Source organism: Dipteris shenzhenensis, chromosome 12 (assembly GCF_047967505.1).
Source record: "Dipteris shenzhenensis isolate YYH24624 ecotype China chromosome 12, Dip_SZ_1.0, whole genome shotgun sequence".
NCBI classification, from domain to species: Eukaryota; Viridiplantae; Streptophyta; class Polypodiopsida; order Gleicheniales; family Dipteridaceae; genus Dipteris; species Dipteris shenzhenensis.
The window spans coordinates 45,217,908-45,289,996 of record NC_141607.1 but is presented as its reverse complement, the minus strand read 5'-3'; the positions used below and the strand labels follow the sequence as shown (position 1 = coordinate 45,289,996).

The following is a 72,089-nucleotide window of genomic DNA, read 5'->3' as shown; positions in this document are numbered from 1 at the left end:
GTAGGCTGAACTAAAAGGAGCTTGTCCATCTGAGATTTTGTGCTACAGACGTCATTGAGGAGGCTTGTGATGTTGATCTCATGATTGAACCCACCATTGCCCATCCCAACCTTGCAGGTTCCATCCGCGAGCCAAGACTTGGCTTCTACTAGAGATGCTTCGTCCCTACCATCCTCATAATTACCCCTTTCCTATTGAACAAGATTGATGTGGGCAACTCGGCCAGGAGACTCATGAAAGGGTAGAATGGAGATTTGCTCATGCTTATTTGCCAGAGGACTTGCAGAGTGGATATCAGTGTCGCAAGCGAGGTAGAGAGCTGCAACATCCACCTTGCAAGTGACAACTGCAGGAGCTTGTTGTAGGAGGCCTTTATTGTATTGGAGCTATATTGTAGTAGGGCCTTTGTTGCCTGAGTCGAGGTGTAGTTAGGGCTTCAACTACATGGAGCAGTAGGTGGCTTCCAGTCGATTGCAGTAGGAGTTGCTTCACAAAGCCCTTCAATGATACTCTCTTCCTCTCTCAAACAGCATGAATGAAAGCACTCTCTCTCACAATCTCTCAACCGAATACCTCTTTTATCTTACTCAAACAAGGAAGAATTCTCTCATCGGAAGAGATAGAATGAACGGAATTCGCTATCACTCAATGAACGGAAATATCTTTCAATAAAATGGATGGAAATGAACTCTCACGGATGTGTCAATTTTACGAGCAAAAAACTATGAGCAGGTTTATTCGAGCATGTTTTTCAAGAGATTTAAAAAATAGTATTTCTTTAGGAAACATGGTATTTTCACATTTATTTTATACAGACTAGTCACTCATTCATTTTTACATAACATAAATCTTCTTATTCATAGACATCCATTTGTACCCTTTTTATTACCTTAAAAAAGTATTGAAAAATAATGTTTTAAAGAAACATCCCTCATAATCACTCTCAATGTAATAATATTATACATAAATAATTACTTATTAAACATATTTATATCATATGGCAATATCTTTCTAGTGTTTTTATAGTATTAATAACAAGATATTTATGGACATGTTTTAAAAGAAGTTTAAATTACTATAAACAAGTATTAACTTGGGCTTAAATATCACTTTCATCAAATACAAGTAATATTTAATACTATATATGCAAGATTTTCCAAAATATAGCCTCATTGATGTGCTCAAATGGGGCTTTCCAATCAATTTGAGTGGCTGAATGACTATATTTGGACATTGGATGTGAAAGTTATGTCACTTTTAAAAGTACTGGCGAAACTACCTTGGAAGACTACTTCAAAGGGGTTTTGCTAGCGAAACTACCTTGATGGCTTACTTCAATGAGTTTTCTTCGGAGAAGCCCTTTCATGAAGATATGTTGAGAGAGGTTTTTCAATGTCACCCCCTATTAAGTAAAAGTTGTTAAGAAGGATCATAAGGGAATTTTCATGGAGAAGTCTACTCTACATGTGAGTTTCTTCAAAAGCCATCCCATTTTGTTCTCACCATTCCCAAAGATTCATGTAAAGATTCGTGTATAAAATAGGCATTGCTACAATACTTTGCATATTTCTAAGTGAAACTATGTTTACTTCTGATCCATTTTTGCCATATTTTTACATAGTTGGAATATTTTTTTTTCATTCGCTCGGACACTCGAAAGATTTTGCTCGGAAAATGCTCGTCCCCAACTCTCATGAAGAACACTCAAGAGAACTCTCAAACTCTCGATCACTCTCACTCTCTCAAGAATCGCAATGCCTCAGCAAAAGGCAAGGGAGATCTGATACCATGTCAAAGTGAGGGATCAGGGAGGATCAAAGCACCACAAGAAAGACATACGGTGGCAAACACTGTGGGATCCTCTAATCCACATCTCTCCTTGTGGATATCCTCAATCCACATCTCTACATCATGTAGTCCACATCCTAGGGTGGCTACTTTGATTCTTTCCTTAGCACATACCTTAGCCTCTAAGTATGTGCTCATGGCATCACAAGTCTCAACATATCTAGGATGTACACATTAAAGAATACAAAGTTAAAATAATAGAGCAAAATGTATAAACTAAGTAATGTTAATAATGTAAACACTTAGTTCACTTAGGTATCTTAACATCATGGAACAAAACGCACATACTTAACATATCAGCTCTTGGAATGCACACTAAACTTTAGAACGCTCGCATAGTATTCCATTCTAGAATAGAATGAACACACTAAGGTATTTATAGAATGTATACTATTCTCTTAGAATGTACATGTACTAAACTTTAGAACCCTTGATAGTATTCAATTCTAGAATATAATGAATACAGTAAGGTATTTCATGAATACCATGCAAAATGAAACAATAATGATCATATAGTTAGAATAGTATCAAATTGAATTTCCACATTATATATCATATCGATCAAATATTTAAATCAAAGATCATGTCATGAAAAATGAATCAATAATAGAATGTAAAATTTATAGAATATCTTTTGAAAATCCATAGTTTACACATAGACATAATTCTCTCCCCCCCCTTCCCTCCCCCCTCTTTTGCTCTTACTCTCCCTCCTATCATAAAGTTTAAGCAATTTCTCCATCCATACTTTTGTAAGAGTGCGTTAAGTAATGCATTCTAAATCCCAAGCAAAAAGTCCAATAATGGGGCTCTTTCTTTAGTGAGTTCAAAGAGACAAATAATATCTCCTCTTAGAAGCTAGTAATGAGAATCTTAGAATCTATGTATTACTCGAATATGGTGTAGAATGTGCACAGTAAATAGATCATCTTAGAATGTTAGTGTACACATTAAGCACATTAAGCCTTAGAATTCTCACACCATTCCACACGAAACCTTATAATGTTCACTATTCCATTCTAGAATAGAATATACACACTAAGGTATATTTAGAATAGAATATACACACTAAGTTATATCTAGAATATATACATTAAAGAATACGAAGTCAAGATGGATAAATAAAAAAATTCATACTAATTTGGAATGAAATATAATGTAGACACTCAATATACAAAATGTTAAAATGTACACATTATTTCATTACAAAACAAAATGTACACATTAATTACACTAACCCTTAGAATGTTCACACTAGTCCATTGCAGAATAGAATGTACACACTAAGGTATATCCAAGCATTATGTGTTCACACTATTCCATTGCGGATAAAAAGTATAAGCTAAGGTATCTTAATATCGTGGAATGAAACATACATACTATTCCATTCTAGAATATATATAAACTCTTAAAATGCACACTAAACCTTAGAATGTTCACACTATTCTATTCTAGAATAGAATATACATACCAAGGTATATCTAGAATGTACACATTTAAGAATACAAAGTTGAAATGATAGAGCAAAATGTATGAACTAAGTAATGTTAATAAAAATGTTCACAATATTTCATTATAAAATATACAAAATGTACAAACTGTGGTATCTTAATATAGCAGAATGAAACATACATACTATCCCATTCTAGAATATCAACTCTTAGAATGCACACTAAAACTTGGAATGCTCACACTACTCTATTCTAGAATAGAATGTACAAACTAAGGTATATCTAGAATAGAATGATCACACTAATGTATTTCTAGAATGTATAGTATTAACTCTTGGGTTGCTTTCCTTTTTTTCAAGTTTGGGATTAAATCTCTGTAGGTAGCACAACCGAAAATGCAAGAATGCACTGTCTTAGATTGGGATGCCCTTCGCGGTGTGGCAAAAGGCCAATATATGCTACAGGCAAGGGCCCATTTTGGTGGCGAAAGTTTTTCGTAGGCCCTCATGCAAGTGCCTTGTTTTTACTGTGCAACCACTATTCTGTAGGTCGATGAAAATTTATTGCAGAAATTACATCGTATGCTATGCACAAAGATATTGGGAGTGACAGAATCATTCTTATTGCATGTTGATGCATAATCATCACTAGGAAATGACTGTGTGGTCAAATACCACTTTCGTCAGTTTTATAGATTTACCCTTGTGAGGTAGAAGTTGTGTTTTTTTGTAGTGATAGAATATTTTGCAGTGTTCTATAATGGCATATGATGCTCCTTCACAGGTTGTCATTGAAAAGCTTGACAAGAACAACTTCCAAGCATGGAAGTTTAGAATGACGAATTAAGGGAAGGAAAGGATATGCTTATTCTTATGCATAAGCATAGGAGAAAGAAGAGAGAAGGAGAAGACGATTTTTTAACTGCTTTACACTTGGATGAAGATACATATAAACACTCAATTTCCACAACATTTAAACATCCAAGAGTGTCTTTAAAACGTAGTTTGGAAAATATACATACTAATCCTTTTGCACTAGTGCAACTTATAAACCTATGGAGATCAAACATGGACACTCAATATATTTTAGAGCCATATGCAATTGCATCATATTGTATATTATACCTCACAAAATGTGATAATAAAATAACAAAAACATTAAGAAATACTATAGAAAAATGTAAGCTCAAGCATAGTGATGCCATACACGCATTTAACAACTTAGGTCAGCATTACTAAACATGCAACAAATGTTTGCACAACAAAGCAATTTTCTTGATATTGTCATTACCATTGCATCATGCGTTTAGAGCATTCCAATTTATCAACATAGTGCCTCTATAAGATCGAGCTTTCTTACTAAAACAAAATTACAAGCTTCAAGCTTTAAGTGACGATTCCACACAGATATAATGTGCACATTCATCATAGAAAAATACAAAATATGTCCTTTTGCACTTGAAGATTTCAGCCTATCCGAGATTGCAGCATTTTATAACTACAGTGAAGACTTTAGAAAAAGGAGCAAAGATAGAATTATAAGATCAATAAAATACAATAAACACTGTGACCCTAAAAACTATCATAGAGAGATGCTCCTACTACACGTAACTTTTTGAGAAAATAACGAAAACTTAAAAGCTTCATGCAAAACATGGGAAGAGTCATACAATCTTCACATTGATGATATAATAAATACTACAAAAAAATACACATACGCTTATTGCAACAATGAGGAATCTAGCTGGGCTAACTTCGAAGAAACTACTCAGAGTAATTATCAAAAGACAATGAATATTTTATAAGCACAACAACAATGAGACTTCCTAAAGATAGCATCCAGGCAACCAACATTGCAAATGTTGAAGTATATATCTTGACTTATGAATAAAATAACAAGAATTGTTAACAAAACACTCATCATACCACTTACAAACACCAAAAGGAGTTGCCTTATCCTCAGATGAATACTATAGACAAATATAACAGCTAAATCTAGAACAAAGTCAAATTTTTTATGACATTGCATTCAAGTTAACGTATCAAGAAGAACAACAAATATGTGCATTCATGAGACAAGATGAGTTGGTACTACAAAACAACTATCTTAGGGTGCTCATTGAATTCTTAACAAGAAAACTTAATTCTAATGCCTGTCTATTGAAATTGAAAGTCATGAAACCAACACACACTGGTAGAGCTACATTTTATATAGGTGGGATGCAAATACACTTTGCTCTATGGGTCCCTATAAACCAAAAAGCAAAACCACAAATACCAGATGAATGACTAGATACAATCACAAAAGCATACTCCGAAGTACAAGCATAGTTGTAGATGAAATATCCTTAATAGGAGCACGAATGCTCAATATACTAGACAAATGTTTACACACAATCAAACATGTACAACATCTACCATTTGGAGGATTGCATGTTTTGTTCTTTGGTAACTTATATCAAGCATCCCCCATGTGTGATAAGTGGATATTTGCACAACAAGGTATACTACCTACAAACATTTGGACACAAAATTTTAAATACTATGAATTCTCACAAGTTATGCGCCAAACTAATATTGAGTTTATAAACATTCTAAACAACTTAAAAAAAAACAAGCAAACACAACAAGAGATTGATGCCATAAACCGAGCATGCTTTTGTAAACCCCCATAAGACTTGATAGTACCACAGTTATTGTATACCCAAAAAGCTACAAATCTACACAATAACATCGTTTTCCAAAAAAAACCTGGACAAGTCTACATTTTTAAAGCATAGACTTTCTCGAGATGAAGCCATCAATGCTAGTGGAACTACATGAAATTATGACACATCAGATGGACTAATAAATGGAGTAGATGGCTACTTTTGCATAGCAACAACAATGGACATTGATAATCCAATAATTTGGATACAATTTCTCCAACCAGATGTTGGGGTGGAAATACAAGCTCAAAATGCAAGCTTATACACAAATGGAATACAAAATAATTGGACATGCATATTTCTTATCTCAAAAGAAATACAAATAGGGCACAACATCACAAATAAAGTAATAAGAAAAAAATTCCCAATACAACATGATGTAGCTCAAACAATACATCGTTCACAAGGATTTTAACTCTAGAACAAGTAGTTCTCTGCCCCAAAAATGTTCATAGACATGGTCTAACATATACTGCACTCTCACATATAAGTTTAAAAGAAAACTTATATCTTCTATCATCACTGATAACTTCAAACTTCCATGTAGATAGCATCGTTGAACAAGAATTTACACAACTATTAACAGAATCCCCATGGCAATTTTTGATCTTACAAATACAAGATTTACATGTAGCCCACCATACTATAATGATATTAAATACGCGTTCCTTACTAGCACATGTAGATGACCTAAAAGTGCACTACTTTATAGAATATAGGCATGTTATTTGTTTGACAAAAGTCAACACACAGCAACTAACCACATATTTTTCAAGCAAAAAATATAAATCAATCACAATTCCTAGTAGATATGCAACAACACTTCCATATGATAAGAAATACAATTTGTCACAAACAAACACACAAACAACAATTGATTATGACATAATTGAAGCAAAATTGGACACTAATAGAGGCCCATCCCTTTATATCATAGCAATTTATCATTCACTATCTAGTAATACAAACTCTTTCTTAACAACACTTAGCAACAAAATAAAAACAATTCCTAGTGCTTTCCCAACATTTATCCTTGGTGACTTCAATATTAATATGTTTGCCAAGAAATATTAAGAACAAATAATGTTACACTCATTATTGTTTGTAAATAACCTAGTGCAAGTACCAACAACACCTCACAAATCACTTTTAGATCACATATGGACAAATGCACCGCTATCAGAATCAATTATCAATAATATACCAATCTATTGGTCAGATCATGATGCAATCATACTATGTTACAAAATGCCATCACACGTGCTTTGCTAAAAAACACACAAAAACTTGCTACTAGGAAACTTCGCGCTTAAAAACTAGAAGCTTGAACATGACATTTCTGAATTACAATATCTCTAGAGCATCTTTTGTGTACCCCACTTGCTGGAGATACGAACCTGTACATCACTGCTTTGATGCCAATAGGTAAGTTACACACAAAGTTATTTCTTTCATGAAAGAAATTCATGAATCATGATCCAAGCTTACTGATTCCACTAACCAATTTCCATTTAACTTCTTGATAGGTGATATTGAAGAGAAGTTTGCAATCCAATAGGCAGAATACAAACTACTGCACAGATAATCATTGAAAGTCAATTCATCCTCATAAGGTGCCTTGCATCAACAAAAGCCAATTCATCCTTGCATTAAGATCTACTATAGCTACTCCACCATTTCGAGTAGACCTCCTTTGTCCACACAAACTCTAATAGATTTCCTCCCAAGCTTCCATGACACATTATAGAACATAGTCAATGGGGTAGTGCTTTCAGGCACCCAAATTGTGCCCCCTTGTTTCCAAAGGCTCTTTTGATTTCTAAAATTCGAAACTTACAATCTAAACACTATTTTCACAAAGAACCACTTGTAGATTGAATGTAATTTTACATAGAAAACTCCCAGCTGCGTGTTTGGGGGAGAGGTTTGGATGAGATGTGGTTTGAAAGGAAGATGAGACGTTTACTTATTTGCATTGTTTAGATACAAAACTTAACTTATCATCAGTCGAGAGACGATATATGATGGTAGGAGAATGTAGAGATCGAGCTGTAGATTTGAGGAAGGAGGAGAAGCCTTGGAAGCAATAAGCCTATTGTTGCTATTCAAGCTCTACTGTGGCAATTGCTTTGAAAGGTGGCCAGCTACGATAGATGATGTGAGAGAGAGTGTGTGTGAGAAAGTAGTCTAGAGAAGGAAAGAGAAAGAGCGATGGCAGCATTCACATTCTTTAGGTTAACACATATCCATAGCTTCTTGTTGTGTTTATGCATGATGTGAGAGAGAGAGAGAGAGAGAGAGAGAGAGAGAGAGAGAGAGAGAGAGAGAGAGAGAGAGAGGAGAAGCCAGTCGGGAGGGGTGCAGAGAAAGGGAGAGAGGAGGGGGATATATAAGCATGTAGAGGCAATAGAGTCAAGAGACACCTAGAAGCTTCGATTAATCGGCCTTATTTTCTTTAGCTTAATCAGGCATCGCGCTCAATGTCTTAGCAACATTATGTTAATCCGGCATTATGTCCCTCCAACTAATACAAACACCCATTTTTCCAACGTTGTGGGCAAGGGCAAATATATATTTGCTAGAGACAAAAAGAAAATCCTTAATATGCAGTGGATTGAGACACGAGAACCTTCGCATTCGCCTTCATCTACTATTTATCTGAGCCTCCATACTCATTATGGATTGATCCAATGATCGAAATTCAATTCTTGCCTATATAGTGTATTCTTATTACTGGATTGAATAGATACTACCACTGACATTTGCAGGATGAATCTAGTCATAATCGACACTGTGTGGTTCCTTGTAATGATAACTGCTTTGATTTAAATTCATTATTCTTGCATTATCAAATGACATGAGAGATTTATTGCATGTTCTAAGTTTCAATTCTGTATCAATGATGAAAAGAAATATGTCATAAATTTATAGTGTGCTCGATTTTCAGACTTGGAGGCGAGTTAAGTGGCATAGAGACTAACGATTCGAAAATATGTATACTTGGAATGCTCCGCCATTACCAACAACACATACACCACCAACTACTACCTTACAAGCACAAACTTACAAGCACAAAACACATCGTTCACTGTGTCGATACCTTGCAAGACACCAGTGATACGCAAGATCAAACGTCTGATATAAGCAAAGATGGCGTGGTATATAAACTATAACGGTACAGCAACTTTTGATTGTGATGGGTGCTCTAATTTCATCACCATACGAAGTGAGGTGAAAAAGCGGGTATAGTGGAGAGGACTATGTAATGGCTCGCTTATTGATTTATTCACTCCACTGAAATTGGAGGGCGAGACCTAACTACAAGTGAGCTGCACTCCGTTGACGGTCACATTGAAACCTCCAGACAAGGTAGTGTTGCAGAGTATTGTTCCTCCAGGAGAGGTAGAGTTGAGCAGGGTTCCCGGCACATTACAAATGATCGGCACAGGACAAATGATCGGCAAAGTACAAGTACTATTGAGGGTGATATTGAGGATTGATCCGAGGATTGTTCCGAGAAGTTGTAGTATTGAACTGAGGGCAGTTGATCCCTCTGGAACTGTTACCGGAACTAGGCCTTCAACCAACAATGTAAACGGACAGAAATTCGAAATAGTTACGGTGCCATTTCCGGTGCTTTGCCCACTACTGGCTCCGATAAGGCTCAGGAAAAGTAAAACGACGCAAATTTTCTTCAGTTCCATCCTGGGCGGAGCTGAGGGATGAAGGATGCAACGTCGGCAGAGTGAGTACCCACTGAGTGCTCTTGCGTATATATACTGATGCGAGCAGATCCATTTTCGAAGGCCTTGTGGTCACTTCATCATAGCTTTATTCTTGAAACGGCATATGAACAGGAAAACAATTTGAACGTGTCATCTCGTTCAACTCCCTAATTTCGATAAAGCAGAAAGGAAGTCCCTTTGGGAACCTCGTGGGTGCTCAAAGTGCGGGAAATACACGCTACCTCCTATCGCACCCTAGAGAGGGGGAATACTCTCCATGCTTCTTGTCACAAAATTCTAATGAAAACAGACATGTTTGGTACAGATTTTGGTCGTGTCTGTTGGCACCCACCATTACTAATTTCTCACAAGGAGAACTTCTATAACTGTGCTCTTTTCTTGCACGCATTTTGGGGGTTACTAGGCCATGAGGTTCGTCTTAACATCCACTAGGCAAGATTGGTGATGGGATGTTGATAGCTTCTCTTTCATGGTACTTTATTCATTGTAGGTACACATTCAAGTCCTTAGGTACACCTTTAAGTTCATTTTGGAATGGCTTGAGTGCCGCACATTTAAAATCATGCATAGAGAAGGCAAGTCAGCATGATTCACTACCTATAACATCAACAATATTCAAGAATTAGTAGTTACAATAAAGACATCTTTGTAAACTTATGCCACCCCTTTTTAATAATTTCTTGAGCATTATACACTTTGATAATGTCTTTCATGCATGTATGTGCTATATAAGTACCTATTATTGAGTGGACTGAGAGAGAGAGAGAGAGAGAGAGAGAGAGAGAGAGAGAGAGAGAGAGAGAGAGAGAGAGAGAGAGAGAGAGAGACGTTTTCACATGCTTTATTTCATAATCATAGCTATCAAAAGTCCTGATGTTTTGGACTCTTAGGGGGGAAACTAAGGCCTTATGATGTTTTGAGCTTTTAGGGGGAAAAGCAAGGCCTCATGAATGCATACAAAGAAGATAAAAGAGGAGAAGAAAAGCACTTCAAAGGCTTGAGGATTGAAGAACAAGCTTGCTATCACAAGCTTTTCACCTATGAAGTAATAGCTAACTTCATTATCAAAGGTCTATATATATCACCATCTAGGTATGATTTTTACCTACAAGCTACAACCAAGTAAAAAAACTCACCAACTATTCTCAAATTTCCATGCACAGACACAAAGGTTAACATAAATTATCTTTAAGGGCGTGAAGGTCTAGTGTGTACTTGCCCACAACTCCCATTAGATCACATCTGTGGTAGATGGGGATAGCTTAAATTGCATTTTCTCAAGTCTTTAATGTACTTGGTTAGAATTTGCTTTCCATTTGCATATTTTTGTGGTAACTTTGGTGCTCTGATTCTATCAAGTGCAAAAGATGTATTGATGTGCATGTTTGGACACAACTTAAGTAATAAGATAGTCTAATAGCATTTAGTGTTGGAGTAAGTTAGGTTGCACTCTATCTAGTGCGAATGATGTATGGATGTCTAGTGAGTTAAGTTTTTGATGAAAATGATGTCTAGATGTGCATGTTTGGACAGAAGCTAAGTAATAAGCAATCTAGTAGCATGTGATGGTAGAGCAATCTAATCCATTATGCATCTAGAGTTATAGGTAGCATTGGTTTTTCAATGTGGGCTCAACGTGGGTTGCCAAGATCATCTCCAAGGAGGGAATGAGTGGGTGCTGAATGGTGCTAGGGTAGGTATGGCTGGCATAGAGTGGACTTTGCTTCGGGAGTAGACAATTAATAAACCCTAACAACGTGCGTTCAAAGGGGTATTTTAGAAACCCCTTATTTGTAAAATTTTCATGGATAAAAATACCCCTTTTCCTATACAAAATTATGGTCTTTGTCCAAAAATCAATAAATAATGCCCTTATGTATATACATTTCTATAAATTTACTTAAAATTTTGAATTAAAAAGCCCCTCCATTTTAACTCACGTGGTATACTTACATATTTTTAGGTGAAACCCTCAAGGTATTTTGGCAATTGTGTTAAGGGATAAGGACTAGATGGGAGGGTATGGCTTGATTACAAGTTTGTGTCATGGCAATGATGTTATAGAATCAAACACACACCATAAGGTATCAGCCGCTTTTCAACAAAAAATACACTTTTTTTTTGGGGTGCTAAGGTCAGAATTGTCAATATTTTTGTTTGGAATTTCCATTTGGAAAGTAATAGTGTTAGCGTGATATTTTCATCGACGCCCAACAAAAGTATCGATGCTATGGAATTTTGAAAAAAAAAAGGGAAAGAATGGGGTTTATTACAACCCCATTTAGCCCCACTATATATATTTTATTACAAGGTAGTACATAAATAAATACATGCCATCTCAGCTAAAAAATTGCCTGAAAGTCTCTCTCATCGTGTATTCCAACTGTTCCTAAAACTAGATTCATCATATATGTGCCATCTGGATCAACAGTAGAAGATCATAATGAAAGTAGAAACTATTTGCTTTAAAATTTTGGAATTTTTTGTATCTGTAAAAGAAATTGATCTCCAAAAAAGACACCATCATGTATACTAATGCTCTACATTACTACCACTCATATTGTTGCTCTCATCATCGCTGGTACTCTTCTTGGATGATGTAATCACTATCCATGAAGATATCCACACAAGCCATTATGTCCTTCATGTGAAACTCTTTAATGATGTTAGACATGTACTGGTTTCTCCAAAGCATCTTGAGGACCCTCAAGTTGGTTCTTTCCACTTTCAAGAAACACTCCTTCACGAGTTTTTTCTCCCGATCCCAACTATGCGCACACACTTCCACATTAAACTGATTCCACTGTTCATCGTGTTTAACTTTAGTCAAACATGGGACAAAAGGGTGTCCACATGTGTATGGTGGCAACATGAGGGAAAGGGTTTGAGTTCATTGAACCCTACCTAGGGTTTAGGTGGTCCATTAATCTAGTTGAAAATAATAAGCAAGTAGGGGGCATATAAGACACATTACAAACCATGGCACTTACATGAACCAAAATATATCACTCATTGCATATAATGAGACTCATATTCAAAAATATAAAGACTATCGAGAGCAACTGTAATCACAAGCATGAAATTGTACCTTTGCATTCGTATTGTATGAGCAGTCATGTTCTTGATCTGACAAAAGAGAGAGGGGAAAAGAGAGGGAGATGAACAAAAGGAGAGCAAAAAGAAAGGCAATGCGAAAGAGAGAGAGAGAGAGAGAGAGAGAGATGTAGAAAGAAGGGGGCACACAGTAGAAAAGATACATAAAGAGAGGGGAAAGATGCACAAAAGCAACGTAAGTGAAGGGGGGGCAATGCATAGAGGAGGCGATGCAAAGATGGAGAGAAACTATGAAAAGGGTTGATTTTTTAGAATGAGGCAGAAAAACGTTTTTTGAGTTATTTTTGGGTTTCCACACTGTCGGTATTTTTGTCATAATTTTCAAATATGAAGTGTCGATATATCAGTCAATATTTTTATCGATAAATACCAACAAAAATACCCATGGATATACTGACAAAAACATGAATTCTTAGAATAGTTAGTCTAAATTTTCCACCTTTTGGGTTTTTATTTTGACCTTTGGCTTAGTTTCAAGACTTAGAGTGGCTTGATCAAAGTTGTGTTGTCCTTGCACACCTTACAAGTAAAGAATTTGACATCAACATCAGAATGTCATGTGCCACGTGCAGGCATATGGGGAGTTTCGTTGAGAGGCTTCTCAAATTCCAAATGTTACTTATGCTAGATCATCGGTGAGTCTATGGTGTTTAAGTCATAGTTGCACATTGCATGTTACACATGTGTAACATTATTTATATAGGATGAGGAGGGTGAGAGGGGACCTGTACATCCCATGGTTGTACCTGACCTAGCCATGCAATTCATCAAATTTAGGAGAGCTTTAAGGAGTGCAATATGAAGTTGACTATGAGCTTACATAGGGGTCTTGCAATCATGGCATACCTCAGTATGAGCCTTCTATAGTATCTAGCATGGTCCATGAAGACTTGGACTCCCTTGGCATTTAGTAGGGGGGAAGCTCCATGATGATCTTTATTTTATTTGTATTAGTTGCAATCCCATGTCGAGAGACTATGTGTCCCAAGACTACTCCATGTGTGACCAAGAATTGGCATTTTAGAGGATTCAAAGAGATTCCATATTCCTTGCATTTTTTTAGTACTTCTTCAAGGCATTTCAAGTGATCCTTTTTTCCTGAGTCTATGCACAAGTCATCAAGGAAGACTTGTAGGAACTTGTTGAGAAATTCCTTGACGATGTACATGACCCTTTGAAAAGTAGATGGGGCATTCGATAAGATGAATGGCATGACTCTGTCTACAAAAATGCCCCATTTTGTGGCAAACACTGTCTTTGCCTAATCTTGAGGTGCAATTTGTACTTGGTTGTACCCATTGAACCCATCCAAGAAGCTATACACTACAGACCCTGCTATCCTTTCTAAAATTGTTTCAATCAATGGTAGGGGATAATGATCTCTGCTTATTGCTGCATTGATGTTCTTGAGATTCGCACATATTCTGAGATTCTTGTTTTTCTTAGGAACAATCACAATTGGTGACACCCAATTGGTATGCTTGATCTCATAAATGAAACCAACATCTAGTAAAATTTCTAGTTCTTCATAGACATGGGTGCCATACTTGGGATTTGTCCTGTAGGGTCCGCATACCCTTGGTCTGGATCCTTCCCTTATTGGTATGGTATGTACTGCAACTTTAGGGGAAATCCCTTTCATTTCTTTGTAGGACCAAGCCATGTAATCTCTATATTCCATAGGCAATGCTTTTAATTCTTTTTCTTCTTCTAGAGTGAGCTATTCACCGATGTATACAACCTTCTCTTCTTCTCCATGCAAGGCAAGATTCATTTTACTTGTCTTGGCTAGTCCTTCATAAAATGGGGTATCCTCAATATTCTCTATTTTTGTGAGCTCTGATTTCTGGCTTAGGAATTGCTATTTTTGCTTCTCCCATGGTGTAGTTTTTGAAGTAATTGGGACCTTCCCTTAGGCCTTCAGGAGGCCTTCATGGCACTTTGAGGTGCTTTATTGGTTGCTAGCTCCATTGGAAGATATTTGGTCCAATTCAAGTGTGTTCCCTTGTTCTTCTTTTTAATTACTATTCACCATTTCACTCTTCATTCTCACATTGGGTTTGAACTTTCGAAGTTTTTTGCTTTGTGAGACTAGTGATGGATTTTCAATAGGAGTCACACTCCCAAGGAGTGGTTCTTCGACCATACAGGCACCTTAAAGCCCTTTAGGATCACATTCAAAATTTGACGACTTAGGTGCTTTTGTGGGCTTAGTCAAATACAATTCCACCACTTTGTTTTGCATTCTTTTGAATTCATTGAAGTGATCTATCTTGGCCTTTTGGCATTGCACACCCTCTTTCTTTGGATTGATTGCTATTGGCTACTACTGGAGGGTCTACCTTGGAGTATTCTATGGCCATGAGTGCCTACAAGGTTGCGAAGTCATTGTTGAATACTTGGCCTTCCAATGTCTACACCATGACCTTCTATTATGGCCTCTTCAGGGTCACTGTCCCACTTGACGCTTGCCATGAAGACTCACATTTCCACCACTTTTGATTCATCATCCCAGATTGGTGCTTCTAGTTGGATCATTTGAGCATCCACATTGGGCAACATTGGATGTGTTGTTTTATAGTTATCTATTGTATCCAACACCTGTATTTAATTATTGATGTCACTTTGTATATCCCCTTCTATGGGTTTTAGTACATTGGTAGGTACAGGGGATTCATGACTGGTGGCTGTAATGGAGGAAGTGTCTAACCAACCTATTGAACCTGTTCAACCATGGTCAGATATAAAAGATCTGCTCAACCAGATCTACATCATTTTTGTTCCAATTTTTGTTCATTTCTATTGTTGATCTAGGTACCACAGCCTACTCCATGCCCTTTTGTAGGCTCATTCCAAGCCTGTGACACCTGTCCTTGCTCCAGATTCCTATGTTTCAAAACTTGGTCATGCCTAAGCAATTATTCAACAGCAGCCTCTAGAGCCTATCATGTGTCATTGCAGCACATCGTGGTATATTTTCATGAATTGTTGCTATTCCAAATCTATCATGAATCACTCTATACATCTCTTGTTGGTCATGCCTTAAGTTTGTACATATTAATGTACACTCCAAGAAGCTAAGTATACCTATGGGTGCTGCCTACATGACAACCTATGTGTTGTGCCCATGTGGCAGCCCTATTTTTTGTTTATTCTTTGCTTACTTGTTGCCGTGGCCATGTGTTGTTCAAGTGGAAGTATAGCTTTATCTCTTAGTCTTGCCCATTTTTGGAATAGATCTCATTTGTTGATGCAAAGTAAGAATGAGATAGTATTACATTACAAGATCTCATTGAGTATTATGGTTGGAATTACAGGCATGAGGTGACACACACACAAATTTGGTTTGGAGCCGCTTTGAATTGTAGTGTTCTTTCTGGTGGTATAGATCTTTGGTTGATACATTGTACTTGGTTTCATGCAGGAAACATGCCTATGGTTGAAAAAGGTCAAGATTTCTTACAGAAATATGTATTTTGTTTCTTGAAGAGATAGGTTAAACATAAGCTACAGATACACAGAAAGACATATGGTTTGATGCAGCCCTACTGCTATTTAGAAAAGGTTCATGGGATCAATGTTTGAGATTATCTCCAAGGATTATTGCTTTTTGGAAGGGTTTTTATAACATGTTATCAAAGGTGATTGTATGTGGTTCTCTCCTAGTTTTTTGAGAATATATTGGAAACATGCTTTTTGCTACAGGAAAGTTAATGCATTAGCCTCGTCTTTTCTCAAGCAAAAACTTTACCTTACAAAATCTCTAATCATGCTCGGATTTTGCACGTTATACATGTAGTTGGATGATAATTGAATGGTTTGCAGAAACATTATGGTTGCATTGTTTGCATCATTAACCTTGGATATTCAGTTTTTGTAAGTAATGTTTGATGCAGTTTTAGAATTCCCTTTGACCAAGCAATTCCATCTTATGTGCATGTCACACACTTTGTCACATGGCTTATTGTGTCTGATGAGGGATTTTTGGATGGTCTTTCCAAGCATGTGGAAAGCAAGTTATTGCTTGATGGGTCTTGATCAATGGGTCACATACATTTTCTAATGGTCAACCACAAGTTACTTATATATAATATCATTGAACTCATGAATATCATTATAGGGATGTTTTTATCGAAGGTATAGAAATATACTATTATAATATATTGGTGAAATTTTTCATAAATTATTTTTAAAAGTTCTAAAGAATTGGCGAATTATATCTTTTGTTATAATTTTTGTTTCAAAACTTGGCTAAATATTATAGGGCATTTAAAAAACTTTCAATTTTCACAAATATACTAAAAACTAGTTATATTGAAAACTCTGTCTTTTTCGTTTTACATAATTTCAAAATACATGAAATAGCTAGCATTTAGGATACTGTAGAGTATGCAAAACATAAAAATGTTTAAGGATAATGAATATCCTTCAAATCTAATGGGGGAAGAAAATTCTCAAAGTCTAGTTTAAATAGTCCAAAAAAGCTAATTATAGCCTTTTCTTTTATAGCTTGACTTCCAGAGTGCTAATGCTCTATCATATGGAAAGCTACTTACATCATAAGAACAAGAGTATAATCTCAAGCTAAGATCTAAGTTATCATCTAGCTTATTATGAAGCTTATTCTTCAAGTAACCGAGAGTACTAAAACACCTTTCATCCTCAACTGAGCCAAGAATAAAGATTTGACATAAATTTGCAAGCTTGAAGTACTCAGAAATGTTATCTTGTAGGAATGTACTGCGAGAGAGCTCGTTCCAAAGCCGAACTATTGAACCTTGCATTTGAACATTTCCCATTAAATTACTTTGCCGGTGCATGACTTCTCCAAAAAGGGAACACTGTGAATAAAGCTTTCCAAAATCCAACAAACCATTGTACTTTATATTGTCCATGTCAATGTCTCATCCAAAGTGTTTTTTGAGAGCATCCAAATGATTCTTTAGACCTGCTTTGATACTTTCATAAGATCCATTGACCCAAAAATGTGGAAATATGATGGTAAATGCTTCCATTAGGTCATTTTATGGAAACCTACTTCTAATCTCATCTACCACTGCACTTGCAACTTCACTAAGGGCATTTTTCACTATTTGTACTTTCTTTAAAAAAGCCTCTTTTTCAATGTATTGTAGTCGTTTGTGTCGTTTGTTTTCTCTCATCATCCTGAAAACTTGATTGTTTGCACGAAGGCAAACATATCCTTCCCGGTCACATGTTAAAAAGTGAGGAATCCCCATCTAGGTCTATTAAACTTTTCCAATCTTTAAACAATTTCTTGTCTTGAAAACTGGAGCTTGATTTCTTATCGTATGCTGTTGTTATACTCAAATTAGTGTCAAGTTTTATTGCCTTGACATATTCATTGATATAAATATCCTTCTGTTGCAACATTCTACTCAACATATTCATTTGTCTAAAAGTGGAATAATTCCACACAATCCCAATATCGAATCTATGTTGGTCAGTTTATGATACAAAATATCTGCCTTTTCAACCTCTTCGTCTACCTCCATGTGCATTAAATAGACCAAAGTCTTGTATTCATCCCATAATCTTTTCACTGGTTGAACCAAAGATATTATCCACATTCTTCAAAATCTTCCTCCCTTTTGTACCCAGTGCTTCTGCAATAACCCTCGTCCCATTGTTTGATCACTTTCTTTTCATTACTTCTACCTTCTCTATAGTCTTGTAAACCTTCCCACAATGCTTCTCAATCGTATCAATCTTTAATTGTAGCCATGCCTCCTTTTTCCTTGCCCATGTGCATATTTTACAAATGGCCCACTTTGGTGCATCCCCAGTGTCCACTTGTTCTATGTCTAACCAAGGATATTTGGCTACCCAATCTTCTTGAAAATTCCTACAAATATCCCAAGCTCTCTTTCTCTTCTGCTTACTTGGAGAGTTGCAATTTTGTGATGCATTCTCAATGGCTTCTTCAGTTGGTGTTGACATTGATGATACTATTTCTAACATTTTTCCACTTTCCAATCCAGTTAAATCCACTACCTCATTATTTGTCAATGATGTGCCAGCTGATGAATTTTCAATTCCAATTGCATTCCCTTGATTACAGTTTTGTGATCCTATCTTCCCTACTTCCAAGACTTGAAAACTCAAATCCCTATTAAAACTATCATCGTTAAGCAGTGATCCAGAACATTGATTTCTAGCATGATGCATTGTGCCCAAAGCATGTTCAGGAGTCCCATAAATTGCTTCATGATTCATGGATGATGAACTTGAGAGTAAATTCTCTGCTGTACTTGATGTTGTAAACATGTTTATATTAGTGCCCAATGATGTAGAAGGTAATAAGAAAGATGTCATTTTTGTATTTTTCTCTAGAGCTTGAACTTTCTTCTTTCTTCCCGTGATAAGTACCTGTTTAAAAATTATGTCTTTATTAGTTGAGCATAAAATAGAACATAATTTCTTTTCTCTAAACACATGCTGAAAAAATAGCATTATAATTCTTATCCTTATAAAATTATGTGCACTTCAAGTGTGTTGCAAATCAAGTATAACACATCTTCCAAGAGAAGAAATACTTTAATTTATTTTCATACAAATCTACTATATGAATACAAAATGAATACAAGTCCACCACATGAATACAACAACAAGATATTGCTCGCTTCAAAGCAACATTCATCTCATCAAGGGCCCACATTGCTAGACTTGCATTACATCCAAAGCAACATTCAAAGGTAGACTGAGTATATTTTCTATGTTGCTAGCTTCAAAGCAACATTCATCTCATCAAGGGGCCACATTGCTAGACTTGCATTACATCCAAATGTTGATAGGATACTATAGGTATCCATAAGTGCTATTCTCTCTATAGAATTCTTAGTCATCATCTTTTCAAAGGCATGTTTTTTAATACACTTTAATAGTGCACTATCAGGCATGTGGTGAGACTATTCAAAATACCCAACTGCATCTTCCCAAAACTATATAATCTCTGTAATTATCCATCCTAATGTATATATGTCTAATTGAGGGCTATACACACCTCTCCTAGAAAAACATTGAAGCTCAGGTGCAAACCACTTCTTTCATGCATGCTCTTGCCTTTCTTATGCTTCCTTTGTGTAAATTGTTGGTCAGTCTCTAGAGGTGTCTTCTTCATATCCTTAAAAGCTTTTCTAGTCTCTGAAGAAACTAGTGCCATCCCCCAATCAATTATGCCAACTATACATGCACCATTTGTTGTGAAATCTAATAGAATGTTACTAGGATGTAAGTCTGTATGAATCCATTGACCCTTATGTAACCTTGCTAATCCAGCAATGAGTGCATGTATAATGTGGTGCACATTTGAACTAAAGTAGTTAATTTGCTCTATTTGCTCCCTTGTGCATACATCTTCCAATGTTCCTTGTGCCCTTGCCTTCATTTCTTTGCCTCTTTTTAGGAGTATGTCAACATAGCGCCTAAACCTGCCTTGCTCATATGGTAAAGTTCTCATGAAGTGCATCAAGCGACCACCGTTAAAATATGGTGTAATAGTCCACAAGGGCTCTTTTGGAGTTGCTACAATAACACGAACAAGCACAAGATGCCGAATTTGCATTTGTCCCTCCTTCCTTTCCTCTTGTGTATGATCCCCTATGTCACCCTTATATTGATAGCATATATGCTGTAATAATCCTGGAGCACCTGTGAGTTGTACTTTGTAGACAAATCCATATGTGCCAAAACCTATCTTTTCACCAACTTGGATCTCATTTTCAATTATGTACATCATGAAGGACACATTGCTTATATGATTTTCCCTGATCTGTAGCTTTTGAGAATCACTACCTTGCACTTCTCGCATTTTTCCATTCAAAATCCTTGCACTTTCTTCTCCTTTTGCTACTTCCTCCACCCTTCCAAAAGCAATTCCTAACTTTTTCTCCCAACTTACAGCTAGTATGGTTTTCACATCCGACCTTATAACCTTTGTCTTATTTTTAGCCTAGAAGGAATTCCATAAATGCATCTTTTCCTCATTAATATCATTTGCAAATGTTGGGTTCCTTGCGCATGCTTCATTACACCGAGCCAAGACATTCCCAATGTTGCTCTCTACCCATAGCATAACATCAGTGTCCCATTTTGTGATCCCTACAAGGTGTTTCCTGTTAGGATCCAGTTCTACTTGATGCCTTGTATTCAAAACAACTTTGCTCTTTAGAGTATGCAATCTAGAAGTGCTTTCTATGGTCATCTCCATCTCCTTTGTACTCATGTTATTTATCTCTGCAAGAAGCTCATCTCAAAGGACTTGATTGACATACTTCCGTTGTCCTTTAGATAACTCAAAATCAATAGCCTTACACTTAGATCCTTCCATCCCTAAACCATATGTAGGATCAAAACAAAAGAGCATTCAAAAATAGTTCTAAATCTAAGAAATGAAACAACTTTATCATAGCCCAACATACATGAAATTGGTATGAACTTATTAAAAAAGGATCACATCACATCATGCATACCAAACAATAATGCATATGCATATTCACAACATAAACTTTAAAAAAATAAATAAGCATATATTTCTACAGGTTGTCAGCTAGAACTAAGGAAATTGGTCCTAGGTCGTGGTGCCTCTTAGCCTCCTGCCTTGTGAGTGCAGGAACCAGAAACAACTTACTGAACCAAGCCCTTCTTTCATGTTTGAAATCATAATACTACACTACATAAAGCATGCCAAACCAATTTCAACTTACTCTATACAATGCACCAATAAATACATTAAAAAAGAAAGAGTACATCACAAACAATGATGCATATGCATATTCACAACATAAACTTTTAAAAAATAAATAAGCATACATTTCTTCAGCTTGCCAACTAGATCTAAGAAACTTGGTCCTAGGTCGTGGTGCCTCTTAGCCCCTTGCCTTGTGAGCACAGGAACCAGACACCACTTCCTGAACCAAGCCCTTCTTTCATGTTTGAAATCATAATACTACACTACATAAAGCACGCCAAACCAATTTCAACTTACTCTATACAATGCACCAATAAATACATTAAAAAAGAAAGAGTACATCACAGACAATGATGCATATGCATACTCACAACAGAAACTTTTAAAAAATAAATAAGCATACATTTCTTGAGCTTGTCAACTAGATCTAAGAAACTTGGTCCTAGGTCATGGTGCCTCTTAGCCCCCTGCCTTGTGAGGGCAGGAACCAGACACCACTTCTTGAACCAAGCCCTTATTTCATGTTTGAAATCATAATACTACACTACATAAAGCATGCCAAACCAATTTCAACTTACTCTATACAATGCACCAATAAATACATTAAAAAAGAAAGAGCACATCACAGACAATGATGCATATGCATATTCACAACACAAAATTTTAGAAAATAAATAAGCATACATTTCTTCAGCTTTGTCAACTAGATCTAAGAAACTTGGTCTTAGGTCATGGTGCCTCTTAGCCCCCTACCTTGTGAGTGTAGGAACCAGACACCACTTCCCGAACCAAGCCCTTCTTTTACAAAATACATTAAAGTAGACCACGATATATAAGATAGTTCCACACTCTACTAAGAATCATAGAAGGCACGAACCAAGGACTACATAGACATAAAGAAGTAGCTTTTTCTTACCTATTATATATATCCTTTTTTTTGGATTCGAGTCAAGCAGATCAACTGCTAGAACATGCAAATGTTGAAATTGTTGGAAAAAAAACTCGCTTGCATATTTCTCATCAAGCATAATGCATATAAAAACATAGAAGCCACATGGCATGCATGTTTCCAGCCATAGAGCCAACCATAACTATGGGCCTCCTATAGTCATTCCATGATGCTGACAAGGGTGGCCCATGTGGTTGCTGTAAACTAATCCTAAAAAGGACATGGACTTGCTACCCATGTGGCAATAGATCTGCTGCCTACATGTCAGCCTTAATTCTTTCCCTACTGTAGTCAATCCTCCATAGCAACTGGCTTGCACATATCAATTTTAGTAGGACCCAAGCTTCAAGGCATCTCCTTTTGATACCATGGATGTTGGTGACGGACAAATTCTGCTACTTGTGCTGATGATTGTGGAATTAGTTCACCTTGCTTCCCTATTCCTTGGTTGGATTGAGTGCAATAGATGGGGCATTGCCCACTATATGCCAACCTCCAATCTTGTCTCTATCTTACACCTCAAAAACGATGGCCTGAATCAGACTAGTAGTAGATTCATTAGGTGAGTGCAAAAAGGAAAATTTTCTTCAAATTTGATAGAGTCAAAATGGATGTAAGATCTTTTGTTTGCAATGGATTTGGAGCTTCCCTTAGAAGTACAACAGTCATTGCATGATATAAAGTCTCAACCTATTCACTTTAAGTAATAAATAAAGTAGTATGTAGTGTATATGCAACTTGAAAGCTCAAACAACGAAGTTCACACTTCTACTAGTGTGGTGAAAGGGTTTATGTCATAGAGAAAAGAGGACAATGATGGTTCAAAGACAAAACAATCCAATTTATTTGAAACGTATTGCGAACTCCAACAGACAATCGAATGCTTAGTGACTCCAAGGAGTCTTCATATAGTAGCCGATCTAAGCAACTTCCAGAAACTCCTACAGCCAGCCTCTTCAGCTGCTCCAACGAGCTACTCTTCCTTCGGATGCTGAAGACTCTAGGAGCCTAGACTTAGTGGCTCCTTTGATAGTGCTCTATCTACGAGCAAAGGCAAACTCTATACTAAGGCAGCAACTACAAACGGTTCCATCTACTGCACATAACAACCCATAGCAGAATCTTTGCATCCTCAGTCTGTTTCTCGAGACGCGTCATATGTCTTTTAGTACCTTCAATTCGAAGGGGCTATTTCTAACAAGTGCAAGCTACGCTTGCATTGCCTCTATGGTTTTGGGCGGCCATCTTTGTGGGACTTGAGAGGAACCTACCTGCACTGAGTCATGATCAGGGATTTGAGACCAACTAGCGACACCTCACTGGTCTATCACAGAGCAAGCTTGGGTGATGGTTGCCATTTTCTCTCTGAAGCGGGCTTCTCTACCTAAAGCGACAATAGCCAACTAGCCAAAGCCGTGACACCTTCTGCCATACAAGCGATCTCTTGGCAATACAAGCTAGCTCCTTCTACAATAGTGTAGGCTGGTATAATGACCTACGCACCTCAACAAAACCTGCTCCAAGCTCTCGTGAGCTCCTTCTAGCAGCCCAAATGATTGGCATGCATAGCCTTTTCCTATTGCACCGGCCAAGTTAAGGTGCCTCCATTGATCCAACAACCTTTAGCACATACGACTAGTCAGCTCATAGCCTTCTGCAACTTGTCGCAACCCTACTATTGTCTTCACAAACAAAAGCCTCCAAGGCCATCCGGACTCAAAGCTCACACAAGCAGCTCGACTCCTATGACAAGAGCTTTGCCTTCATAGACTATGCCTCCTGCATCGATCTACAGATCTGCAAGCTCGTGGACGATCAGCTGCATCCAAAAAAAGATTTCACAAAGCTCCCACAAGACACGCAAGGCAACCCTTGACATAGAAATTGAAATCTTATCCTCCTCCATAGTTCTCATTTTTTGACACATGGTAGACTTAAACTAACCATCATTGAGTACTTAGAACCAAGGTGGTTAAACTAGTGGAGTTAGGTTCAGTTGCTTGGTTTATTTGAACCATGGTTGAGGCTTATGGTTAGGGATAGGATTAGTTAAGTGCCACCTAAGCACATAGCCCTTGCCAAGCACAGCTTGAAATTTAGCATGTGAATCCCTATGCCACATCATCAAAGGCCCTCTTCTTCACAGAAACTTCGACAAGCCATAACTTGCAATCCAGGAAGAATTTGTATGCGCTCCAAAAAGGAAAAGTGACCATCTTTTTGAGTTCTACGTGTCTATAAAGTCAGAATCATTGTTAGCAATTAGACACTAACATTGAAGCAAATATGCTCATGGTAAGACCTTTGCAACAAATGGAAAAGCAAAGCATGAATGCACACATCGTTGTCATAAGCATGCCAAAAGAACAAGTGCATGAGATGACCATAGCACAACGCATGGCATCCACACATAAAGGGTCACCCTCTTGGAAGATTGCTGCAATGAAGCTCATCAAATTTACTGCAATTTTAAAGGCTTATTGAATTTCTTCCTGCTCTCAAGATTCTGAGTCTTTGAAGGAGCGCTTGAAGACTTGGGTGGTGGCCATGATGACCTGGGCAGGCGAGAAGGATGCTGACCTCTTAGATGAGGTCTCAAAGTGAGCGAGAGTAAGAGAAGAGAGGGGTGGCATGAAGCTTGTCTATTTTGTGCTATGGCGAGGGGAAGTGCAGAGCAGAATGGTAATGCAATGTAGGAGAAAAAGATAAGGTTAACTAAGGTCCCTGATTAACAACTAACACTAACTTAAACACTAACACATCTACACAAAAGCTCGACCAACCTATGGGGCCCCTCCTAAGGAGGAGGTGATGTCGGCATGCAATATCTGCTAATGAGAACACTGCCTACCCTACCAATGCCTGCTATAGCTCCTTCAAAGAATCTTAAAGCATGGATAGTTAGTTCCAGAGGCATGGGATATGAATATAGGATTTCTAGATACTTGAGTGAAAGTGCATGGACCAAGATTTTATGACAAATGTGATACATGAGAGTTTTTATGACAAGATAAACTTAAACATAAAATTTGTGATAGACATGATAGAAAATCAATCCAATTAACTGCTAACTCATACCATAAACCCACCTAGATGCTCCTTTATATGCTAGGATCTAAAGGCAACTTTGTGGGTGTAAGATGGTGAGGGCATCAAGCCCTATATCTGGCCTAGCAAGAGGTGACTAGAGAGTAGCAACATCAGAGCCAACCTACCAAGCTAGGATCAGGGAAGGCAGGAGGGGCCAGGCCTCGCAATAGTATGGAGGGCATTCGCCCTTGTTTTGAAGACCCACAAAGTTGGTGGGTATAGAATGGAAGTTGACCTAAAATGTAGTTCAAAGGACCTAAAAGTTAACTAGCTGCATGATAATTGTGGAATGGGGTCTCATCTAGTGGGACTAATCACATGGAATCAAGTATTGTAAGGATGAGGTTGCCATGTATGTAAGAGATATGTGGAGTTGGTTGGCCCCTAAACTCAAGTGCTTGCACATGGCCATTTGGCATACATTAAATAAAGGCATGTTTAAAGACAAAGTAAATGCCCTTTGCGCATTGTACATCAATGTTGTGACTCAAACCTACTACAAACCTAGGAACAGAAATGATGTGCATTTTTGGCCAATATTGTAGGAGATTACTTAATATCCTTTGCCCATTGTGCATCAATGTTGTCAATGTAACCTACTACAAAAGCTATTGAACAAAAATGATGTGCATTGGCACATTAGTAGAGGCATCCTCACCCATCAACAAAAATGATGTGCATTGGCGCATTAGCAATGACTAATGGTCCAAAGGGTTCAAAAGGGTGGCATTTCCATGAAGATTACGGATATAGAGATCAAGAGAGAAAGGCTAATAAAAAGCGAGAGCACACATCTTGATAGGACAAAATGATGCCCATGCGAGGCTACATGGCTAATGTGGGTATGGTATTGGGTTGGGAATGTAATATAGACATGGTAGATTAGGGGGTTTCTTGATTCGTCCTTTCTTCCACTATCACCCTTTGCTCATTCATTAATGTGCATCCCTAAAGTGAGCTAGGAGAGAGGGGATTACAACATGTTATGTATCCCCACAGACATTGGATTATATTAGGACAATCTCTAGGGACATATCTTACCTTCCTTAGCACTCCACAAGGACATCTAGAGGTGCATGTAGCTAGGAGAGGTCTTGCTCATATGGGACTTCAATGCCAAGACCAATGATGTGTGTGTGTGTGTAAAAATAGCAAGAGAGTATGTACCCCTATACATTGATACATACATTTAAGTATTTGCATGTGGCATTTTAGTTTAGTTCATTTCTTCTTATTTCTTGTCATAAATTTGTAGAATCATCCACTATACAAGATTGTAAGACTGAATACATGGCTTAAGTGTACTAAATGTATGAGAATGCTTGAGGGGTAGATTTATATTTAAAGCCTCTATTGACTGGCAAGTTCTTTGCATTGTGATAACTTTCTAAATTTCTAAATATATAGGAGTAGATGATGAAATTAAAGTTAGATTTTCACACACACACGCACACAACTAAATATGTGACTTACTGCATATTCACTACTCTAGCTCTATTCATTAATTTAGTTGAATTTTTAACTACTTTTCGCGATCATAAACTGCGACTAAAGAAAGACTTAAAATATCTAACCAGACACCTTCTACCATGCCATTATAGAAAATTTCATTCTTTAATTTTGTTTCATTTTAATCATTTGATTCTTCTTGCTAAGAATCTACTTGTTGCTTATGTTTACCTATGTACATGTAGTGTCCTTCCATGTCCTTATTGAAGATAGAAGCATGAAGAGATATATCCCTATTATATGACTTGATGAGGGGTAGAAATAGTGTTGGTGATGGGCCTACCATAGGCTTAAGTTAGCCAAATGTACATTGGATATAAGGCCACAAGTCTTCTTGATTGCACAAGTCTTCTTTTGGTGCTTAATTCTATAGATCTAGCCAAAATTTTAAATTGTATATATAATATGTTGGCGAAAGTTTCCAAATATATATATTTATTATATAAATCTTTGGCGAATTTTCATGGACTTTATTTATAATTTTATAATCTTAAAGGCTAAACCTAGCTCTTTTTTAAATTTTAGTTTCAAATTGTGGCGAATATACTAAGCTTTTATTTTTATAAAAGCATATAAAATTTCACAAGCCATATAAAACTTGTGCTTATTAACGAAACTAACGTGAAAAAATCATCCTTTTATCACAATGACTAGGAAGTGGTGGTTATCAAGTTGAATGTCTTAAAACTGACTATCTTTCAATGTAGGTTAAGATATTAGTTATCTGGTATTGATAGGTTATTGTACATGTAGAAAGTTATCTTTGAAAATCTTGAAAGGTTTATATGGGTTGTACAAATCTTAATATATTAAATAAAATGCTCAACATCTAATGAAATGCCAAGCCAATTCAATAAATTACACTATAAATAACATGTTTAAAGAGTAAAAAGCATTGTTGAGATGGATGAAATTTTGTATGCCTGTATGTTAATAACAAATGAAAACTTATAATTTATCATTCTTTTTTAGCTTTAGTAATAGATTTGACAATGAAGTTACATTATATTTTGCTTAAGTGTCGCCAATCTGCCAACCCTAAATATATATCTTATAAAGAAGAGAAAAAATAGGCCTATTCAAGTATGCTTCTCATGAGGATATACTGTTATTTTTTACGAGGATCGTATATATATATTTTTTGTATTGATTGGAATGTCATCAATGTGTCTCTATTGATCATGCTTTGCATAGCTTATGTGTAGCCCATCAAAGTTGTCTTGATTGTAATGCTCAATTTTCCTAGCATATACTAAGGAATTTGTATACATGGAGCCCATCAAAGTTATCTTTTAGCATCTATAGCCTTTATATTTATATATCTTAACTAGATGTAAACTTATATTCTTCAACTTTCATTGGTGTTATAACTATGATACATTTGTCTATGAATGTGTGTATGTGTGGATGTGGCCTCATACATATCTCTTTGTGTGCACCCACAAACACGAATGCATGCAAACATATGTATGTATGTATGTATGTACACATATAAATAGCATCTATGTATGGATGTACATACTTGCATGCATGCATGCATCCATGTAAACATACATATATATGGTGCATGCACGCATGCACACACACATGTACACACATGCGACATGGTCAAAAGTGGCACTCATGTTGAATGAATAAAAATCCATTCGACCCAAGCACAGTCCCATTGAACACCAAGTGACGACTTTAATCCATAATCTCTTGGTTAAGAGGTTGGGTCTTATCAAATTGAGATACGAAAGTTTTTTTGATTGTAAATATCCAAAATCATGTAAGTATGTGAATAGCCTACAATGTTATGACTAATTAGTAAATGGGTGGTATATAAAGTTGTCAAGTTGATTGTCCATATGTAAGAGTGATGACACATGAAAATGGATATGTCAAGTGCCAAAATTGTATCGGTTATTCTTGTGGTCATCTGTATAAGAACAATCTTGTGGGTAGCTCTATAAGTACAATCTCATCCTTTTGAAAGCTTTTGAAGTGCTTTGTTTCTTTAAATCTTGACTTTACAAGAGGTGGTAAAAAATGTATCAAGCCTTAAATATTAAAAATACAGGAGGTGTATATTAATATACAACAAAAGTAACAGGAGGTATGCATAAAAGAAGGGAAAAAGGTTACAGAGGATGGATGCCTTTGAACGCATGTGATCCACATGATTTTTGAAGGTGCACCCCCTGAGGCTCGGGATGGACATTTACCAATTGTTTCTTGTAGTAAGTAATTAATACATAAGAATCCTCATGTGGGAGTGCTTACATTGTGTGTCAAGGTCCACGGTTGGATACAAGACAATATTCACCATGGGATTCAATGATCATCTTTTCGGGAAAAGAGAATCTGTAAATGCATACATCAACTTCATGTTAGTACATCGTTGTCCATTCAAGAAAAAGCTCAAACATCGCTAGCTGACTGAGAAGATCACTGGAAAGCTGAGATGACGCAATGTGATAGGTCGAAAATGGCCTCCCATGGAACCTCGACGATCGTGAAAAGAGCCTTAGTTGCCTTTTCTTACAAAAGAAAATGGCTTGCGGCCCAAGGTATTTTCACTAAGATCTTCAAAATTGTTGGAATAGCAAAATCAAGCTCGTTTAATTGTAGTAGGACTATGGAAGAACTTCTAACGAACATCGGCAGACAAGCACAAACACCAACAGCTCGAAGCAGCAAGCATAGTGATATACAACCTTCTTATCATAGTGAGGGTCCTTTGCAACATGCAATAAGAGGAATAGAAACAAATAGCCACCTTTATAGTTCCACCCAGTAGCCTAAACAAAGCCTTTCTATATGATCAATCACACACAACGATCCACCTAGTGTTGATACAAAGAACAAAAGTGAGCTACAAACTTTTTGAAAGCCCAGCGTTGTAAGAATTTGCTGCCACAAAAATCCACTGAACCACCATGTAGGTGAGAATTAGGCTACCAGGAAATCAACATGTAGAGAAGCAACTCTTGTACAATAGCAATGAAGGTAGCTTCACCATTAAAGCAATTCTCAAATCCCTTACCTCCCATCCCAATGCCCGAGTGGTTGCAACAACATCCCTATAAAGACTCCTTCCAGTGGCCGTTCCTAATGACTTGCTCAAACTATGATGGACTCAAAGCGAGCAACAAACCTCATGCAATATAAAATACTACTTGTCGCAACTCTCTCCCATCTCTTTCTACATCATCGCATGTCCATATGATGATGAGTTGCTCCATACGATGAGTTGCTACTCTGCTTTGCAATTCAGCGGCATCCTCTTGCTGCCGTAGAGGTTGGGATGGGATGCCTAAGTATAGATTTTGGGGGGTTAGGTTTTAGGTAGCAGTCCCAGCGTCATCAAAGCTCTTTCCCAGCACCAGAATGTTTATAAGCATGCTTATAAACATATGTTTATAATTTGTCCTCATATGTGCACAAGCATGTGTGTGGCTTAGTGGCAAAAGTTTACAAGTGCTTCAAAGGAGGTCTTGGGTTTGATCCCCGAATGTCTATAAGCTTTTGCTCTTTCATGCAGTTTGCTTTTATGACTTTTGGTAGGGTGGGTCCTAGCCCATTGAAAGCTTTGTATAGGACAAATGATACACCCCTACATTTATCCCAAGGTGGGATTTCTAAGGAACACCAACCACAAACCTCAATCTCACAATAAAGGACACAAAGCATTCATTACCATCTGCACTGAGCTCGAGAACAACTTCATGAAGATTGCTGCCAAGATAAAGAGAGGACACGGTATTAAATGCAAATGCTAGAGCATGATGCCAATGAGACTGTGTAGTGGTAGAGCCAGCAAAATTAGATTTTTTTGGAGGCATTAAAAACTACCACATGGAACTTTGGTAGCCGAAATGCCCATCATGTGGCATTTTTCACAAATTATTTTTCAAGTAGTAAAATTCCATGTGGCGCTTGACATTATAAAGGGGGGAGGCAATCATGTTTACACTATTTATGTGTTTCTTTTTAGGTGTGTGTTTCTATTATATGAGGGAGGTGCTAGTGTGTTTATTTTTCCATTTTTGAAGGGGTGTATCTCGAAGAGAAGGGGGAGGGAATACAAGGATCATGTTTTGAGGTGCCTCTTTGTTTTGACAGTTTGCTTGCTGCCTATCACAAAAAGTTCTTCTGTCAATAACGCACAGTTGTATATAACTTTTTTGATAATATAATATAACCTGCATTTTTGGAAAAAAGATAAGGGGGAGGGTCTCTGAGGGAGGACCAAGAAGGGAAGGAGGGTGTAATCGGGGAGGAGGGGGTGCAAGTTCATATGTTCTTTTTCATTTTTGGAAGGGGGTTAAATGGGGGTAAAGGGGGGGGTGGTGGGGAGGGGCGAGTTAAATGGGGTGTGGCTAAGGAGGGGTGGGTTAAATGGGGGGAAAAGGGGGGGTGGGGAGGGGTCAAGGCAAGGGTCCATCCCTCCCTCACCACTCCTTTTGTCTCCTCTCCTCTCTTTTCTTGCCTCTCCCTGCCCTCTCCTCTCCCGATCACTTTCCTTTTTTGTCTGTCCCTCCTTCTCCTCCATAACAACACAAAGCAACTATAGACGTGCTTGATAGATGCGCAAAATAGCGGGTGCATCTATAGGCATTGCTTGAATAGAGAAATTATGGGCCCATCTAATAGTGCGTCTAAGAGGTCGGTTATTTGTGCATGTATTGACACGTCTATTAGTGTGTCTACACTGAGAAAATATGGGCCCGTCTAATACTGCATCTGTTAAAGCATCTATTTGCACATGTATTAGTGCTTCTATTATTGCATCTACACTGAGAATTAGATGGATATTTAGACGCATATTTAGATGCAAAACAGAGAATCAAAACATTGCCCATGATTACCAAAGCACATAATTTTAACAAAAACATCAATGCTTTTTTGCAACCCCACATATACAAGAATTAAGTGAGGTGAGGAGAATGAGACAATATGTAAAATAGTTTTGCTAATATCAATGATGGGCTATGGTTCAATCTCATCCTCAATGAGATCAACCCTTGCCAAACTATCTACTTCAAAATTCAAACAAGTGTTTAGATCTACAAATACATTCAACCCACTACTACTTGTGCTACTCATGTGCTCATGGAAATCAGCATCACCAATGGTAGGCTCATCCTCACGAGTAATGGTCTCAATATCTGTATCTCCTATCTCATGATCATCATCCTCTCTCGTATCACGGTCATCATCACCTCCATGGCCATGATCATCCTCCATACGCTCCATATTAGTAAATGTACTATACATCACTTTGGAACGTGGCATAATAGGTATGACATGCCACCATCTATTATTATCCAACATTGGTTGATAGAGAACCTAATTCAAACACAAATACAATCATGTTATTGTCCTTGCATCGAAGATATCAAATATTTAAAAGCGAGTATTTTAATATGTGTGCATAGTACCTATTCACATTGTTGCGCTAGTACTAGTGTGTCCTTCCTACTTTGCCAAAACTTTGTGGAGCCAATACTTACAAAGCCACTTGCATGGCGTTTGATTGTTGCATTAGGGCCTCTTTCCACCATGTCCTTAAACCAACTTTACATCCAAAACATACACAAAGAAGCATCGAAATTCAAGCTTAATAATATCTTGGAGGAGTGATCTCATGGGGAGGGGAAGGCCGAGGGGAAGGCTAAGGGGAAGGCTGAGGCTGAGACTGAGGTGAAGGCTGAGGCTGAGGGGAAGGCTCATGCTCTTGGGACTTGGGAGTGGGCTCACAAGACTGGGTAGTGGGCTCACGGGACTTGGGAGGAGGAGAAGGCTCATGAGAATGGGGAATGGGCTCAGGAGACTTGGGGGAGGACTCACGAGAGTCCTAGGACCCCTCATGAGAGTTGGGGAAGGGCTCACAAGAGTCGAGGGAGGAACCGCCGGACTCAGATAGGTTTGTGTGTGCAGATGCCATGGAGGTGGTGAAGCTAGAGAAGGAAGGGTGGAGGTGGCATCCCATGGATGGAGCAATGTTCTTCACCCTTGCCATTGAATAATGAGAGTTAGGGTTTTTTTAAATGTTTTATATAGGACCATCATGTTTTGACATCCCTTTTAATTATGTTTAGGGTTTGATCGTGCCCCCTACCCCTGCCCTAACCCCTCCAACCCCCCCACCCACCCTCGTCGCCCTCCCCCCCCATTGCCCTCCCCCTATTTGTCCTGCCCACACCCGCCGTCGCCCTCCCCTATACCCCCCATCCCCCCCTCCCCCCACCCTTGCTACCACTCCACCCCTCCCCTTGCCCCACCCCATGCCCCTTCCTTCTCTCCCCCCTCCTTTACCATGTCCCCACTCTCCCCAACGTCGTGTGAGTACAAAAAATGTGGTCAAAATAAGCAAGATATTAAAGAGAGTACACAAATTGTGGTCAAAATAAGCAATATATTTATTTCATATTTGTAAACAATTACACCATAGCTTCTGTTGGTGGTTGGACCCATCTGCTCCCTTCTCTCATTCTAGCTTGCAACCAACGTGTGACTCCTTGACTCCCTATGCATGCTTTCCAAGCACTATGCCTTTTATTCTTTGATACAATTTGAACTGCTTTTGCAAGTTTTTATGCCTTTGCCTTTTCAGACTTCAAATTCCTTCCTAGTAAACATTTAAAAAACCAGTCGAACATCTCATGCAATGTATTGCTGTGAGTGACACCACCACCATGCCTTGAGTTCTTAAAGTAGGGTGCCTTGGCTCTATAGTGCGACTTCTCCATGCCTTGTGTATTCCAAATGGACAAAGGGCCCCGATTTTGTACAAACCATGGTCCGTGTGCATAGAGAATATGCTGCAAACATGATGAGAATCATTTCAGCAACAACAAAAACTATTTATAAAGCAAGTGCTAAATATTATGATGGTGCCAAGATTACCATGTAATGCGTAATGTGCGACTCCACCCATGCTTTCACCATTAATTGCATAAACTCTTTCACAGCCATCGTGAACCTTTCATAATACATCTCATCGATTTGAACCTGGCGAAGCAACTTTATCAATGCATCTACCTTTGTCCATACTTTAGCTCTCAAAGTTGCTACTTGAGGATGAGAAGCGTTATTGGTCGTGCATTCACACAATGCTTTCCAGTATTCCCAACCCAAACTTCTTTGAGACAATGTATGTTTGTCTTTGTCGAGATTGTGATTCAATAGGAATCTCCTTGCCTTTCCTCCACCCATGGACAGTTTTTTAGGAAGATTCTGTGTTGCCCCAGACATTTTCTTATCCTCCTTAAATTTGACATGTCCTCCATGGAATCCCATCTCTAACAGTAACTTCTCAGCTTCTGCAATGCACCATGCGGATACTTCTTGCAAAATTAAATTCCAAGCATAAACAAGATGCAAATACAACAACTTATCAAGTACGTGCCGTTTTGCATGTAAAGTGCATATGTGTACTCTCTCAAGTGGGATGGGCAAGATGGGATCCCACTTTGGATCCTTCTTGTCATGATTGGGAGCTTGCATTTGGCTGCAAGATAGAATGCCATTCTCCCATTGTAAGCCAGCCTTTTGCTTACATTGCAAACACATGCAATAAAGGCATGTGCTCATTGCATTTGCCCCTATATCACAACCATGCAAGCACTTGAGGGTTTTCAAATCACTAGCAAGATGCCAATCAACTCGAAATGTTCCATGGCCATCGACTGTGAATGTTTGCCCTTCCTCTTGTCTTTGGATCATTGATGTGATTCCTGTTCTATATCTAGAACCCACTTCAATGTCTCATGGCACTCTTTTGAAGTCTCAAATGTTGTAAGCCACCATATATCTTTCTCTAATTCACAACAAGACAAAGCACCCACAGGCACGTTTCCTTAACTTTAAAAAAAATTTACGGGCATGTCTATTGGCATGTCTATAGACTCACATGTATAGGTGCATCTATATAATAGACAGACGTGCAAATAGATGCTCTAGTAGAAATTAAAAAAAACAGAAAGACGTGTACATAGACGCATTTATAGATGTGCTTATAGACGCTCTATAGAATCTTTTTTGTTATTCTACGATACACACATTCAAACACTACTTTGAATTCCTAAACTAAACCTATAGCTATTAGTTTCCACCAGTATAATCGTCATAAAATCCAAACACCATAGTTGCCCAATAGAATCAAGTCACTTTATTTTTTAAAAGAATGAAACTCATGGAAAATTTCCCATGCATGCACTATTGACAAAAGCAAATGGAATCCCAATGAACTTAGTGTTCTAAATGTATCTACGTGACTCTGTGTGTGTGTGTGTGTGTGTGTGAACTTCTCATTTTTAGCTTCTTGTTTCTCAGCCATCTTCTTCTATTTCTGAGGTTGAATTGGCATGGAGAAAATTTATTGATCTTTGCCAAAAGCTTCATTGCTGGAATGCATACTTCAAGAATGTGACATCTACCATTTGGTAACATTTGAATGGGACACGAGATTCCGTAGGCATAAGGGAGGATCTACGCACCACAGGGAGGATGCATGAAGCTTGGCCACAAGAGAGGCCAAATGGGCATGTCCTTTTATGTCGTGCACCGTGGAGGTTATCAAAGCTAGAGATGGTGGTAGTGAAGCGAGCTATCACTAGAATTTGTACTCCCACTGGATGCATGAGGTGTTTGAAGGGGCCCTTCACAAAGAGCAAGAGAAGAGGTGTAGAGCAATTGTATTGTGTGAAATCTCATGATTGGCACAAGTAAGTATTTTATGTGCATAATGTCTTTTTCCTTCCAAATTTGTGAGTGAATTAGAAGCAACTAATCAACCATTCCTTGTGTGTTCAGTTCATACTACCTACTAACATTTCTCGCAGTGCATCGAAGGACGTGAAGGATTGTATTTACAAGATGGGCAAACTTGTGAGATACTTTACAGGATACAAAATGTGAATATTGTATTTACAAGATGGGCGAGCTTGTGAGGTACTTTACAGGATGTAAGGTGTTCATATTGCTAATATGGCATACTTTTTCCTTTCTAGGTATGTGAGCTCAAAGAAAATATAGATCCCACCACGCTTGAGAATGCTCGAGTTATGTCAGTGGAGGTGGTTTGTTTAGTGGAGGAGACATTTCCACGTTCTATTCTCACAAGCCAACTACATCTCATAGTGCATTTGGTGGCTGATGAGATTGCTATATGTGGTACTGTACATGCACGATGGTTGTTCTTCCTCGAGCAGTTCATGAAGATATTTCGTGAGACAAAATGCAAGACTCGAAGATAGCATGGCTGAGGGTTGGTTGGTACAAGAGTCACTTGTATATATTTCTAAGTTTCTTGTTGATGTGGATAGCTCTCTCCCACGACTATGGAGAGATGATGAAGACCTAAGGATGACCTCTATTGTGCCTAAAGGGAAAGGACACATCAAAGTAATAGACACGGAGTTGCTTAATAATATCAATAGATTGCTTATTTAATTGATTTTGTCTTGGTGTAGTGTACTATGTTCAATGCTATATGGTGTTAGGGCAAGCATGTTCAAACACAACGATTGATGATAAGAGAAACACACAAGATTGCGGCATCATTGCTAGCTTTGAGGAAGCCAATGGAGCCATGGATGATTATTGTGGCATAATCCAAGATATTATTAAGCTTAACTTTCAATGCTTCTTTGTGTATGTTTTGAATGTAAAGTGGTTTAAGGACGTGGTGGAAAGAGGCCCTAATGCAACAATCAAATGCCATGCAAGTGGCTTTGTAACTATTGACTCCACAAAGTTTTGGCAAAGTAAGAAGAGAAACTAGTACTACCACAACAATGTGAACAGGTATTGTACACACATATAAAAATACTCACTTTTAAATATTTGATACCTTCGATGCAAGGAAAATAACATGATTGTATTTATGTTTGAATTAGGTTGTCTATCAACCAATGGTGGGATAAAAATAGGTGGTGGCATGTCATACCTATTACGCCACGTTCCAAAGTGATGTATAGTACATTTACTAATATGGAGCGTATGGAGGATGATCATGGCCATGGAGGTGATGATAACCATGATATGAGAGAGGAGATGATCATGCGATAGGAGATACATATATTCAGGCCATTACCCGTGAGGACAAACCTACCATTGGTGATGCTAATTTCGATGAGCACATGAGTAGCACAAGTAGTAGTGGGCTAAATGTATTTGTAGATCTCAACACTGGTTTGGATTTTGAAGTAGATAGTTTGGCAAGGGTTGATCTCATTGAGGATGAGATTGAACCGTAGCCCATCAATGATATTGGCAAAACTATTTTACATATTGTCTCATTCTCCTCACCTCACTTGATTTTTGTATATGTGGGTTTGCCAAAAAGCATTGATATTTTTGTTAAAATTATGTGCTTTGGTAATCATGGGCAATGTTTGGAAACCAGTGATGTACATTTCTCATCCTGCACCAAAATATCACTTTCTGTATTCTTTGTTTTGCATCTAAATCTGCATCTAATTCATAGTGCAGATGCGCTATTAGATGCATCCGTATTTTAGCTATTTTAGCAGCACCTATAGACGTGCCCGCTATTTTGCGCATCTATTAAGCACGTCTATAGTTGCTTTGTCTTATTGTGATTGCACTGAGAAATCTTGCTCTATTCTTTGTTCCCTTGAACAAAGGCTAAGGCTTTATCATAATGCAAATGCTCACTCTCTCTAACTTGTGTTCTTTTACCAATTGAGCTTCATCCATTTTGATGACAAATATGAGCTTTCCATTGCAATCTGTACAACAAAAGAGAGAAATCGTTAGGATAAACATGATATAGGAAATGAACTAAGTAAAGTGCAATGCTATAATGGATTTCCTCTTACCATCTTCTCTCATGCCATAGAATTTGACCATTGCTTGTTGCAGCTTCTCAACATCTGAGTAGACATTGTTGAAAGCATTCATCTCAAAGGTTTGCAAGCCACATTTCTTTTTACTCTTCCAAGTCATTGTGCCCCTTATGCAATGGTACCCCCCAAGCATTTCTCTTGCACATTGATTTGTTTCTCGCCGTGCATGTCTCACAAACCAAGGTGTGGGTAGGGGTACTGTAGACTTCTTATACTTTCCCAAAATAGCAGACTTGAAAATTTCAAAAACAGATGTGTAAGCTTCACGACTTACACCGGCAGTATCACAAGTTGCAAGCATCTCCTTTGCATCCACAATATCCTTGAAGTCCTTTATCACCTCTTCCGCAACTTGCACACGTAGGCGCTTGTGTCTTGTGGCCCTTAGTATCCCAATGACATTGCTTGACTTCAATAAACTAGATAGAGCATATGAATGGTCAATTTCATCCCCATCCATTCTTCCCTTCACATCTTCCATGGAGTTCCTAAAGAAGAATACAAGAAAAACTTAGTCACAAACAGTGTAGCACAAAAGAGTGTAATTTCAATGGAACATTTGATAACCAGCCTTGTAACCCAGACTCTCCTCTTTCTAGCACCTAATTTATGTCGCTCCAAGTCCAATGCTTTGGCTTTATCATGAAGACCCTGGTTCTTCCTTTGAAGATCCTGCATAGAGTTCTACATTGCAACAATGGTGCTATTTTATAAATGTGCTAGCATCTCTGCTTGGGCTCTCCGCATCTTGCTTGCTTGCATAGCCATTGACTCAGCATTGTCTAACCGATTGCAATAACCAAGCAACCCCGCATGTCCATTTCCAACAAATTGAACTAGCTCATGCATTGTATGGAAAGGAGGGCTCTTTTGGTTGGCAGGATCTAAAGAATACAAAGATCCTTCTACCCAAAAGTCGAGATGCTTCTTTCCTTGCAAACGAAGACTGTGGATTTTGGAAGGATCCCTAAATCTGAGACTACATGTGCTTGCATATTTAGCCTCCAACTCTAAGTGAACCTGGTACTTGTTGGAGACGTCCTCGAATGTTGCCATGACTAAAGGAGTGTAGAGAAGGAGAAGGTGTGGAGATGTAGGCTTGAAGGAGCAGCACGCAAGAAGAGGGAGGGTGAGGAGGAGGAGGGACAGAGGAGGAAGGACTAGTAGTTGAAGAGGAGGAAAGGGGGTCAATGAAAGAACGAGATATTATTTGGGGAAACAAATCCAAGCTTGGACATAAAGTTCCCAACATATGAAGGTGCAATACAAAGAAAATCATTATTATAACTATCCATAACTACAAGCACAAGGACAACTTTGCCCTCATGACATAGGCCATGGGTCAACACATTAGTTTTTCAAAAGGAAGAAATAGTATTCCTTTTGTAGATCACGAGTGTATGAAACCATGACAAATGATTTGCTAACACATATCTACAATGGGTGACAGTGCTAAAAGAAGATGAAAGAGGCCTTCCCCTTCACGTGGATAGAATAGCATGACTCTCTATAGAAATCATGGGGATGAATTGGATTCACCTAGTTCGACAAAATGGTAAGGCTTCAATGTGAAGATTTTGTCTGGATATCTCTGTGCATTGCTATAGAGTTGAAAGCAGTTCTTGAATATGCATTTCCTCATTCATGTGGAACCTCACAGCAAGCTTAAGCTTCATGGCTTCAAAACCTTCATCGGGCGCATCATGTCATTGCCTTTGTGATCTATCATATGGCAATGCCATAGATACCTAGGCTCTGCTGTTGCATCGAAGGAGAAAGGCTTTTTGTCTCTCTTGGTGAACCGTAGTAGTAGCCTAGTAACTTTTAAAGGTGAGACTGCAATAATATCCTTCCAGTCAAGTTGATTTGTGTCTGGCTTTGTCCTGGCCCCTATGTAGTAGCTCTCTGTATTGGGATAGGCCACGTCTAAGGAGCAGTTGTCAAATTGGTACCTCATAGCATCGACGTCTTGCTGGTCGAGTACTATTAGCCAGAAAAGAAACCGAGACCAAAGGCTAGAGACTAAGTATGGCGACGCTCAAAGGCCATAGAGAAAAGGAGATCACGAGGGCGAATGGATGTCATAGGGGTGAATAAGGAATTAGAAGTGGAGGGAAGGAAAAGGGAGACTATGACACAAGGGGAAAGGGAGAGTGGGAAGAGAAGCAAGGACATGATAGGAAGAGGAATGTTGAGATGTAGACATCAAGGGAAGTGAACCATACTTTATTGGAAAGGAGGGATGAGAGGGAAATATCAAAATACTAGCTAGGTGGCTTTACAAGAATGAGCGTGTCCCATCAAGGAATTGCCCCTTCCTTTTATAGCCAAAAGAGGGGGTCTCTCCACATTAATGTATCCTCCCACATGCATGGCGTGTGTGGAAAAGTCTCCCATGTGGGCTAGGTGGGTACGCACTCTCAATTGTATGCGACAACCCTTTGCCTCAATTTTCCACATAAATCAAGCCCCATATCTCAAGTCTTTGATACTCCCTTGGTCTCTTTCCAATTTTATAATAGGTTCAAACCTCTAGGAGGACAAGTGGAGGGTTGGCACAAGGAATCTTGCCACCTCATCCTACTTTCCCCCATTATTTAACTAGCTCTCTTTGTCCTTCTATACCTCCCCCACATGGGCCTATCCCATATGGAGGGAATAACTCAATATAATAGCCATCTCCACCCATTTTATATTGCTTCTCCCATGGACTTTGAGCCATATCTCAATTATTGCATCCTAGGTGGAGGGGTGGCACATGGAGGAGCCATGCCACCTTGCATTTTATAATATTACTATTATGGATTATGTACAACACACCTTATGGGTCCTCTTACATGGAAGGGTGGCACATGGTCATGCCTTGCCACCTCAACCTTGGGCCCTATGCACACCATATTTGATTATACTATTGCCACATATACAAACACACATACATATTAATGCCTTTTTCCTTAGACAATTTTATCCATAACAGTTCCCCCCCCCAGGCAAGGAATGCACCGCATTTCCATGCCTGGGACCATCACGCACAAAGAAAGGCTTGAGGTAGCGCTTGTTGATCACCTTCTTGCTATATGGTTCATGCAGCTCCTGAACTTGTACAGACCCATTGCTACGTTCTTTGATGACTTTGTATGGACCAGCCCACAGTGGCAGAAACTTCTTATCCATTTGGTGGTCCAATCTGTTATCAAAGCATAGCACAACATCCCCCTCAGCAAAGTGTCTTACCCATCCCTTGTGAATCTTAGCATCCAATCGGGCCTTTTGTCGATTCTTTTGGATCTCTGTTTGATGTAGTGCAAGGCGTCGGGTCTCATCTAACTTCTCAAGTTGTACCAATCTGACCTCTACATGTTCATCTTCTGTCATCCTCTGTTCCTGCGCCAATCTCAAGGCCGGAATCTCTATCTCAAGTGGTAAAACTGCCTCAGTACCATACACCAACTCAAAAGGGGTGTGACCTGTAGATGTTTTATGAGTGATGTTGTAAGCCCACACTGCTTCAGTGACCTTCTGATCCCATTGGCTTCTATTCCCTGCGGCCATTTTTCCTATGGTTTTACAGAGGAGGCCATTGGTCCGCTCTGTTTGACCCATGGATGCTGGATAATAGATGCTAGAAGTGTGATGATCAATGCCCATGCGATCCATGAGTAACTCCACTGCTTCATTTAGGATCCAGAAGCGGTAAAGTCAAGGTTCTACACTCAAATATGGCCACAATTTGCCATTGACGAGGATGGCGTCTCCAAAAAATTTGAGACACCAGGTTGGATGAATGGAAATATCATCGCCGGCCATTGGAAACTCAAGCATACCATTAGGATCAAATTGCTTGTCCTCGATGATGAGAGGGATCTCGTAGGCTCCTTCAGACAAAGTAGATACCCAAAAGACCAGCAAAAACATTCAATCGTGTATTACCAACCACATGGTTGTGGTACCATAGCATCATAGGCTCCTGAGTATTCACGTAAGTGTAGTTTTGAGTCTTGTATGTTAAGCCAATTTCTCGATGCCTAGTGAACCAGGCATCTGGGTGGCCATCAGACGAGCTATCAACCTCCCCTCCATGTAAGTGTGTCACAATAGGGACACCTCCATGGTGTGGATTTGCTCAGTGCAGTGTCTTGTCTACTGTAAGCATATGGTTTCGATCCATAATATGATTCTCCCATCGGACAGAGGCCTCAATCCCCTGAATAGCCTCCAGAGTTGGCCCTCGATACATGGCAGTAGAATGACTTGTCCCATAGCCATATAGGGTGGCATTAGGGAGGTCTCTGTGTAGCTTTTGCAAAACAAATTAAGAGAGAATTTTGTCAGATAAGTGTCGCACGACATAGCAATCCTAGTAATATAATTCACAACATGCGCTAGTGTCTTATTCGGATTCTTCTGACAATATGTGTTTCATTGAGGGACATCCATGTAATTACATCAATTATCTTGTAAGCGCCGAGAGTGACAGGGATGCATGCACTCACGTTGATGCTAGGGGGAATGGGAAGAGCATCCACGAAAAATTCTAGTTCTAGGGAAGCGTTGTGAGAAGTCTAGCCTGATGGTAGACTTTGATCACTTGTCGCACGTTGGGGTAGGAAAGCCAAGCCCAACAAACTAGCGAGGAGTATCGAGGCAGCTACAAGTGGGTGGAAGCCCATGCTATTGAGACACCCGGCAGATTGTGTTTTTTAAGTGTCAAGTCTTTATACTTCACACTGATATTTTAAGTGTCAAGTCTTTTTACTTTCGTTATTGGTAATTATGCAAAGGAAACAATATATAGATTTTAAGTCATTGTCCCCATTCTCCAAAGGTGCAATTTCAAAGCATACTCATAAATGCAAGTATAATTAAAAATAAATTATAATATTTAAATTTTGCTACCAAGGGTGGATGTTTTTATCAAAGCTATACTTATATATTAATATAAAATCTTGGCAAATATTTATGAAGCTAGTTTTTTTAGTTTCACGATATTGATAGAACATGGTAGAAGTTTATATATTTCCCTTTTAATATTAAAGTAAAGATGTAAATCCTGGCAAAACTTTAAAATATTTCTCATAAAAGTTTCAAATGTAGGCGAATATTTCAAATGTTTATTTTTATTAAGGCATACAAACTTTCGACACCAATATTAAAGTTTCTCCTCTTAGCGAAACTAACATGAAAAAATTCATCCATGCTACCATGGAATTGTCTATTTCTACTATTTGTATGATTGTTGACTTGCAATCAACTTCCACCCTAGCTTCCACCCAATGCAAGTCCACATTCCCTCGTAAATATTGAAGGCCCTATGCAAGTCTAGATTCCCTCTTACATACATTTTGAGAAAGAAGAAGAACATGCATTTACCATTCAAGTTTTTTTTAAATATGAAGGGTTATTATTTTCTTGAGGTGAAAAATAATAAAAAATCACTTGCAATCTTTTGTAATGTGTGGAACTCTTACAACTCACACTGTTGTGAAAAAGAGCTTCATTCATCACATTTTAGATTATTACATGGGTAGCCAATCATGTTATGTTCTATATTCTTGAATTTGATGGCTTCATGCAAATTTTTTGCAAACTTATCCCCCTAAACATATGTCTTATCTTGTTTCCAAGAAGAAATAAATAGTATTTTTTGAATTTTGTATCTCAATGTCATACGATTAAGCAAAATTTCATAGCATGGCTTATTATCAATATGTACAAGTTGAAATTGATTTTGATAAGATGTAGACTTCATCTCTTTGAATAGATCATACACAATATTCGTGAGGGATGTATCCATTTAATATCTATTTTGCAATTGCTTTGGACGTTTGACTTCTAATAATGCAATTGTGGATGAGCGTAGTAACATAATACTTATTGAGTTGGCAGCCCAAGGATAGAGCTTCATTGATCACACTTTAGATTATCAAATTGGATATGCAATTGTGTTATGCTCTACATTCTCGAATTTGATGGCTTCATGAAATTTTTTGGCAAACTTATGCCCCTAGACTTATGTCCTTATCTCTTTCCAAGAAGAGGAAAACTAAGTAGATATGTCTCTTTTATAATTTGTAGCCCAATTTCATACACGAAAAAAATTTCATGTCATGCCTATTTAATGCCTATTCTCAATATGTACAAGTTGAAATTGATTTTGATAGGCTGCAGACTTTTTCTCTTTGTTTAGATCATACACAACCTTCACCTAGACCTCAGCACGGCTACATCCATTTATTATTTACAATACATATTTGACTTCAAAAATGACACTTGAGCCTTGTTTCTAAACCCACTCTCATTTTATGGATATGGGGAGGGGTTTAATGACGAGAAATGGCAACAGAGAAATAGTAAAAGCAAACAGCTGGTTCAAAGACTTATCGTAGACAAGAGATGATAGGTGCGCATCATAAGGCCCCTCTTCCTTTAAGCACTTCCTCATCTTTGCCTCTCTTGGAATCTGTCATCTCGGGCCTTGACATCGTTTTCACATGAAGGTTGCATGGCGACGCAAACTTGAACTCCTGTGCTACCCAAGACCCCGTTCCTCTGACTTCATTGGTGCATGTCATAGAGGATTACCAGAATTCGAGCGACTGCGTTCGAGCGAGGTGATGGTTCGAGTGAGGAATTTCATAACTTTTGACATTCTAGTGTGATGTTTTATGTTCAAAAAGTAGCATTCATTGCTTACTTTTAGAGTTGTTGTCCTGCCCATGATATTGTGAGTAATCAATTGTCTTATAGACAAACAATAATTTCTGAAAATGTTTGGCAATGTTTTTCAAGGGTCAACAAAGGAGGGGTGGAAGAAAGGGGTAAAAGTATGTGTTTTTCTTGTGCAATTTCCATTTTCAAGGCAAAAAAATAATGGGAGGAGGAGCCTCCCTAGAGGCCACGATATCGCGGCCTCTTGGGAGGCTCCTCTTGCCAATTTTATTTGGGCCATAACTTGGTCAATTGGACTCCAAATATGGTCATGTTTGTAGTCAAAACGATCGGAATGATATGAATGAGTACATTTATCATGTTAAAGTGTCAAAATCCTAGATCTTTAGAAAGTTTATACTTATCTTTGTTTCATGAGAGTCGGACCTTATCAAACTCTATATTTAATTATGACCATGGATTTTTCTCATATAGAGTCTGGGTCCTTGGTTTCCTCCCTCCATCCTAGAGGTGTATACATGGTCAAGGACATATGAAGGTGATCCATATTTAGTTAGCATCATCATGGTCATAAGGTGATCAATAATTTATTAGTTCCATAGTTTAAACATTTTATTCATGTGATCATTTTGTGTACAAAATGGATCAAATCATGTCAGTAGCATAAAAATCAATGAGCTACAAATAGTTGTTTGTGAGAGATTTTGCTAGGAGGAGCTTCTATATCACCAGTGGGACTATTGTTGCCATGTATTTAACTCCATAAAATAAAGAAACTTGTTCAACTCACATGCTATGTTACATAATTTTGAGTGATCACCTCAAGGTGTAGACATTGCAACATTTTCCCTTTTGTATCTATTGAATGATTGCTAACTTGCATGTATTTATTATTTATCAAAGAATAGGTTTTCTCTTTGTATGTTGCCAAGAATTTTCCCTTTGGTATTCATTGAATGATTGCTGACTTGCATGGATTTATGAGTTATCCAATGGTAAGTTTAATCTTTGTAAGTTGCCAAGAATCATACAAAAAATAATTTAAAACAATCTATAATAGTGTCATGTAGATTCAACCATTTTTACTAAAAATTTATTGCTCCTACAGGTTTAGACAAAGTTCCTCATAAGTATCGCTCGAACTTTGGGCTCGCTTGAACGCAGTCGCTCGATGTTTTGACTTACCCCATGTCATAGCCCCCCCCTTCCTTTAAGCACTTCCTTTTCTTTGCCTCTCTTGAAATCTCTCATCTCCGGCCTTGACAATTTCTCCCCACCCACATGTCAATCCAACGTTCCTTTTGTCTTCCTTCCCCTGCATGCCTCCCCCCCACAAGATTCTTCCCCCATCTTTGCCAAGCAACTCCAATTCAGAATCACGCTGGCAAGTTCTCCGAGTCACACCATCCAAGATGGCTTAATGCAGTTCAATGGCTTCTTACTTGAGAACCTGCATGGGAAATTTGTTACAAATCTTCACACTGATATTGTAAGTGTCAAGTCTTTATACTTTCGTTATTGGTAATTATGCAAAGGAAAAAATATATAGATGTTAAGTCATTGTCCCCATTCTCCAAAGGTGCAATTTTAAAGCATACTCATAAATGCAAGTATAACTTAAAATGAATTATAATATTTAAAATTTATTACCAAGCGTGGATGTTTTTATCAAAGCTATACTTATATATTAATATAAAATCTTGGAAAATGTTTATCAAGCTAGTTTTTTTAGTTTCACGATATTGATAGAACATGGTAGAATTTCATATATTTCCCTTTGAATTTTAAAGTAAAGATGTAAATCCTAGCGAAACTTTAAAATATTTATCATAAAAGTTTCAAATCCAGGTGAATATTTCAAATGTTTATTTTTATTAAGGCATACAAACTTGTGACACCAATATTAAAGTTTCGCTTCTTAACAAAACTAACATGAAAAAATAATCCATGCTATCAAGTCTGCTTTTATTGCATGCATAATGCAATTGTCTATTTCTACTATCTGTATGATTGTTGACTTGCAATCAGCTTCCACCCTAGCTTCCACCCAATGCAAGTCCACATTTGCTCATAAATATTGAAGGCCCTATGCAACTCCCGATTCCCTCTTACATATATTTTGAGAAAGAAGAAGATGCATTTACCATTCAAGTTTTTCTTAAATATGAAGGGTTATTATTTTCTTGAGGTGAAAAATAATATAAAATCACTTGCAATCTTTTGTAATGTGTACTGGAACTCTTACAACTCACACTATTGTGAAAGAGCTTCATTCATCACATTTTAGATTACTACATGGGTAGCCAATCGTGTTATGTTCTACATTCTTGAATTTGATGGCTTCATGAATTCTTTTTGCAAACTTATCCCCCTAAACTTATGGCTTATCTCCTTTCCAAGAAGAGGTAAATAGTATTTTTTGAATTTTGTATCTCAATGTCATACGATTGAGCAAAATTTCATAGCATGGCTATTGAGTGCTTATCATCAATATGTACAAGTTGAAATTGATTTTGATAAGATGTAGACTTCATCTCTTTGACTAGATCATACACAATATCCACAAGGGATGTATCCATTTAATATCTATTTTGCAATTGCTTTGGACATTTGACTTCTAATTATACAATTGTCTATTTCTATAGGAAAGTATAAGTGATTCTCCAGATGATTGTTGACTTGCAATCAGCTCACCCACCTTCCTTAAATGTTGAATGCCACAGGAAAGTGGACATCACATTTCCTCCTACATACATTTTGTGAAAGAAGACGAACATGCATTTATCATTCAAGTTTTTCTTGACTTGGAATTCTTTCAAACTTTGAGAATCAACTACAAACCCCACAAAGTTTCCACATACAATCTGTTATTAATTTTCTGAGGTGAAAAAAATTTAAATCACTTGCAATCTTTTGGAATGTCTAGCACTCTTACAACTCAATAGTGTTGTGATAGTGCCCTAGGGCACGTTTTAGAATAACACTAACAAGTTCTTTGAGTCCCATCATCCAAGATGGACTGATCTTATTAAATGTCTTCTTATCATACAATGTTTGGACACTCTAGGGCTTGGGTTACATCAATTAATGGTTTCCTTAAGAACATGCATGGGAAATTTGATACAAAAAACATTGCACTTCAAAAATATTTGAAGTGTCAAGCCGTTATACTTCCTTCATTGGTTGTGAAAAGGAAACAACGTATAGATGTTAAGTCATTGTCCCTATTCTCCAAATCGGCAATTTTCAAGCATACTTAGAATTGCAAGTATACTTAACAATGATTTATGATAGCTAAATTTTGCTACCAAGTTTTCTTTTGCTGCATGTATAAAAAAATTGTCTATTTCTACTATAGAAAAGTATAAGTGATTCTCTACATGATTGTTGACTTGCATTTAACTTCCATCCAACTTCCTTAAATGTTGAAGGCAGTCCACACTCCCTCCTACATAGATTTTGAGAATGAAGAATAACATGCATTTATCATTAAAGTTTTTCATGACTTGGAAATATATCAAACTTTGACAATAACTACCAACCCCATGCAATTTTATGTTATAATTAATTTTTCGTGGGTGGTGAAGAAGAATATAGAGTAACTTGCAATATTTGGTAACATATTGAGCTCTTACAACTAATAGGATTGTTAAGTAGCTTCATTGATCACACTTTAGATTATCAAAGTGGATATCAAATTTTTTATGCCCTTCATCCTTCAATTTGATGGCTTCATGCAAACTTATCCCCTAGAATTCACTACAAGGCACAGGCCCTTTTCCGATGGAACACTACAAGGGATAGGCCCTTTTTTGATGAAAATACTGATGCTTTATACATTAAAATTTTTTTTAAACGGGCGCAAACATCGTTATTAGAGTTGTTAAAAGCATCAGAAAAGAACGGTCGCTATAAAGTGTCGCTATATAGCGACGTTTATCAATGTCACTATATAGCGACACTGGTAAACGTCGCTATATAGCAATGATTAATAAAACTTAAAAAAAAGGATTAGTGGGGCTAAACAGGGCCATAGCAAGCCCTATTTTTTCCCACTAACGTCTTTTTTTGATAATTACAAAAAAAGATTTTTATTACAAAATTTTCCTTGCGAAAAGGGTGATACAAAATTACTCAAATGAAATGATCGAGCAACAAAAGCATATACATGTCGAACATATACAATATTGTTTGTTACAAAATTACCCTTTCAAAAAGGGTGATACAAAATCGCTCAAATGAGCGGATATACAAAATGACATACATGGCGAAGGAGGGTGTGATTTTTTGGTGAGCTTTTTGTCATGAGCTTTTTTTTAATTTTCATGAATATTGCGAGCTTTTCATTCACCTGAGAGAGAGAGAAGGGGGGGGGTCATGGAGTGGGGTGGGTTGAAAGTTTGGGTTGTGGTTGCAGTTAAGAGGAGAGAGGGGGGGGAGGGGAGATAAAGGAAAGGGGGAGGGACAGGCGCATGGGTAAGGTGGCATGGAGAAGGGAGGGGAGGGGAGTTGGAACATATATTCATTATCATAGTGGAGAACGTAGAGGGGGAACTTATAAGGTATGCAAAGAGGAGTGCAAGGAGGAGAGAGAGGATGAGGAATGTGAAAGTTATGTTCATCTACTAAATGTAAAGGGGAAGGGAGAGCATGTGGGAAATTTGTTTATTTTCAAAGTGTATAATTTGACAGATTTGACCTCATATTTGGATTCCTCATCGAATTCCGGTCATTTTGAGTACCAACATGACCATATTCTGATAAAAATTGGAAAAATGGTGTTTTTGTCATTTTGGCCTGTTTGGGGCTTGTTTTGAGTCTAGCGCAGACTCAAAACAGGCCCCAAACAGGCCAAAATGACAAAAACACCATTTTTCCAATTTTTATCAGAATATGGTCATGTTGGTACTCAAAATGACCGGAATTCGACGAGGAATCCAAATATGAGGTCAAAAGTTTCAAATTATACACTTTTAAAATGTACATATCTCCCATAGTTCCTCCCTTCTACTTTGAATATGGACATATCTTCCATAATTTTTTGCCTCCTACTGCCACTCATATCCTCCCCCCCCTTGTGCATAGTATACACTCTTCCACCCCTCCCACATGCTATGAAAATGAACATATCCTATATTCTCTCCCCCTCTTTCTAACCTCCCCATCTTTCTTATAACAAAAACATGTATGGATTTCTAAAAAAAGCTCGCAAAAACAAAGGAAATGGTAAAAAAGCTCACATTAAAAAGCTCGCCAAAAGATTTTCCCCAGCGAAGGATATGCAAACTGCTACCACTACTACTACTACTACTACTACTTCTCATTCGAATCGTCCTCATCCTTGTCCTCATCTTGTTGTCCTGATCCTTGGTCCTCGTGAGTTGCGCCTTCTCCCTGATCCTTGTCACGTGTGTCTGATCCCTGGCCCTGGTGATCGCTCGCCTCCGATGATGGGATGCTCGAGTGTTGACCTTAAGAGTGAACCATATAAATTGAAAATTAGATTGGAACTTAAAGAATAAAACAATTTAAAAAGTGAGATTACAAGTAGGAGTAGACTTCAACCGTGTGAGCAGCCACGTCAACCCAATCGACCGTCGCTCCCATTTCCTCTTGCTCAATAAACCACGACTTTGTTCCTTTGCAAAATGCGCATCATCTGTAGGAAGACGACCCATCGCAGCTTGCTGTGGATCCGATTTACAAGAGTTAGAGTTAGATAAAGTGTATGTAATATATGTAGTAAAACAAATAGAACAATACATTAAATGAGAAGAAGTAGACTTACCACGGTTGCATGTAATATTAGTAGAGTTAGATAAAGTGCATGTCATATGTAGTAAAACAAATAGAACAATACATTAAATGAGAAGAAGTAGACTTACCACGGTTGCCTCAAATGCCAATCATCCACCTTCACCAAAGTGTGAAGTGCCTGCGGTATCTAGCCGTCTCTTTGTAGCCCTCCTCTGACCCTCGAACATTTCGGGATGGTTCCTATTCTACTTCTTGAGGAACTTCCAATCAGCTTTGTCTGTCCAGCTGGGTTTAACCATCACCTTTGTGATGGAAGTATGCAAGGTTGATCTACGATGCTTCAAGACTAAACCCATGCGCTCTCGCATATAATTCTCATTAAACTCCCAATTTGGCAGGTTAGGGTATTTTTGTTTTAATTTATCGATGACCGCCTGCTTCTTTTGGTCATCTTAATACTGCCAATCGGTAGCAATGCCGCTCTTGAAGTGATGGCTCATCAACCGCCTCATGGTGGCCATCACTGCTTTGCCCTTTCTATCTTCTATTATCTCTCCGGTAGCTGTGATTTGATAGGAGAGGTCCTCGATTGAGTAAGGAGGACTGATGGTAGTGGCAGAGTCAGAAGGAGTGGAAGCTATGCGAGCGCTTTTGGAGCGAGGAGTAGCAGTGGGAGTAGGAGAGGGCAAGGGACCTGACTGATAATGTGTCTCGGGACCAGTGGAGACCTATAGGGATGTGAGTGTGCTGACTCGTCTACATCTCCCGAGTTAGCACAACATAAGCGACCCCTCCTACTCTTCCTTCCCTTACGATAGGCACGCGCAGGTGATGACCCCTCGAACGAAGGGGCACGAGGGGACGACTGGGTAGTAGGTCCAGCCGTCAGTGTAGGAGAGGGAATTACTGAGGTTCTCTGAGATAGCAGAGAGAAGAATCTCGCTGCCTCCTCATCGGTCATGTACGCTACAAACTTGTCGGGACTCTTGACAAAGCCATATGCTGCTAGCAAAGGAGTTCCCCGAGGAGTAGTCGCAGTGTTGTGTCCGAGAGGAGTCGGACCAGGGGTAGTCGCAGTGTAGGTCCGAGAGGAGTTAGACTAGGGGTAGTCTCCTAGTCGTAGTGCTATGTCCGAGAGGAGTCTCGGAATAGGGGTAGTCCCCTCAGGTGTCACCTGAGAGGAATCAAAGTCCTCTGGAGCATAGAGATCATGATGTCTCCTCCTGCGAGGCTGTCTGTACTCGTTGGACATGCAACGTGATCCCATGTCTAACATAGACACAAACACGAAAACAAAAAACAAAAAACAAACATAAGCATAGGCATAGGCAAAGGAAAAGAGAAAGAAGAGGGAAAGGAAAAGAGGAAGAAGAGCAAAAGGAAAAGAGATTGGAAGAGGGGAAAGATAGAAGAAGAGGGATAGGAAAGAGGATGAAGAGGAAAAGAGGAAGAAGAGGGAAAGGAAAAGAGATTGGAAGAGGGGAAAGAGAGAAGAAGAGGAAAAGAGGAAGAGAGAGAAAGGAAAAGAGATTGGAAGAGGGGAAAGAGAGAAGAAGAGGGAAAGGAAAGAGGGAAAGAAGAGGAAGAAGAGGGAAAGAAGAGGGAAAGAAGAGGAAGAAGAGGGAAAAGAGGAAGAAGAGGAAAAGAGGAAGAAGAGGGAAAGGCAAAGAGATTGGAAGAGGGGAAAGAGAGAAGAAGAGGGAAAGGAAAGAGGGAAAGAAGAGAGAAGAAGAGGGAAAGAAGAGGAAGAAGAGGGAAAAGAGGAAGAAGAGGAAAAGAGGAAGAAGAGTTCAGCTGGAAAAGAGATTGGAAGAGGGGAAAGAGAGAAGAAGAGGGAAAGGAAAGAGGGAAAGGAAAGAGAGAAAAAGAGACATATGCTCATGCATAAGCATAAGCATAAGCATGAGCATATGTCTCCTTCTCTTATGCTTATGCTTATGCTTATGCATAAGAGGAGACATCTCCTCTTATGCATAAGCATAAGCATAAGCATAAGAGAAGGAGACATATGCTCATGCTTATGCTTATGCATGAGCATAAGTGAAAGAGACATATGATCATGCTCATGCTTATGCTTATGCTTATGCATGAGTATAAGAGCATGAGCATGAAAGAGGGGAAAGAGGGGGGAAAAGAGGGAGGAAAAGAGGAAGAAGAGGGAAAGGAAAAGATATTGGAAGAGGGGAAAGAGAGAAGAAGAGGGAAAGGAAAGAGAGAAAAAGAGACATATGCTCATGCATAATCATAAGCATAAGCATGAGCATATGTCTCCTTCTCTTATGCTTATGCTTATGCTTATGCATGAGTATATGTCTCCTCTTATACATAAGCATAAGAGAAGGAGACATATGCATGAGCATAAGAAAAAGAGACATATGCTCATGCTTATGCTTATGCTTATGCTTGTGCATGAGCATAAGAGCATGAGCATGAAAGAGGGGAAAGAGGGGGAAAAGAGGGAGGAAAAGAGGAAGAAGAGCAAATGGAGAAATTCAATAAGTTTTGTATTCTCAATAGCCCTAAGATGCAGAAGTGGATTGAGAGATATGAAGTGGCCAAAGCAGAAAGAATAAATACAAGGATGAGATTCAGAGTAATGTATAGGCAATCGCAACCATATCCATGGGATCTGGCTCTTCTTCCCACTCACATGTCACTTGATTGGGCTCTACGTAAAGCCGAACGCGATGGAGAGACAATAAACGAGCGCGAGTGAGACTTATCATCTGGATGTATGATGCATGTAAGTTTCTTACCTCTTGACATAATTAAGTAATTATTTGAGGTAATATACGCTATAAAATAGATGCATCTTCATTGTTTTAATGATGCTCTTTTACAGTACAAAAAGTACAGTGCATTATGGTCATATGGATGACATTTTTGCGTGGAATGCATCATTTCAAAGAGAGTCACGTATGATTGTGGAGTCATGGCTAACTTCACACAAGATAGCCGAGCAAGTGCTTCGAATACCAATCTTCTCTCCTCACAGTTGGATTATTATGGAACCATATGCGAAATCCATGAAGTTGATTTCAAATGATTTATTATTTTCATTCTTGATGTAAAATGGTTTAGAACTATTTACAACGGTCCCCATGCGACAGTGAGAAAAAATAGTAGCAATTTCTTTGCAATAGACTCCACCAAACATTGGACCGATGAAAGTGATACTTTTGTTCTTCCCGAGCACTGTGAGTAGGTGCATACTAATGATTTAATTAATCAAAGCTTTCGTTTTAAAAGATCCATTGATACATGTACTTAAGCATAATTTCATATATATAATTGATGACATTTGGCACCCTTCTTCAATATAGGTGGTTTTTCATCCAGATTGTTCTGATCCAAGATGGTGGTACGTGATCCAAGTTGCACCACAAAGTAAGCAAATTTTTGAAGATAGAGATCTTGATATGGAGATGCGACTACCAATGCCGTATCCAATTGATCCCGATGAATCTAGTGAAGATGATGCAGATCACAATATGAGCCAAGAGGAAGATGCGCATAATGACATCGCACGGGAGGAAGATGGAGATCATGATATTGAGGAAGAAGACAACGATCATCAAGAATCACCACACTTTATTGAAGAAGATGATCAAGTACTTTTAGGTGAACGTACGATGCTAGAGTACGATGACGATATAGGAGATCAACTCGGTATAGAGTTAGAGATAGACTTGTTTGGCACATTAGACTTGGCTCAAGATGAAACAGTTGATGTAAATGCTCTTCATTGATTTTTTTTCATCTCAAACTTGGACATGAATATATGAGCTTCAAAGGCTTGATGTACATGCTCTTATACTTTTATTCTCTCAAAAGGTCAAACATGTATGAAAATTAAAAAAAATTTGTCATTGGAAAAAACTAACTTTTAAGGCCTATATGAGTAAAAAAGCTCTCTAGAAAACGTCGCTATAAAAAAGTATCTCAATGTCACTATATAGTGACACTTACATTTTTGATAAACATCGCTATATAGCGACTTTAGAAATCATCACTATATAGTGACGTTTGCCTAAAGTCTCTATATAGCGATGCTTTACGGGATGCGCTTCCCATACCGACGATTAGCGCCTCTTGCACGCTAAACATCAGTACTTAAATGTCGCAATAGGATCCATGTATAGTAGTGAAATACCGAGCTTTTTTACACTAAAAAGTTTGTTTTTCACAAGTGCAAAGGTCGGTATTTACATTGCTATTAGCATCGAAAAAGAATGGTTGCTATATAAGTGTTGCTATATTTCAACACTAGTAAACGTCGCTATATAGCGACGATTAATAGAAGCTTTAAAAAAACATTAGTGGGGCTAAACAGGGCCACAACAAGACCTATTTTGCCCCACTAATATTTTTTTAAAAGTTATTACAAAAGAATGTTTCTTGTTACAAAATTTTCCTTGTGAAAAGGATGATACAAAATCGCTCAAACAAGCCGAGCGACAGAAGCATATTCATGTCGAAGATATACAACATTGTTTGTTACAAAATTACCCTTTCAAAAAGGGTGATACAAAATCGCTCAAACGAGTTGACATACAAAAGCATATACATGGTGAAGTATATGCAAACTACTACTACTGCTCATTTGAATTGTCATCCTTGTTCTCGTCCTCATCCTCATTGCACTAGCCTGATCCCCGGCCCTCGTCGAAGCCGTGTAAGCCCAATCCCTCACCATCACCGCTCACCTCCGCTGATGGGACATTTGAGATTTGATTCTAAGAGTGAAACCATATTACTTGGAAATTAGATTGGAACTCAAAGAAGAAAACAGTTTAAAAAGTCAGATTACAGGTAGGAGTAGACTTATACCATGTGAGCAGCCACCTCAGCCCAATCGACCATCGCTCCCAACACCGCTTGCTCAATAAACCACGGCTTTGTTCCTACATGAAACCCACATCTTGTCTCTGTGTCTGTGGGAAGGTGAGCCATCACAGCTTGCTATGGGCCCAATTTATGAGAGTTAGATAAAGTGCATGCAATATGTAGTAAAAAAATTAGAACAATACATTAAATGAGAAGAAGTAGACTTACCATAGTTGCCTCAAATGTCATCCATCCACCTGCACCAAAGTGCGAAGTACCTACGGAGTCCAGCCATCTCCTCATAGCCCTCCTCTGACCCTCGAACAGTTTGGGATAGTCCCTGTATTGCTTCTTGAAAAACTTCCAGTCAGCTTTGTCTGCCTAGTTGAGTTTAGCCTTCCCCTTTGCGATGGAAGTGTACGCAAGGTTGACCTATGATGCTTCAAGAGGACCCCCATGTGCTGTTTCATGTAATCCAAATTGAACTCCCAATTTGGGGACTTAGGATATTGTCTTTTCAATTCATTGATGACTGCCTGCTTCTTTTGGTCATCTTGGTACCACCAGTCAGTAGCTATGCCACTCCTAAAATGGTGGCTCATCAAAACTGCCTCATGGTGTCCATCACTGTTGAGCCCTTTTTATTTTCTATTAAATCTCCAGTGAGTGTGATTTCATAGGACAAGTCCTCGACCGGGTAAGGAGGACTCATGGTAGTGGTAGAGTCAGAGTGAGTGGTATTATTGTCTGCGAGTGCTTACGGAGCAAGGAGTACCAATGGAAGTAGGAGAGGGCAAGGGACCTGACTCATACTGGGTCTTTGGACCAAGTGGACATCTGTAGGGATGTGAGTGTGTTGACTCGTCTACATCTCTCAAGTTAGCGCAACGTAAGCGACCCTTTCTACTTTTCCTTCCCTTACGATGGGCATGCCCAAGTGATGACCCCTCAGTCAAAGGGGCTAAAGGGGATGGTTGGACAGTAGGTCCAGCCATCGGTGTAGGAGAGGGATTTATTACTCTTCCTTCCCTTACGATGGGCACGCCCAAGTGATGACCCCTCAGTCAAAGGGGCTAGAGGGGACGGTTGGACAGTAGGTCCAGCCATCGGTGTAGGAGAGGGATTTATTGAGGTCCTCTGGGATAGCAGAGAGAAGAATCTTACTGCCTCCGCATCAGTTATCTGTGAAACAAACTCATTGGGACTCCTGACAAAGCCATGGGTTGCTAGCAAAGGAGTTCCTGGAAGGCTACAAGGATTTTCATACTCATCGGACGTGTGACATAATCTCATGTCTAATTTGGGGGGATTGGACAGACATAGATACAAACACGAAAACAAAAAACAAAAAACAAGAGCGAGTTAGAAGCAGAAAGAGAATTAATTCTTTGAGATAATTATGAAATTCAAATTATGGGTAGGCAATTAGTCACTTCGTGAAAATTATGAAATGACATCAACGCATAAAGGATAAATATGAAAGGACAATTATTTACTTAAGACAATTATGAAAAGCCAGTTTTGAAAAGACAAATATTTATGAAAGACAAGTGGAATCCAATAAGATTTTCATATATATATATATATAAAATAGAGACCAAAATTATGTCTCCAAAATTATGTATATAAAAAATATATGTTTCCAAAAGCATGCTTAAGCAAAATTTGTCTCCAAAAGAGACAATCTCCAAAAATGACAAAATGGTGGAGGAGGTCTACTGCTCTACGTTACTGTCTGAGGTACTTTCGTCCTCCTCACCGAAAAGCATATGCATAAGAGAAAAAGAGAGAAAGCGTATGCTTATGCTTATGCATAAGCATATAAGCATATGCATAAGAGAAGGAAAAACATATGCTTATGCATGAGCATATGAGCATAAGAGAAAAAGAGAGAAAGCATATGCTTGTGCTTATGCACAAGCATATGAGCATATGCTCATGCATAAGCATAAGCATAAGCATAGGCATAGAGAGGGAAAAAGAAGAGATGGAAAGGAGAAGGAGAACTCCTCTCCATAAGATATGTAACTCCTCTATCAAAGGTGTCATGTACACGTCCATATTTTTGGCATTGTACTACCTTGGCACAAGTACTGGAAGTAGGAGGTGTCCCTTCTTTATTATTAGCCATGGTGGGATATTGTAATTCACCAAGACTATGGGCCACGTCGACTAAGATGTCGATCATAACCCGAAAGGATTCACGCCATCCATGGTGAGCCCAAGAGGTAAGTTGCGTGGCTCCCTCGCAAAGTCCAGCCACTGATTGTCTATGTGCTTCCAAGCTATACAACCTACGGGAATCCTCAATGTGTCATTAGTGGACTGATGAGATGCATGCTAAGTCATCAACTCTGCTATGGATTTGCATCAAACATGTGCTGTATTCTTGCAATGATGGAAAGTGTCTTAAGACCTTTGCCAGTATCTACTCACCCTACAAGTCATCTCTATATCATTGTTCCCCACACTTCGGACAACTAGCCAAGTCTCCATGCTCATGAACGAAAGAGAATATAGTCATTACAACAAGCATGGATGGTATCATAATCCATACCCACCATTGTTAGCATCTTCTTTGCTTCATCTCTTGATGCGGGCATGGTATTTGGTGCAGGCTTACATGCAATATAATAGTTGTAATGCTTTAACAGTCTCATTCCAAATCTTTATTCCATATTTTTTTGTCTCATGTTTAAGATTAGAGTGTGTACAACTTGGAGACAAAGTTTGTTGAATTCTGTTGAGCAATGCATAAGTTATGGGTTAGGCAAGATACCTATATACAAAAAATGCCTTAACCGCACCAAAAATGGCTATGCCCAAGCAAACAATGACCCAACTCTATCAACCAGTAGGCATTATGGCCCTATATAATAATATTTTTGAAGCCCTATAGAAAATGGTTCAAACTAGCTTTAGCCCAGTTCGATGACTCTCATGTGGCATATCCCACGGGTCTATAAGAAGTAGATGCCGACACAGCATGGGGAATATTTAATTCAACCCAAATAGCCATCCATGAGCTCCTTTTCTCTCTTCTAACAATAAGTGCCCTGAACCGTCACTATATAGCGATGCTTTGTCCTATTCCGTCATGATATAGTGATGCTTTTAGGATATAAACGTCAGTATATAGCGACTGACAAGTGTCGCTATATAGCGACGCTGGGGGCTAAAACCCAAAACCCCGTGTGACGTCCTCTTTCACATCTCTATTGCAGGAAAAGCAAAAATCTCTCCTCCCACCTTATATTCGACGACGCTTTCCTCTTCTCTATTCCCCACACTCCTCACCCCTACCCAGCCCCTCTCCCAACACTTGTGCTCCCTCTCCACCCTTCTCCCTCTCTGCTTGTGTGAAAGGAAGTTTTTCAAGAAAGTGTGTCTCTTTAAGCAATGAAGGTTCATTTTTTGTGAGATTTTGTTTTGTGAGTGTTGAAGCATGTTCCTCCTTGCATTGCTAAGCCTATGTGATAATTTTCATGCTTGATTTTCAGAGGTCAAGGACAAAAAACGAGATTTGGTAAAAGAAAGAAGACTCACCTCTTCTCTTTTTAGTATTTCTCTTCCTCCTCTTTCTCCTTCTTTGTAGGCTTATGCTTTCTCCTTGTTTGTAGGCTTATGCTTGTCTCCTCAATCCAATCCCTTTGAAAATTTGCTTCTCCAAACTTCTCCTTCCTCTAAATAGTTATTAGAAAAAATGGTATGTTTCCTCTTTTTTGTAGAGCCAGTCCACAAAACACTGAGCGGGACTTTTCTAGGTAAGAAAGTGCTTCATCTTTTTCCCTTTTATTGTTTCTGTTATTTGCATTGGCCTACAGCTAATGCCTTAAGTGCTAGCTCCAGTGATGGGCGTAGGAGCCCTCTCTTTCCCTCTCTTCTCTTATTCCCTCTTCTTTCCCTCTTTTCCTCTTTCCTTCTCTTATGCTTATGCTTATGCTTTTCCTTCTCTTATGCTTATGCTCTTTTCCTTCTCTTATGCTTATGCTCTTTTCCCCTCTTCTTTTTCTTCCCTCTCTTCTCTTTTCCCCTCTTCCTTATCTTCTTTTCATAAGCATATGCCTATGCCTATGCTTATGCTCATGCATAAGCACAAGCATATGCTTTCTCTCTTTTTCTCTTATCTCATATGCTCATGCTGCATAAGTATAAGCATATCCTTTCTTTTTCTCTTATGCTCTTGATCCCCTCTTCTTTTTCCCCTCTTTCAATCTCTTTCCCCCTCTTCCTTCTCTTATGCTTATGCTCTTTTTCCCTCTTCCTTATCTTCTTTTCATAAGAATATGCCTATGCCTATGCTTATGCTTATGCATGAGCATATGCTCATATGCTCATGCATAAGCATAAGCATATGTCTCCTTTGCCTTCTCCTTCTCCTTTCCTTCTCTTCTTTTCCCCTCTCCTTCAATCTCTTTTTCTCCTCTTTTTCTCATCTTATGCTCTTTTCCCCTCTTCTTTTTCTGCTCTTTCAATCTCCTTTTTCCTTCTTCCTTCTCTTCTTTTCCCCTCTTCTTTATCCCCTCTTTTCAATCCCTTTTTCCGCTCTTTCAATCTCTTTTTCTCTTATGCTCATGCTCTTTTTCCTTTCTTCTTCTCCTTCTCCTTTCTTTCTCTTCTTTTCCCCTCTCCTTCAATCTCTTTTTCTCCTCTTTTTCTCCTCTTATGCTCTTTTCCCCTCTTCTTTTTCCCCTTTTTCAATCTCCTTTTTCCCTCTTCCTTCTCTCCTTTCCCCCTCTTCTTTTTCCCCTCTTTTCAATCTCTTTTTCCCCTGTGTCAATCTCTTTTCCCCTCTTCCTTCTCTTATGCTCATGCTCTTTTTCCTTTCTCCTTCTCCTTCTCCATTCTCTCTCTTCTTTTCCCCTCTTCTTAGTCATATTCGATTCTTTTTTAACATGCTCCTTAGCCGTATTTGGTTCTTTTTTTTTTCAAACAGATTCTAAATGGAACAACCATGCCCTCACCCATAGGTGTCTTCCCTAAACCCCTAGTTCCCCACGTCGTAGGGATTATAAACATAGCTTCTCTGCTAGCTCATGTAAAAGAGAAGATTGCACAAGAGAGTGACTGGGTGAAGTACAACGTGGGGGTTTGTGCTTCTGGGTGGGGTCCAAGCCGAAGGGTAGTGGAGCAAGGGTGATTGAGGAATGCACGACACAACCTAAGAGATCTCCGTAGGTTGTGGAGAGACCACCATGTCCAGTGGAGCCTCAAATATGATTGTGTAAAGGACATAATGGATTGTGTGGAGGCATTCGTGGATTGTGAGTACATAATCGCTGAAGAGCATGATCACATATTACAAGAGGTGGAGGATGAGGTCCCCAGTGACCCGCCTAGCGGTGGAAAAGAGGAAAGTACCTCAGACAGTAATGCAGAGTAGTAGATCTATATTGGAGACAAATTTTTCTTAAACATACTTTTGGAGAAATATTTTTTATATACATAATTTTGGAGACATAATTTTGGTCTCTATTTTATATTTATATGTGAACTTTATTGGATTCCACTTGTCTTTCATAAATATTTGTCATTTCAAAAGTGGCTTTTCATAATTGTCTTAAGTAAATAATTGTCCTTTCATCTTTATCCTTTATGCGTTGATGTAATTTCATAATTTTCACAAGTGATTAATTGCCTTTTCATAATTTCTTGAGTTTGAATTTCATAATTGTCTTAAGTAATTAATTGTCTATCTGCTTCTTACCCGCTCTTGTTTTTTGTTTTTTATTTTTTGTCTTCGTGTTTGTATCTATGTTTGTCCAATCCCCCCAAATTAGACATGGGATCATGTCACACGTCCGATGAGTATGGAAACCCTTGTAGGAGGAGACATCATGATCTCTACTGTCTAGATGACTTTGAATCCACTCACGCGACACCTCGGGGTCTACCCTTGCAAATACCCTTGGCCCGACTCCTCTCGGACATAGCACTATGACTACCCCTTGGGGAACGCCTTTGCTAGCAGCCCATGGCTTTGTTGGGACTCAGAAGTCTCGACGAGTTTGTCGCACAGATGACCGATGCGGAGGTAGCAAGATTCTTCTCTCTACTATCCCAGAGGACCTCAGCAAATCCCTCTCCTACACTGATGACTGGACCTACTATCTAGCCATCCCCTCTAGCCCCTTCGATTGAGGGGTCATCACTTGGGCATGCCCATTGTAAGGGAATAAAGAGTAGGAAGGGTCGCTTATGTTGTGGTGACTCAGGAGATGTAGACGAGTCAACACACTCACATCCCTACAGGTCTTTACTTGGTCCCGAGACATAGTACTAGTCAAGTCCCTTGCCCTCTCCTACTCCCACTGCTACTCCTCACTCCGTAAGTGCTCATAGTAACACCATTCGCTCTGACTCTACCACCACCATGAGTCCTCCTTACCCGGTCAAGGACCTATCCTATGAAATCAGGGTTGCTGGAGAGATAATAGAAAATAAAAAGGGCTCAAGAATGATGGCCACCATGAGGCAATTGATGAGCCACCACTTTAGGAGCAGCATACTTCTACTGACTAGTGCTACCTGTGTCCCACATGGAATCTTATCCTTCTAGCCCCCTCTTGGGCTCTCCTTTGCACCTCTCAATTAATGTTTAGGCCAAAAGAAGCAGGCAATCATCGATGAATTGAAAAGACAATATCCTAACCCCTCAAATTAGGAGTTCAATACGAATTACATGAAAGAGTGCATGGGGGTACTCTTGAAGCATCGTAGATCAACCTTGTGTACTTCTATCACAAAGGGGAAGGCTACCCAGCTGGGCAGATAAAGTTGACTAGAAGTTTTTCAAGAAGCAGTACAGGGACCATCCTAAACTATTTGAGGGTTAGAGGAGGGCTGTGAGGAGATGGCTAGACTCTGTAGGTACTTCGCACTTTGGTGCAGGCGGACAGTTAGCATTCGAGGCAATCGTGGTGAGTCTACTGCTTCTTATTTAATGTATTGTTCTATTTGTTTTACTACATATTGCATGCACTTTATCTAACTCTTGTAAATTGGGCCCACAAGAAGCTACGATGGGTCACCTTCCCACCGACATAGAGGTGAGATGCGCGTTCCGCATAGGAATAAAGCTACCATGGTTTATTGAGATGGAGGCCATGGAAGCGACGGTCGATTGGGCTAAGGTGGCTGCTCGCATGGTATAAGTCTACTCCTACCTGTAATCTCACTTTTTAAAATATTTTATTCTTTAAGTTCCAATCTAATTTCCAATTAATATGGTTTCACTCTTAGAATCAAAGCTCAAACGTCCCATTAGTGGAGGGGAGTAGTGATGATGAGAGATTAGGCTTACATGGCTTTGATGAGGACCAGGGATCAGATGCAACTCACGAGGACCAGGGATCAGGCCAGCATGACAAGGACAAGGACAAGGATGATGATTTGGATGAGCAGTAGTAGTAGTATCATTAGTAGTAGTTTGCATATACTTCGCCATGTATATGCTTCTGTATGTCAGCTCGTTTGAGCGGTTTTGTATCACCCTTTTCGAAAGGGAAATTTTGTATAACAAACAATGTTGTATATCTTCGACATGTATATGCTTTTATCACTTGGCTCGTTTGAGTAATTTTGTATCACCTTTTACACAAGGGAAATTTTGTAACAAAAAACATTCTTCTATTTACAATTACTTAAAAAAAACATTAGTGGGGCAAAATAGGGCTTGATGTGGCCCTTTTTAGCCTCACTAATGTTTTTTTAAAGCTTTTATTAATTGTCGCTTTAAAGCGATGTTTACTAATGTCGCTATATAGTGATGTTCACTAGTGTTGCTATATAGCCATGTTTATTAGTGTCACTATATAGCGACGCTTATATAGCACCCATTCGTTTCTGATGCTAATAGCGACGTAAATACCAACCTTTGCACCCATAAAAAAAAAACTTTTTAGAGTAAAAAAGGTCGGTATTTCTGTCGAAAAAGGGCCTATGCCTTGTAGTGCATGTAATAAATCAATGTGTACTTTACTATGCACCCAGCTATGTGTATGTACAATTGATTCAACTTTTGTGAGGGCTTCACCCTCAGTTGCAGTAGGAGCCTCAAAATCTACATGCAATCTTGCATTCTCCTTTCACACTATACCCTTCCACTCATGTAGTACACCTTCTTCCTCCATGCTGAACTTCCATTGATCCTGTAAATGTACAAGCTTCCATTTTGCTATAGATGTGCCTACATCACGTTCATGCTTGATACACATGCTATCCAAGCTAGCCGAGCACAGATTCACGTCTCTATGTTGGGAAAAGTCATCCCAATCCACATCTGCTCCATGAGTAGATGCAGCAAATGCCCACGCCAACACCTCGGGGGGGTCACTCATCATATGTAACCCTATCACGTGAGTTCAAAAGAAGGATATTTTTTATTCCTAAAATTTACAGAAATAAATATACATAGGGGACTATTTAAAATAGTTTTGGAAAAAATTTAGAGATTTGTATAGAAAAGGGGTACATTTTATTAATGAAAAATTTTACAGATAAGGGATTTTAAATATAGACCTTGAACGCATGTGATTGTTTTCGAATTGTAAATTCTATAGTAAATATTCATAAAATTGTTCAACAATGATTTCTTCAGCCGATCTATATGAAAGCCACGCCGGCTCTCTTTGTCGTTGTTTCCCCACGAATCTGGCTTCGCTCTCAAGAAAAATCTCCATCCAAGACTGACTCCAGTCATAATTGCTATTGGTTTGCTATCCTTAATCTTTGGCTTCTCTTTGGTTGGAGTCGGAATAGAAGCCGCTTTGCTGTCCATAGCCTTTGCCTTCTCTTTGGTTGGATGGAGTGTTTCTTCTTGGAGAAAGGACATCAGGCTTGTTGGAGACGGGAGATGTGATGCCTTTGGCTTCCTTGGAGACATGGTGGTCTTCAACTACTGCAAAGAGAGTAGCATTTTAGTACTAGGACTCACACTAAGATGAAACGGAGTAAAATAACAAAAAGAGAGAGAGAGAGAGAGAGAGAGCAACAACAAAAGCAGAAAGTGTGCATGTTGACAGAAAGAATGGCAAAAGACAGTTGCATGCAGATCCGAATATTGAATTATGGGGGGAAAGCATTTAGAGAATGGAGGAAAAGCAAAGAACAGATAGAGAATGGGGGGAAAGAGAAGAACGAATAGAGAGAGAGAGAGAGTACCCATGAGAGAGTGACCCGCAATGTCCTGCAAGAAAATTCGAGGTGGAAATCAAAAGTTCAAAAGTTTTAAAGTGGAAGCTGGAAATCAGAAGTTCAAAAGTTCAAAAGTGGAACTGCAAGTTCAGAAGTGAAACATTTGAGAGGAGATGTAGTGCATGAAAATGTGTGTACGAGCATGAGAATGCGTATGTGAGATATCTTGTGCATGAGAATCTGTAATCAATAAATATATTACTGCACATCGATTCTATAAATCTCTCCATATCGCACACTACTTAGTACTACCACATTCTTGCCAATAGTACATACACCGTAGCATGCTTTCACCCATGGACATGGGATATTAGATTCCAATCCGGTGATCTCAACACCGGTGCAGTGGCTAGAGCTAGTTTGAGGGTTTCAAAGGATTTATGGCATTCCTCGGTCCACTCAAAGGATACTAGCAGTTTGTAATAAGGGGTGAGCTATGTTCATGTAGAACAAGATGAACCTTCTATAATAGCATGTGTGGCTAGTAAATCGCTGGATCCCTTGGCGTTGGTGGGGGGTGGTAACTCCAAGATGAGTTTGGTTTTATTTATGGTCCATAAAGATTCCATTCCGGGAAACTATGTGGCCAAGAATGATACCATGTTTGACCCAGAATTGGCACTTAAGTGGATTTAGGGATATGCAGTATAAGTGGCACTTCTCAAGGACGATCTTGAGGTATTTCAGGTGGTCAACCCACATCGAGTTCATGTAGATGTCATCCAAGAATACTGCCACAAAGTCTCTCAGATATTCCTTGGATACCATGATCAGTGATTTTCATGACACTTTGAGTACATTTCTTGCACCATGTCGACATCTAGCAACCTCAATCTGGAGAAATGTGCTAAGCTAGACAAATCCAAATACGGCACATGGAAATACCGAATGGAGACCATTCTTGTACTTCACGACAAATGGGAGTATATCGATGGATCTACACCTAGACCATTGGATGGTCCAACCAATAGTAGCTCTACTCCACCAGTTGTCACAGCACTAGCAGTGGGATCTACACTAGTAGTTTCTACACCTATAGCAGATCCTACCATTTCCTAAGAGCTCTAGCAGAATGGGATAAGAAAGATAAGTATGTATATCATCTGATCAAGCAAGTCGACCATTTTGGGTGGACAGGTCGGCCACCGAATTGAGCCTAACCGACTACAACTGGTGGCTATATAAGAGCAAGCCCGTGAAGCCCATTTCATCAGTGGCTACAACAACCTTGATTCCTTAGCATTCAGCCTCTGTCTTCTACTGTTTCTAGCACAGCATCAAAGCTTCTTTCAAAGGAGCGCACGGCTGGGAGGCAATGCCATCTATTGTATCAATTCTATAGTAATCAAATTTTTGATTCTTCATACTATCTTTTTTTCTCTCTTGCATTCGAGATCCTGTTATTTGTTGAGCACAAACGTATTATTTTCTTACATGGTATCAGATCCTGGACTCTAGCAAGAAGATTTAGTAGTGTGTTTCTGTTTGCGAGCAGATTGTGAGAGCTGGCCCAGCCCGCAAGACTGCAAATCCCACCGTTTTGCAAAAGTGGAAAGTTGGACGGCTCTAACTATCCTCTCTGGAAGTTCAAGATGAAGACCATCCTAAGCGCATATGAGCTTTGGGACACTGCTACTGGGGTGGACGTGAGGCAGGTTCTGAGACCGAATCCAGCCAATGCAGGACAACAAATAGTACCAACTACGGATGAGATTCTCGCATGGACAAGAAGAAATGCAGATGTGTTGTGTTCTATTGTCTACAGTGTTAGTGATTCCATCATGGCATTAATTCAACATGTCACCACAGCGAAGGAGGCATGGACAGTCTTGAAAAATTAGTACGAGACTACGAATCAGATGCGGATTCATAATCTAGAGACTCAACTCGTGAATGAAAAGTTGTCTGAGTCTGAAGTGGTAGAGAAGTTCATCACCAGGGTGAAGAATCTGCGCGATCAGATGACTGTGATTGGCATCACCATCACAAGCGAGAATCTAGCATGAAGGTGCATACAGATTCTCCCACCAAAGTACGATGGTCTTGTTACGGCACTGAATATGCAGAGCAGAAATCTGCCCCTCAACTTTGAGGATTTCGGTGCGATGCTTCTGGAGGAGATGCATCAAAAGATGAGGACTGGAGAAGATTCAGCTTTTTGGACCGGATCAAAGAAAGGTAAGGGTAAGGACTTTGGTAACCCATCTTCTTCTGATGATAAAAAGAGAAAGAAGAAGATCAAGTGCTTCTATTGCAACAAGGCAGGGCACAAGCAGAATGAGTGCCACAAGAAGATTGCAGATGAGAAGAACGGAGTGAAGAAAGAGTCCAACAACAGCGCGCAGGCAGTACCCATAGAGGTGTTCATCGCAATTGAGGAGATTTGCATAGAGGCAGTTCATGTACCTGTAGATGAACCTTGGATCATTGACAGTGGTGCATCGCGCCACATGACGAGTCAGAAGGATTGATATACCTCTCTACAGTCGGTAGGGAATGACATCATGGTAGCACTCGGCAATGATGCAAAATGTCTAGCAAAAGGAAAAGGTATGATTGCTCTCAAGTCATATGGAGTTGTAAAACAGTTGTCCGATGTTCTTTATGTCCAGATATCAAGAGGAACTTGTTGTCCGTTTCTGCGATCACGGATCAAGACCTCAAAGTTCAATTCGATAAGAATGGTGCACAGATCCTGGATCTTCAAGGAAAGGTCATTGGTAAAGGTACATGGTGCAACAACATTTACGAACTCTCAGCTTTCAGTGCTCGAGCAGATGTGAAGAACACTAAGTTGTGGCATGAGAGGTTTGGTCACCTAGACCTTAGTTCTTTGAAGGAGATGCATAAACGTGGAATGATTGCAGACCTACCAAAAATTTTAGATCCGCCCGATGTATGTGAAGCTTGCATCATGGGCAAGCAGCATCGGCAGTCCTTTCCTAAAGAGGCCAGTAGAGCAAAGGCTCCTCTAGAGCTCGTTCACACCGACCTCTGTGGAATGATGGAGATGGAAGCTTTGGGTGGTTCCTTCTACTTCATGATGCTGATAGATGACTACAGTAGAAGGATATGGATATACTTCCTGAAGACGAAAGACGAGGCTGTCAATAGGTTCAAGGAATGGCATGTAATGGTCGAGAAAGAATCGGGGATGAAGGTAAAGAAGCTGAGATTAGATAGAGGTTGAGAGTTCACATCGACTGAATTCAAAAGTTACTGCAAAGGTCAGGAAATCAAGAGGCAGAAACCCTCGCCACATACATCACCGCAAAATGGAGTAGCAGAATGCAAGATGTGCGTCATGTGTGAAATGGGCCGGAGTATGATGAAAGGGAAAGATTTGCCAAAGACTTTCTAGGCTGAAGCATGTAACACTGCAGTTTACATCCTCAATCGTAGCTACACGAAGGCTGTGAACGGGATGACTCCACTGCAAGCCTTTTCTAGTAAGAAACCTTCAGTTGCATATTTCAGAGTTTTTGGATGTGATTGTTTTGTGTGTGTCCTTGATGCTACTAGAACCAAATGGGAACCGAAGAGCCGAAAGTGTATTTTCTTGGGCTGCTACAGTGAAGAGCGAAGGGTTACCGTCTCTATAACCCTATTACCAAGAAGGTAATTGTAAGTCACGATGTGGTCTTCTCAGAACAGCCGCATCAATTGGAGGAGGATGCTTCCTTCCCAGACAACCAGGACAAGGATATCCATCCAGTACCGCCAGCAATAGCAGACCAAACTCCCCCAACAGTGCTTGGGAGGATTCAAGATAAAGAAGATGAAGAAGAGCCTGTAGAACTGCAACGGCAATGACCATTCCTGAAGTGGTTAAAGTAGCTTTTGGATGGCAGAGAACCTCCAGCAATTGAGGAGAAACCATTCGAACACCGCCGGTCCAAGAGATTAGAGGAGTAAAGAAGGGCACAGGAACACTTGGTCAACTATGCTTTGATGACAGAAGTGATTCGTGCTGATGAATTCAAGTGTCTTGAAGAGGCACAAGGTGATGATAGGTGGATGGAGGCTATGCAGTCGGAGTATGGCTCCATAATGAAGAACAACACTTGGGACCTTGTGGATCGACCACCAAAGCGTAAGGTAATCGGAACCAAGTGGGTGTACAAGATCAACTACAAGTCCGATGGCACATTGGATAAGTACAAGGCTCTCGGCTCAAAGGATTTGCGCAGGTACATGGTTTTGATTATCAAGATACTTTTGCTCCCACAGCTTGACTAACCACAATTCGCAGTGTTTTGGCTTTAGCTGCCCAGGGAAGTTGGCCCGTGTTTCAGATGGATGTGAAATATGCCTTTCTGAATGGAGATCTCAAGGAGGAGGTATAGGTGGAACAAACACTAGGTTTTGAGATCCCCGGTTCAGAAGGTAAAGTCTGCAAACTGAAGAAGGTACTTTATGGGCTGAAACAGGCCCCATGAGCATGGTACCAGTGAATTGATGCCTACTTTCTACAAAACGGGTTCAGGAGGAGCCCATCTGATGCAAATTTCTATATCTTCAGAGAAGGAGGCAGGTGTATGATCATGGTCCTTTATGTGGTCGATCTTGTCATAATAGGGAACCATGAAGAGTAGATCTCGCAGACGAAGCATGGCTAGGAAGAGAGTTTGAAATGACAGACCTCGGACTGATGCATTTTTGTTTGGGGATTGAAGTTTGGCAGGAGCCGAAATAGATCTTCATTTCACAGCTGAAGTATGCTAGAGAGATACTAAAGGCATTTGGCATGGCTGAGTGCAAAACAGTTGGTACCCCTATGGAGGTTGACGCAAAGCTCTCAAACAAGGATTCATCACCACTGCTGGACGAAGTGAAGTACAGAAGGCTTGTGGGAAGCTTGAGTTACCTGTGCAACAATGGCCGGACATCAGCTGGTGTACTAAGCAGGTTTTCCAATAAGCCCTGGGAGAACCATTAGAGGGCAGGGATGCGGGTACTGAAATACATCCAAGACACACTTGATTATGGCATCACCTATACCAAGGGCAACATCTTGACCGGATTTTGTGACTCGGGTTGGGCAAGAGACGTGGACAGCAGGAGATCAGTGATAGGGTACTCTTTCTCACTTAGATCTGGAGTTGTGTCATGGGTCAGCAAGAAGCAACCCATAGTTGCTCTTTCTTCTACCGAGGCCGAGTACAAATCTGCATGCTTTGCTTCTTGCAAGACAATGTGGTTGAGGAGGATTTTAGGGGACATGGGTGTAGGGTAGAACAAGCCTACGCAGTTATCATGTGACAATTAGAGTTGCATGGTGATTGCAAAGAACCCGGTGTTCCACGCTCGCACAAAACACATTGAGATTCAATATCACTTTGTATGCAAGCTGATCATGGATGGAGAGGTCGACTTGGTGTACTGTCTGACTATAGATATAGAGAATGCTACAAACATCTTCACGAAGGCTCTTGGAAGAGAGGTGCTGGAGAGGCATCTTCATTGACTTGGCATTGGGCCGAAAAAGTAAGTTCACTTGCAGGTGGACATTGAGGGGGGGTGTTAGATATCAATGCTCCACTCTCATGTAACTATGCGGGAACCAGCTAACTCTACTTGTAAGCCCCCCATATGAGGAGAAGGCATTTGAGTAGCTCAGTTATCCGATAGGTCCTGGTTTGGACACCAAATGGGGGCCATGTGTGGCCTGATGGCTAGACGGCTTCAAAGAGTTGGCACACCGACAACTAGGCTACATGCATTGGGAAGGCATCCCTTGACTGACCGCACTGAGGCTAGATGGAGCATTTCTCGAGGCAGCCCACTCCCGGGTTGCAGGGCCCGTTTGGAGCCTCAGATGATCCCGGATGGCTGTGGGCCGAACAGCGAACATAGGTCAGTTGCTCTGTTTTCCGCACCGGTTCTATCATATGGTTGGTGGCCTATTTCCGGACCGACCCCCAGTCGATTGTTTTGACTGGGTCGGCCACCCAATTGAGCCTAACCGACTACGACTGGTGGCTATATAAGAGCAAGCCCGTGAAGCCCATTTCATCACTGGCTACAGCAACCTTGATTCCTTAGCATTCAGCCTCCGTCTTCTACTATTTCCAGCATGCCATCGAAGCTTCTTTCACAGGAGCACATGGCTGGGAGGCAGCACCATCTATTGTATCATTTCTATAGTAATCAAATTTTTGATTCTCCATACTATCTTGTTTTCTCTCTTGCGTATGAGATCCTGTTATCTGTAGAGCACACACGTTGTATTATTTTCTTACAAGTAAAGCTAGCCAATGGAGGAACTTTTAGATTTAGCCAAAATTTTAAATTGTATATATAATATGTTGGCGAAAGTTTCCAAATATATTTATTTATTATATAAATATTTGGCGAATTTTCATGGACTTTATTTATAATTTTATAATCTTAAAGGCTAAACCTAGCTCTTCTTTTAATTTTAGTTTCAAATTGTGGCGAATATACTAAGCTTTTATTTTTATAAAAGCATATAAACTTTCACAAGCCATATAAAACTTTTGCTTATTAACGAAACTAACGCGAGAAAATCATCCTTTTATCACAATGACTAGGAAGTGGTGGTTATCAGGTTGAATGTCTTAAAACTGACTATCTTTCAGTGTAGGTTAAGATATTAGTTATCTGGTATTGATAGGTTATTGTACATGTAGAAAGTTATCTTTGAAAATCTTGAAAGGTTTATATGGGGTTTACAAATCTTAATATATTAAATAAAATGCTCAACATCTAATGAAATGCCAAGCCAATTCAATAAATTACACTATAAATAACATGTTTAAAGAGTAAAAAGCATTGTTGAGATGGATGAAATTTTGTATGCCTGTATGTTAATAACAAATGAAAACTTATAATTTATCATTCTTTTTTAGCTTTAGTAATAGATTTGACAATGAATTTACGTTATATTTTGCTTAAGTGTCGCCAATCTGCCAACCCTAAATATATATCTTATAAAGAAGAGAAAAAATAGGCCTATTCAAGTATGCTTCTCATGAGGATATACTGTTATGTTTTACGAGGATCGTATATATATATTTTTGGTATTGATTGGAATGTCATCAATGTGTCTCTATTGATCATGCTTTGCATAGCTTATGTGTAGCCCATCAAAGTTGTCTTGATTGTAATGCTCAATTTTCCTAGCATATACTAAGGAATTTGTATACATGGAGCCCATCAAAGTCATCTTTTAGCATCTATAGCATTTATATTTATATATCTTAACTAGATGTAAGTATATTCTTCAACTTTCATTGGTGTTAACTATGATACATTTGTCTATGAATGTGTGTATGTGTGGATGTGGCCTCATACATATCTCTTTGTGTGCATGCAAACATATGTATGTATGTATGTACGCATATAAATAGCATCTATGTATGGATGTACATACTTGCATGCATGCATGCATCCATGTAAACATACATATATATGGTGCATGCACGCATGCACACACACATGTACACACATGCGACATGGTCAAAAGTGGCACTCATGTTGAATGAATAAAAATCCATTCGACCCAAGCACAGTCCCATTGAACACCAAGTGACGACTTTAATCCATAATCTCTTGGTTAAGGGGTTGGGTCTTATCAAATTGAGATACGAAAGTTTTTTTGATTGTAAATATCCAAAATCACGTAAGTATGTGAA

The 72,089-nt window shown here is 39.0% G+C and overlaps 1 pseudogene; it reads right to left on the bottom strand.

Annotated features, from left to right (window-relative positions):
* Nucleotides 1-12,324: 12,324 nt before the first annotated feature.
* On the bottom strand, nucleotides 12,325-63,575 carry LOC147896282 (multicopper oxidase LPR1-like; annotated as a pseudogene).
* Between the last annotated feature and the right edge of the window lie 8,514 nt (nucleotides 63,576-72,089).